At 42.7% G+C, this 72,089-nt stretch overlaps 2 protein-coding genes across 2 annotated transcripts in view; both read right to left on the bottom strand.

The window, feature by feature from the left end:
* LOC115910010 (potassium voltage-gated channel subfamily A member 6-like) overlaps nucleotides 1-1,780 on the bottom strand; it is a 4,296-nt gene extending 2,516 nt beyond the window's left edge. Inside the window, exon 1 of the mRNA XM_030959780.1 lies at nucleotides 1,740-1,780. Coding sequence (XP_030815640.1) covers nucleotides 1,740-1,780 — 41 coding nt within the window. The remainder of the gene's footprint in view (nucleotides 1-1,739) is intronic.
* Nucleotides 1,781-33,681: 31,901 nt separating this feature from the next.
* On the bottom strand, nucleotides 33,682-45,816 carry NDUFA9 (NADH:ubiquinone oxidoreductase subunit A9). The gene is made up of 11 exons (XM_030960956.1): nucleotides 45,756-45,816; nucleotides 43,466-43,636; nucleotides 42,620-42,717; nucleotides 42,345-42,436; nucleotides 39,849-39,990; nucleotides 39,403-39,505; nucleotides 38,876-38,943; nucleotides 38,664-38,740; nucleotides 37,158-37,253; nucleotides 35,279-35,345; nucleotides 33,682-33,950 (listed from the first exon to the last, which is right to left on the bottom strand). Exons 1-11 carry the CDS (start codon nucleotides 45,793-45,795, stop codon nucleotides 33,783-33,785), a joined length of 1,122 nt encoding a protein of 373 aa, XP_030816816.1. The 5' UTR covers nucleotides 45,796-45,816; the 3' UTR covers nucleotides 33,682-33,782.
* Between the last annotated feature and the right edge of the window lie 26,273 nt (nucleotides 45,817-72,089).

Genomic DNA, 72,089 nt, shown 5'->3' on the forward strand with positions numbered 1-72,089 from the left:
CCCGCACGGAGACAGACAGACACAGACACGCACGCCGCGCCAGCGCCGACAGGCTCAGCTACAGACGGATGCGCGCACCCGCCAACGGGGGATGCTCGCCCCACCTCTCCCCCCGCCGCTGAGGACGCGGCAGCCCCAGCCCAGGGGCGCCGGCTTTTCGGGACAGACCCCCGAGGGGAAGCCCCTGGGGGATCAGCTCTCCCGCCAGGAGCTTCGCAACAGCTGGTCCAAAGGGCGGCACCGCCGCCGCCCTTCTTTCGCCCGCCACTCCCCCTGGAGTCCTGCTCTTGTCCCCTCAGGCAAGCCCCTGCCGGGGGCTGTCCAACACCGCCGGCTCCGGGCAGGGCTGAGAGCTCAGCCGTGGAACCGGGCTGACCTCGGTGTTGTTCCCGTCCCCGCCGCAGGCTGGAGTTGACCTTGAGCCAGTCACTCCATGCCTGTGGCTCGTGGACCTCCATTTATAAATGTCATTGCCATGATGCAAGCACTACGGTGGTATCAGACCATCCACAAATGGAGGCAACCTGTCACGGTGAACAGTGCAGCCGGGGAAGGATACAGGTAAATGTAGTTTCTCTCCTCATTTGGGGTGGATCGAGTTTGCCTCTTTTCCCACATACCAAACATGAACTTGCTTTTTTTTTTTTTTTTTTTTTCGGTCCATCACTACAAAGCCAGCATTGTCTTCCCAAAATCACAAAATCAGAATCTGCATTTCACAAGCAATGAGACTACCAGCTCTTTTTGTCTTTAGAAACCCGTGGTTTGCCCCGTCCCTGTCATGCTGGGCATTTGAAAGCGCAGAGAAACTCACGACACTGTACTTTCTCCTGAAAGACAGAAAATTGGCTAACAGGTGACTCTGGTTCCATCCTTCACAGGACAAAAGTCCGTCTTTCCCTTGAAAGCCCTTTGTCGGTGCTAAACGTTATTAACCAGGCTTTTATCATCGCAGCATCTGATGCCTTTGCTGGCTGCAAGCCATGTGCTTAGCCTACACCATCTCTTAGCAGCACGGATCTAGAGGAAAACATTCCCCTTTTTATGCCTCCCTCCTCACAGTCCCTCCTAACTAGCTGGCAATTCCTGGTTCAGGCTCTGCACATTTTGACCAGCTGCCTGTGGCTGCTTTCTTTGTCTCTGTTATCAGGAAGGAGGTGAATATGAATTGAATGTCACTTAATCCCCTTTCCTTTCTTGCTCATTAGCATTGAAGATGGCTGTTGCAAAAGAAAGCATATTTTTTCATTTATGGGGAGATGGCTGTCACATAAGGAAGTGTATTTTTGTTTCATATTAAACATAATTGGGGTATGGCAGCCAGATGAAAAAGACTTTGCTGGAGAATATACCTATTCTTTGGAAAAAAAAATTAAAAAAGATCAATGTTTGCCTTTGTAATAGTAAAATGCTTCTTGCTGAAATTTCTTTTTCAATTATTACAATGAATTATTCATTCCCGGGATTATTTGAATCATAATTATGATTTATTCATTTGCACGGTTAACTGTTGAGAAATCCTTTCAAAACAGCTTTCAGGAGGGATGGGAAAGCTCCCGATGTTTCTAAGAGGACACACAGGGCATGTCTACATGACGGAGCTCACCCGGTGCTGGGTTTGAAGGAGAGAGCTTCAGTCAGTAGAGCAGAGTCAGCGTGGAGCTCCAGAACGGTTTGCAGGACCATTTTCCAGCACACACAGACATTTCGTGCTGCCACAGCTCTGGGCTTCCCCATACCTGGGCGAGCCGTGCTCCAGGCAGCCGAGGTGCTCCCACATCTCATCCCTTCCCACCCTCCTGCCACAGCCCAGCTCCGAGCAGGCGCTCCGGCTGCTCTGCGCCACCTGCGCTTGCTCCTGAGCCCTTCAGAAGCCGCTGTCCCTCTGGTGCGCTCACGGTGCGCTCAGGCTCAGTGTCAAAGCCAGAAGCCCTTGCAGTGTGCAACACAACTCTTCTAGCGCGCAGCCTGCTCCCGAGCCGCCCCGCGCCGCGCTGCCCGTGCAGCCACACCCCTCCCTCACTTCTATATTAAGAGGCAATACCAGCTGCCACAATTCAGCCTCTGTGCAGATCCTGCTGGGCCAGCAGCTCCCGATGGCACACAATTTGCAGAGCTGGAGGCAAGGGAGATGCGGAGATGTCGGGAGGGACAAGAACAGTGTCCCCAAAAGCCACGCTATAACGCTCCCTGGAGACAGATTTGGGTGCTGCCTCTGAAGCCAACACCACGAGGCCAGTGCCACGTCAGGGTGCCATTAAGCTCCTCTTTGAGGCAGTAGCTGTGATCGCATCTCCAACGCAGGTCTGGCACCTTGCTGTGGTTCAAGAGTTTATGATGACCACATCCTCCCACAGGCTGTATTGGTCATTAATGCCAAGGTGCACAAAAATCCCTTCAGAGATTCATGGCGAAAATTGTTCTTGCTTGCACAGGATACCCACTTCTGGGCTCTCATCCTGCTCCAAAAACTGGGGGGACATTGTCCTTCCAGGCCTGGTCCATACAGGCACTGTCAATCTGCAGCATAGGAGTTCAGTTTCAACCATTCCTTTGGATGCACCTCCAAACATGGCTCAGCATTTTGGGTAACATTGCCACCCTTTGGATTTCTTTTAGCTCCCTTTTGCAGGATTTGATGTGATCAGCACTGCAGCTGCAGAAAAATTGTGTCTGTGTAGCATTTTCTCAGGAAAGCCAAACCCAGAGACACTCGCTCCAAAACTAAGATATCCCAAGTGAGAATCCGGGTTTGAAGCTAGGGCATGCAAAACTTCTTAACCACTTCCTTGTCTTCCTGCATTTCCCAGTCACCCCATCATCTCTGAACTTTCCAACCCCCTCCTTCATGGCTCCTGTGCTACCCCTATCTTCTGCTTCCCACATTCAGGTACTTTTCCCAGTTATGGAGCTTCTCATCCCTAAAACCCTACTACAGTTTCTTCACTTGCTTGCAGCCCAGTAGCAAAATACTCTTCATATCCCTTTTCCAAAACTCCTTTTGGGGCTGAAGCCTGCCCAGTACATGCTGGGGATGCTGGATGGGCCTTCAGCAGAACAGCTTGACATGCTTTGCTCATGTGACATTTTGTAACTCTCACCCCCATTAAATGGAGACACGAGAACACCTTCCATGCCTGCAATATATTTTGGTGATCAATGCACCTCTAAAATCATCCATCAGCACCCTAATGCACAGGCTGGGAGGCACAACAGAACCTCCCACAGGCTGGAGGCCCTGGGTAGGATTCATTTCCCAGGAGCCAAAATATTCCACACATCAAACAAATCCCCACAGTCTAAAAAGAGCAATAGACAGGGAAAATGAAAAAAAAATGCAATAGCTGGCAGAGCATCCCCATTTGAAATGGTAATTTACACTTAGGCACAGTACCAATTACAGCCAACTTCATACTTCCCTTCTTACTCAGAGCCATAAATCTATAAATGAGAGTGCTGAACAGGGGAGGGAAGCAGAATTAGCTTGAGCCTTAGAGCTGTTGGGCACACCACTCGGAAACAGGAGTTCTCCTGGTTTGTTCTCTCACCAGAAAGCAGGAGAAACCTGAAGGATGTTTATTAATGATCTTCCAGGCATCAACTCCTGTGGCATAAAATGTTCATGGTCAGATCCCTGAGGCCTTCAGCCTCCTTATTCTAGTCCAAGCGAAGGCCTGGGTTTGAGACATTGCATCTCACAGAATGCCAGAGTCACTTAGGGTAGGAAAGAGCAGTGATTTCACTGCATATGGGCAATGAAACCTTGGCTTACCTATTTTTATTACACTCCTAGAGAGAAGAAAGTACTCAAAGAGTTCTCAATTAATGTAACGGCAGATCTCAAAGAACCAGACAGGGTGAGGAAGGCTGGGGCATCTAACAATACCCACGTATCAATCATGACTTCATGCATCACCACAATGAGCAGGGATTTAAAAAAATCCCGATTTTCTCAAAATAGAAGCAAATCTGAATATTCTCTGGTGGGAAACCCTCCATCCCAGTCTCATAGAATGGCCAGGGTTGGAAGCGATCTTAAAGATCATCGTATTCCAAAGTCCTGCCTTGGGCAGGGGGGACATCTTCCCCTAGCCCAGGTTCCTCAGAGTCCCATGCAGCCAGGCCTTGGGCAGTCTCTATGCTGCCCTTTGAAAAGGGCGCTTGTGCCGCTGCCACTGATGGAGGAAGAATTGCACTTCCACAAAGTGAAGGTGACAGTCCTATTCCCTGAATTAGCCCAGACTATTCCTGGAATGCTGTCCTTTCTGTTTGTTGAATGAGGACAGGTTCTTGTACTGGCAAAAATATATAATGATCTAACTAAAGATTTTGTCACAATACTGGGATAAATGGGGGAGGGGAAGATGAAACAGGTTGTACCAGAAACTTTCTCACAAATATTTCCTAGCTTTCAAGTACTTCTGTTAACCTAAAGTGCCTTTAATACTGTGTTTGTCTTGGGTTTCCCCCCAAAATTCTATCTACAGATGAGTAACTTTTAAACCTTTATTTTTAAATCTCTTAAGTATTTCCCATGTAAATACATTGGGTTTTTTTCATATGCCCTTTCCCAGAGAGACACTGTGGATGTACTTCAGGGACTTCACATTTCTGTTTATTACAGGAGGAAAAGCATTCTGGCCTGTCATAGTTTTTAGGTTCACAACACAACCCTGTGGTGTGTGAGCAAATGAATGAGTGTGACAGACAGTGACAGCAGCGTGCAGACCCCTCACTAGGGAAAGACAGAGGGTTTCACAGCTCTTTGGTAGGCAGCTTAAAATGACTGAGGTGTACAAACACTATGCCAGGTTTTGCAGCATCTGATGCAACTGCTTGGACAGCTCTGGTCATGCTTCAACTGGAATTTGTCTTCTTGTGGGTCTGTTCAACCCTTTTGCTCCTGCACTCCAATATTCAATTTACATTCTTTAATTTATTTCCATCCTAGAGGCCCTGAGGTGGTCTCAAGTGTTTATCCTTTTATCCTGTCCCTCAGCTCCTGTCCATGTCCCATCCTCCTTCCCATCTTCTGCCAGCCTTTTCAATTTGCTCTTCTATCCTTCCCCATTTCCCAGTTCCTTCTGCTCCGATCCTTTCATTTAACTTTGGCTCACACCAAAACCCCAACATTTCAATGAAGGCCTGCTTCCATGCAAGAGAAAGGCATTATTTGCAAAATGACTAGAGATTCTTGAGAATTCTGCTGTGGCATTTAGTCCCTCTATATCTTGGTGCCCATCCACTGCTTCCAAACATGCAGTGAGGAAAATGATGTTAGCCCAAGTCCAGAATGCCCTTGCAAGGAGTTCTGGCTAAGAGCAGGTTGTACATGCTGCCAGTGGCACCTCTGATGGTTTTAGCTGGCGGTGCAATGTTTTCTTAGTGGTCCAGGAAATGATCAGTACCTTATATCCTGTGTAAAGCTATGCAGAAGGAGAAAGCTTCTGCTCCTTTAAGGCATCCCAGTCAAGGACCCTTTTAATGCAAAGAGAGACTCCTGACAAGGCCTGGAGGGACAGGACAAGGAAGAATGGCTTTGCACTGACATAGAGTGGGTTTAGATGGGATATCAGGAAGAAATTAGAAATTGTTCCCTGTGAGGGTGGTGAGGCCCTGGCATAAGTTGCCCTGAGAAGCTGTGGCTGCCCCATCCCTGGTAGTGCCCAAGGCCAGGTTGAAAGGGGCTCTGAGCAACCTGGGGTAGTGGAAGGTGTCCCTGCCCATGGCAGGGGGTTGAAACAAAATGATCTTTAAGGTCCCTTCCAATGCAAACCATCCTGTGAATCTATTAGTCTATGAAAGGTGATAATAAAGGGAAAAAGAAAGAAAAACACACAGAGACACAAAGGGATAACTGAGAAATTACAAACACCAAAAATTTTCAGTCACTAATTTCAATGGATGAGGGCAACGAGGAACAGGAGGAGCTGTGACAGTTGAGGGGGGCATGTGAAACTCTGGAAAACTTGGGGAGAGTTTAGGAGCTGCTGGCCACTTACAGCATCCCTTAACACCCATCCCTGAAAGCTTGGGATCACCCAGCGAAACATCCACTGAGGGCATCTCTACAGTCACGTGCACTTGCAGCCTGTTTCAACTTTATTAAAAAGATAAACAAAACCAAAACAGACAGACAAAACCTAAGAGAAAACCAATGAACAGTAGTAAAAAGAACCCCTCAGCTATGGAAATTCTCTACATTTAAATTACTTTGTTAGAACTTCTTAGTCCTTAACAAGTTCTAACAGTCTGTTAGATGTTGCCTGTATCATCACAAAACTCACTTTATTTTATGTCACCCTCTCTTTTATTAAGAAGGGACAATAAAGAAGGATTTTAGTGAGATTTGTACCGCTCTGATGTGAAGGGAACTCTCTGTTGCAAGAGAAGCCCCATCCCTTGTGTGTCATGTGTCCATCCTGCCCCCTCTGCCTGTCCAGAGTCCCCAGCCACAAAGAGAAGGGAAAGGATTTGGCCTTTCTGTGACTTCAAATTGCCCTTCACAGAGATTTCTGTTCACCCCTGGAATGGAAGTGATGAGACTTCCAGAGGTCATCTGGCTAAAAAAGGTTTATGCCCCCACCTGTGAGGACACAGCTGGCAGCACTGTGCTCCTTCTGTCACCTCAGGCTGCCTCTCCCTTCATCCCATTCTCTGACTTCTGTGCCCTCCCACTTCCCAGTGTCCTGCCTGCGGCATGGAGAGCCCTGGAGACACAGCGCTCAGCCTGCCACCTGTTATCCCATCTCTCCCTGCCAGGAGCAGCAGGCCTTGGCCAGCCAGAACAGTTCCCTCCAACTGATATGGGAACATCTGGTCATCCCAGAGCTAAGAAATCCTCAGGCACTTCCATAGTAAAGCTCTGACAAGTCTGCAATGAAATACATGTTAAAAAAAATGCATTGAGAAAATTTCTTTAAGGATGGCAGAGAGCACCATGACATCAGTATAGCCTCCCTGCCAAATTTTATGGCTCTGCTCAAAAACTAGGAGAGCTTTGTAGCAAAATGAGTGTAATAACTTCTGACAGGCAGAGCAAAACATTTTCCACCAACTTTGTTTTAGAGACAGACAAATCTTTTTTTCCCCACTGGTTTGTTTTAGCAGAAGCTTTCAAAATAAAAACAAACAAGCAAATTAGCTCAGAGGTAGACAAGCAACATGAAAAAAATCTCATTTGAGCAGTCTTAAGATCAACAAGAAACCTTCCAGCTGGGGCAGAGAGGGCTTTACCAGACTCTTCAAAATATAACAGTAGCATGATCATTGAACTTAGTATTTTGGTATTATTATTATTGCTACTGAATATAAACCAAATAGACACCAAATTCAATTAAAGCTCACCCTGATGTACAAAACTCAGTACCAGGCTAAGTCCATCCACACAGCCTTCCCACTCTTCTTGGCTATAAAGGGCAGAAATTACTTCCCCTCTTCTTGACCACTGGAACACAAAGTCAATCTTCAAATACACAGCAATAAAAACAGATGTAAGATTAGCTCTGTAACAAAAGCCATCTCTTCCCCTGCATGAAAATTGCTGGAAAGCAGTGGGGCATTGCAGAGAAGCTGAATAAAAAATGTGAGAGTCACAAATAAGGTGAGGATGAAAAATATCTGACAGAAATTGGCCATGCAAAAATCATCTGTGTCTGCTCCAGGACTTACTGGAAACCACTGAATCAGATTTCAGTCTGAATCAGATTTCAGGGCAAGAGGAACTGGCTCCATAAATAAACAGGCAAAAAAAAAAAGGAAAGTTAATGCGTAAATTGCTCAGTAAGGTAGGGAAGGTAAAGAAAAATGACAGGGGAAAGTCTGAGGTGCCCACTGCTTTTTGGGGTTTTTCTTTAGCTTCCCAGCAATGTTGCCTCCCTCGTTTTATCAGGAATACAGTGTTGTTTCATCCTTAATGTCCTTTATCGAGGAAACAAAAGCCATTGCACTTCCCTGGCTATGTCCTGTGCTACAACTTAATGGAATCTGAGCAATGGAAGAGAGCTATACTGCAAATTTGTCTGATATGAGACCTTCAATTTTAGGTTTTTTCAAGGTTTGGAGCTTGGCAGAGTCACAGTTTTAAGCACTAGATGCAGTTTAAAGCCTTCTGTGTTAATCTTGGAAGCAGACCTGGGAGAACTTTGCTGTGAAACCTCTTTGAGAGCAAGGGTTTCCAAAAAAAGGGTTTTCTTCAAGCTCCAGCTGCTGCTTGCAGAACACATCTACAGCACCAATATGTAATTATCTCACTGGGATGTGATCAACCTGAGGCATGTGGGAAAGGCTCCTCCAAAGGGGAAGAAGAGTTTCAGGATCACCAGGAACCAAGAAAAAAAGCTCTCTATCCTAGTGTCAAGCTGCAATGGAGCTGGCACCAGATTAAACCAAGGATTTGAGCTCTGTGCACAGCCCAAAGCAGTGCATCATGCTCTTTCCATGACATCTTTCCTATTAGATCTGTCTTATCCACTTATATCCAACAGTTTCCTAATGCCTGCCAAGCCAGGCCTCAGCTCTTGGGAGGAGGAACAACAGCAGCACTTCCATTATTTTTTTTAGAAAAACCCACCCTGAACAGGCACAAGCTGCCTGTAAAACAAACTTTCCTAAACCATCCTTTGGAGTTTAATGAGAAATCCATAAAATTAACTTTTTACAGCATTGACCAGGTCAAGGCTTGCTGTGAAGATGTCAGCACCCAACGGACTGTGATTGCAAGGAACAAATACTACATGATCTTGGACCCAGGAGAAGCCTTTTATAGTAACTTAGGTACTGTTGGAGGGACAGGCATGGGAGCAGTTTTCCTTGGCTGGTGGAATCCCTCTGACCTCTTTTGGGATCACTGGGAGGGAGCCTGGAATGTCAGTGGTGCCAAGCTCTGACACTGCTGAGGGCTGTTCTGATGAACATTTCTGTAAAATGCTGTTCCAGCACAAGGGTCAAACAAAATTCCTTAATTATAATGTTGATGCTCACTTCTTTAGAAAGAAAGGAGTGGGAACATCTCCCTCAGCCTCAGCTCTCTCTCCCAAGACTGACAAAATTTTAACTTTTTACTCTAATAACCAGAACTATAAAAACCTTTTTCTTCTCAAAATATCGAACATCTCTTTAATAACATGTAATGAAGAGGATGTGGCTGAATAATGCAATTCTTTTGCCCCAGTTCTAATACTTTTTTTTATAGTGCTCATCTCATTCACTAAAAGGAATTAATATTTCATTGCTTTCTATGAAAAATACATAATGCCTTTCCCATAGCAAGGTTTCAAACTCCAGTTGCTTCTGTTCAGACTGGATTTTTTTTCTGATTTTGCTCTCACTGAAGTCAATAATCCTCTATGGGAAAATACCTAAATTATTTCTTAAAAGATGAAGAGGAGCCTTAAATTTATCATGGAAGCTGTTTTTGAATTTCAGCCATAAAGCTCCTATCATGTTTTAGTTCCACAGCCCTGAAAACCCAGAAATTTCATTTCCTGTTTGTACACATCATCACATGCTAACCCTTTCTAGAACTCTGCTTTGAGTAGCCCCTGATTTTTAGGAAAAGCTTTCTTTACAACATATGTCATCTCCTAATCTTTTCCTGTTATAAATCCCTACCTTTGTGATGGGCCAGTCAAATTCTTGGAACCAAAATATTTGCAAACAAGGCTTTATCAGACTGTCAATTAAGCAAATAAAACTGAACTGACAGGTCTGTGGAATCAAAACTATCGCTGGCATCTTGGTGTTGAAGGAAAAACAAGAAACAGCACTTGAATTTAAGAAGAGCTTAAGCATCCCTAAAGCAGCCAGATTCACTGCCAGACATCTAAAAATAAATGAATAATTCTGGACTTTTAAAAAGCAAACAAAACTACTCTTATTTCCCAGTAGGTTCTCAGGAGCAGCTTCTCTAGGATTTTTCCCAAGGGAACCATTTCACCTAAGGACACTGATCCCAATCCTTCAGGTTTTTACCCTGCTGAGAAGTGCTCTTTCAGCCATTTTAGCATAAGTAGCACCTAGCTTAAGGAATGGATTGACTAAATGATCAGGAAATGTGGAATTCTGAACTTTGGATCATTTGTGGAGACATTGCTATTTATATTTAAGAATAATAATTTTTAAAAACCCGCATAGATTAGCTCAGGACAGAAATAGCATTAACTGCACTTCATTTTGTGAGGCATTTTGAGCTGTCATCAGAGCCAGCTATTGGAATGGAGCCTTAAAGATCACATCTATTTTTGTAAGCCCAAAATGACCAATAATTCTGCAAATGCTGAGCTAATTCTGCAAATGCTGAGCTCTTTGCAGCGCCTGATGCCCAGGCTATGGAGATCATTGCAGCCCAGTAAAACACTCCCTGTGTGCTCCCAAACAATGTAGGAGGGAGGTTACAGCAGAAAAATTGCCAAGCCTTCAGAGGAAGACTCTTGCACAGATTTCTTTCTCTGCAGCCAAGCAGTGCTCTGTCCCAGGCACATCCCCCAGGAACACTGGAAGGATCAGGCTGCTTTCCACACCAGTGGGCCCCTTTGGCAGATGTTTCTGCAAGGTAATGCAAGAACATGTTCTGAGAAAGGATCTCCAGCCTCCTTGCAGGGGCAACACCAACCCGAGAGTCATTCCTGTGCTGTATTGTTAGAAGGACATCAGTGCTACTGAAAACCCATTTAATAGGTTTGCTTCCAGCATTCCTTCAATTACATGTAAGCCTTCCCAGCTTTCAGTGACAAATTCAGAGGTTTCTGTCACCATGCTGTTCCTGCTCTGTCTCATCCTTATGGGGACATTGCAGCTGGATCCAGCTGAGCACTGTGGCAACAAAGCAACATCAAACTGCTCAGCCCTCCAGCACCTGAAGGGAGCCTACAAAAAACAGGTGGAGAGACTTTTTACAAGGAGTTGTAGTGACAGGACAAAGGGGAATGCATTTAAACAGAGGAGGTTTAGATTGGGTAGTAGGAAGAAATTCTTCCCTGGGAAGAATTGAGGGTGGGGAGGCCCTGGCACAGGTTGCCCAGAGAAGCTGTGGCTGCCCCATCCCTGGCAGTGTTCCAGGCCAGGTTGGATGGGGCTCTGAGCAACCTGGGATAGTGGAAGGTGTCCCTGCCCATGGCAGGGGGTGGAACAAGACAATCTTAAAGGTCTCTTCTAACCCAAACATTCCATGATTCTATGTCCACTCCTGCCTCATGTCAGATGAATTCACCTGACCTCTGACAGCCAAGGAAATGATAACCTAAAGGAACACCATATGCCTGTCTTCAACTTTTTATCAGTTCACTGCACTGTCGCAGACAACTTTTATGAAAAACCCTTTCCTTAGGATGTTTTCCTCCTGAGAAGCTGAGAGGCCTCAGGAATAAAATGTAAACATTGATTATCTGCTGCTGTGGAATGCAACAGGTGGATCTTTGATTGGCCCATGTTGTTGTTTCTAATTAATGGCCAATCACAGTCCAGCTGGCTTGGACAGAGAGCCGAGCCACGGGCCTTTGTTATCATTCCTTCTTATTCTATTCTTAGCTAGCCTTCTGATGAAATCCTTTCTTCTCTCCTTTTAGTATAGTTTTAATGTAATATATATCATAAAATAATAAATCAAGCCTTCTGAAACATGGAGTCAGATGCTCATCTCTTCCCCAATCCAAGAACCCCTGTGAACACCGTCACACTGCACCAGAAATACATCTGTGGAAATTCAACGTACTTGTCATTAAGGGTTTGGTGCCTTATGTATGCTTTTCCTTCTTGCCCCATTTTCCCCGCCTGCTCCTAAGGAGAAAGAGGATCCAACAGTGGCTGTTTGTACGAACCATAAGGCTGAGCAACAGCCTCCTCTGCCCTTTCCCAGTGCCTGGCTTCCAAGGATGCTGATGAGTTGAACAGGCAGCAAGGTGGCTGCTGTTCATCCCCACCTGGCAGCTGCTCCTGAGTTTCCTCTGAGCAGAGAACCAAGGATCATTCCCTATATTCATCCTAGAGAGGGGGAAATAAAAAGCTTCCTTGACATTAAATCTTAGCTACTGCTGATGCCTAATAATATGCATTTTCCATCAGAGACTTGTCCTCACAGAAGATTCTCAGTCAGCCTTGGTTAAATGCAATTCCCAAATAGTTGCAAGTAAGGATGAACTACCATCCTCATTGTTTGAAAGGAGGTTTGTCCGATCATCAATTTTTAATTCACAGGAAGACAAATGGAAGAGCCTCCAGTAAATAATCATTGTTTCTGAGCCCAAAGTGTTATTTATTATCCCTGGGTAAACATGCAGACATTTGCTGGCAGCCATCAGGATTACATCAAGGGACCCACCGGACACTGGGATCTCACTTCCAGGATGGCAAATATATGCAGAACTTTGTCCTGGATCGAAGAGAACATGAATGGATAAGGACATTCTAACAGACACAGGTTTAAATTTCAAAAATAAACTTGATAGTTATTTAAGCTACAGAGTTGTGCCTTTAAAGAGTATTAAAACAGGTCAAATTTGTGGAAAGAGAAAAAGACCTAAATACTGCTGAGGGATGGATTTTGTGTGCTCCACAATCTTCTCAGTGGGTGAACTGCACATAAACTCAGAGGCACAGACCGACATTGCAATTCAGATAACTGAGTGAGGAACAAAAAATTAGGGATCATCACAAAATGGATTTCTCTCTGCCGTTCCCAAGTGATTGCCATTACTTGCACCAAGGAATTCCTTGAGCTCCAAGCACTACACCATGCCAAATCATCTTATATTGATTTCTTAGGAAGCAAACCATTATCTCCACCTGCTTTTTTTCCCTTCTGTGCTTATTACAGAGACACTACACTAGATCTCAAGTTCAAAATCTTGCCCCAGACTCCAAGAATGTTGCTTCCAGAGAAACTTGAACTTATGTGTGAGCTTGTTATTTCATTTCCACAAGAAACTGCTATGTTTGTGTGGTTTTAGTCCATACTGGAAAGAGAAAGTTAATTTTCTAAGTTAGTCAAGATCACACTCTCTGAGGTGCCTGACTGTGGACATTCAATGTTAATGCACTTCTGAATCATTAATCCATTTTTCAAAGGAATGAGGTGCACAGCTCTTCCCCAACTAACTGACATGAAAAGGAAACATTCTACTGAATACAACGGTCTTCAGATTGTATCATAAAGGAGGTAAAACACTTCACCAGCAAAGTGACAGGAGGTGAATGCCTCAGGCTTCATGTAAAACAAAAGGTGCATTGAGCCTGAAGCGTTCAGATGAAAGAATCCTTTCATTCCAGGGTGGTTTGGGTACAAATTAAGTGAGTAGGCTTTCTTAGAACAGAATCTTCTTTTCTTTCTCTGTCACATTCAGTGCTGAAAGTTTGGTGTCTGAAAGTCCCAACTTTTTAAGGGTCTTCTTCAACAGAATGATTCCATGTTTCAGTAGTGCCTTCCACCCAAACTTCTTGACTCACGCTTAGAATTTTTGTCAAATTCACCTTTACTCTTCCCAGCTATGGGGGAAGCTATTAAAGCCAAATAAGTGCAGGCTTCATACAAATATTTAGGTATATTTAGGCATGTTTGCATGCATATTTGGTTGCAGGGCTGTGCTTATTTACAGAATTATCCCCTGGCTGTAGAAATACATGTGTCCTTGTAAATTCACACATGACAATGTTATTGAATCTTTTAGGGAGTTTTTGCATGATGCATCTGAAAATGCACCTTAAAAACTGTTGCATTATCCTTTTCTTCCCTGCATGGATGACTTTCCTGCTTTAGTGGTTTCAGATATTGGAGAATAGATGACCAATGCACAGCAAGAACAGGAAAGGGGGCTTATTTTCAAGCAAACAGTTCAGAGGCGCTGCAGAATAACATGAATTTAACATCTGCTTTTCACTGTGAAGTTTCAAATATTTATTTCAAGGCAGATCAGGACTGGATCGCTCCAGAGATGAAGGTAATTTATTCTATATTTTACTCACAGAGAACAGCTCAGTGAGATTTAAATCAAGGCTTTAGAAGATGAGCAGCTTAGTTTTTGGTGCAGGGATGCTCAGCACCCTCCATTGATTGGGCCCATGGAATCTTCTCGAGACAAACCACAAAACCCTAAATCTTTCCCTTAAAAGGGTATGACTTTGGAACAGGCTTAGTGGTGGGCCCTATTTTGTAGATGGGGAAGAGGCACAAGCTGAGTGTCCAAGGACACAAAGCCCCTCAGAGGCAGGGCTGAAGTTATCTTGGAGTTATCTCTGTTCAGTGTTGTGCTTTAACAAGCCCACATCCATGTGTGGCAATGTGCCATCCCTCTCTTGCCATACACTGCACATCTCAGGTGGTCATTCCTGGATACAGACAGAGGTTTGTGTCTTCAAAGTGGACTTATTTCAGAGGAAAACTTATCCCAAAAATATCCTATCACTGATCCTCCCTGCTCTTTTTCTGCCCCAAGTGCCCCATTCTCTTCCTGAAGATCCCCATGTTGCATCTGGCTGTCAGGAAAGGAGAATGGCAAAAAATTATAAACCTACAAAAAATCTTTCCCAACTGTTAATGCAAGCAGGGAAAGTGAAGAAATGAGCTATTAGACACCAGGTCCTGCCTTGAGGGGTAGATGCAAGGCTTTTCCCATATCACGGAGGACTCCTGCTCAACATCAGGCAGGAGTAACCCACGTGCATTGAGCAGAGCAAGTGCTGAACCCACTGAACACAGGATCAGAGTCTGAGGCTCTTTGGAGGACAAACACAACCCATCCCAAGGCTCAGCTCCCATTTCACCACAGCCGGATGGGAAAGAAAGCCAAGCTGAATCTGCCATGCTGCTCAGAGCTTCAGACACACTGGAGGGAGGGTGAGAGCGTCAAGGAGAGGTTTGTAATTGAATTTCTGTTTATTTTGGTCCAAGGTTGAGGTCAGTGCACAATGAAGAGGTTATCAGATGACTCATTAGCCTGAGCACTGTGCTGAGATAAAGTTAGTACTGTGCCTACTGGGAAGATGTGAGGTTGTCAGATAGCCAGGGTACAGCCTTATATAATTCATTTCTATTCCTGAAGTGATTTTCTTGACCAAGTCTGAGAAGAGAAGGAACATTATTTTGTAGTCAGGGGTTGGGAATCCAGGCTGTATTCATAATGTGCTCATCTGAATTGACAGGAAAACTCAATATTAACATACATTACTTGCACTTTTAAACATTCATCATGATAATAAGACATATGCAGTAATATCCAGGGTCTTTTCTACCTGAAGAACCACAGATGTGCATTTCTAAGAAGCATTTTCTTGATGTTTTGCCTAATTAATGACACAAGCAGTAGGAGTAAGACAAACTTTTTTGCTTCATTCAAGTCCAGGGAAAACCTCTGTATTTTCTCTGTGGCAAGACTATAGGATTTCTTGGGTGTCATGGGAGAGACACAAAATTAAAGAGATGACCCAGACAGGAGGTCAAGGGAACACAAAACAGACGCTGTGTTCATATATTTGTGCACAGGCCTGTAGGAAAGCCAGTCAAAAAGTTTTAGCCAGGATTATCCATCCTTATGGATTAATCATAAACCGCTCCTAAAACATGAACAGCTATTTCAGGGAGTATTTTAAAAGTAACCTGGAATGACTTTAGTGGAGTGGCACCAAAGTTGTCCATCTTTGAGGGTTTGTCCTGTGAGGAGAAGCTGAGGCAATGGAGCTTGATTACCCTGAAAATAAAACTCTGGGGACACATTAAAGCCACCCAATCCCTGACAGGGTTTTGCCAAGGCCGAAGAGCAGGTATCTCACATGCCCACTCCAGAACAATGGATAAGGGGTTTGAATTGAAGCAAGAGGGGTTCTTACTGTACATAAGGGTGGGGAAAGAAGGCACAGGAAAATATCAAAGCACAGGAACAGGCTGCCTAGAGATGTGGTGGTGACAGGCAGTCTACGGTGCTAAAAGTTTTCAAGACCCAAACTGACACATTTCTGCACAACATTCAGATATCACTATCAGATATAATGCTGCTATCACTTCAGATATAATGCTGCTTTGAGCAGCAGGCTGGACTATGGACATCTGGAAACACTTCATTAATTTGAGTAATTCTGTCATTCTGCCCTGTGGCCCTGAATTATGCCATAAAATGGTAGTAGCTCAGAGGCCTGTGCAGCTCTGACTTGTTTTATGCTTTGTGCAAACACACAGAAACTAATAAAGAACAGGATGTGTCACCCTGTCCTCCAAGGTTTCCCCAAACCATCCCCTGGAAAGGCAGAAGATGGAGACCAAGGCCATGATTTTCTTGAAACTGTGTATCCATAGCGGAGAGAGATTCTTGACAAGGGCCTGGGGTGACAGGACAAGGGGTAATGGCTTCACACTGACAGAGAAGAGGGTTAGATTGGATATTGGAAAAAAATTGTTCCCCGTGAGGGTGGTGAGGCCCTGGTACAGGTTGCCCAGAGCAGCTGTGGCTGCCCCATCCCTGGCAGTGTTTCAGGCCAGGCTGGATGGGGCTTGGAGCAGCCTGGGATAGTGGAAGGTGTCCCTGCCCACGGCAGGGGTTAGGAACTGGATGATCCTAAGGGCTACTTCCAACCCAAACCATTCTATAACTCTCTGATTCTATGAAAATCTCCTATTTTGGGAAAAACAGTTAAGCTTTAGAGCTTTTGAAAGACGAAAAAATCCGAGCCATTCAGTTTCTGAATAATTAACACCCCTAACCCATTCTACATGTCCTGATCTCCAATTTGAAGCCTGATTATCCTCAGGATCAGTGGAACAAAAGCCTTTTAATTTTTTCTAGAAGTATAGGTGCTAAATATAGAACCAGCTTAAACTATTAAAATATAATACACCAATTCATTTGAAAAGCAACAAACCAATTAATCTTTATTTCTGCAGCTGTGGGCACATTTTTTTTCTCCTTTAGACACGGATTCCTGCAAAGCTTTTGTGGGGGATGAGTTAACACAAATGACAAGGTATCATTTTCAAGGGCTTCTGTGTCACAGAAACTTCATCAGCAAAAGCCTCTAAGATCCAGACAGGCTAAGACGTGGCTGATGTGACCCAGTGGCAGTTTGCCCTTGCAGGAGGATTCCCAGAGGTGCCCTCCAGCCAAAACTTCCATGATTTTTCAAAAGCTCCTCAGCAGAACTTTGGCAACTCACCGGTCATACAGAAGTGCATATAAAAGTCACATTGAATAGACCTCTTAAAACTCTGCAGCCACTCCACTTACCATCCTAATCACAAAAATCCTATTCACCACGTGAATTTTCCAGCAGGAAGGTGGGGAATCAAATCTTCATGGAGAAGGATCAGCTCAGGAGTCAAAGGACTGATACCTCCTCATGTAGCCCCTGTTAAAGAGTCAGATAGAAAAATGGCTGTGCATCTCAGCTTGAAAAAAGGTCTCTTTTTTTTGGCCCAACTTCCTAGCTGTCAATTAAAACCCAAAATTTTTTGGAAAAGCTATTTGAAAAGTCTCCTGGGTACATCTGTTTTATACAGATTATGCTTCTTTTTTATTAACTTCAGATCAAAGCTCTTCACTCTTTAAGTAGGGAAGCAAAGGGATCAGGTAAAGTAAATATCCCCTTCTCTGCAATTTCATATGCAAACGCTGAGTTTTCAGGCTGAGAAGACATAATTTAGTAGTTTTACTGCAAAAGAAAAAAATCTGCATTTATAGTCTGACTTTCACATGGATGACTTTGCTCTTTCTCAATCTTTTTTAATGTGATGATTATACCTGACTAGAGAAGGCATATGAAGTAGTTCTTGGGTTCAATACAGGAAAAATTAGATAAATTCTCTCACCCATAATCATTAGGCATGTTAGATAGACTATTATATGCAAAATAAAGTGAGTGGATACCTCGAGTCCCTGTTAAAACATTTCCCAAAGGCAACATCCAAGCTATATTATGCTGTACAAACAGTGCCAGATATTTTTCCTGCCCCAGCCAGTCATTCACATTCAAATCCCACGCAGCTGAGCTCTGTCACACACTTATTTTGAAACTTGTCTGCTGATGAGAGGTGCACAACCAGTTTTGCTCCCATCAGTTGCATTAAAAATAAGTTTGATCCTGAAGCCAGGCCAACATTTTTGTACCAGTGCCCAACCTTAAATGAACTTTAAGACCAAAACTCTATAATAAGAACTTCATTATGAAATTTTACTCCACCAGCTTTTCTCACCTGGAAGTTCTATACAAGTGAATATTTGCACTCTCACATGGTCATGAAGAGGTAAATCCAAGGAGCTGGATTTATCATTGGGGGTGGGGAGGAAATAATCAATTTCAGACATATTATCTGTTAGCCAAGTATCTATTCCTCAACTTTTTACTATTTTAATAATAATCTGCTAAGGAGAGAGAGACTATTTATATAAGCATGTAGTGACAGGAGAAAAGTGTGTGGCTTCACACTGAAAGGAAATTTAGATTAGATATCAGGAAGAAATTCTTCCCTGTGAGGGTGGTGAGGCCCTGGCACAGGGTGCCCAGAGAAGCTGCGGCTGCCCCATCCCTGGAAGTGTCCAAGGCCAGGCTGGATGGGACTCTGAGCAACCTGGGGTAGTGGAAGGTGTCCCTGCCCATGGCAGGTTTGGTTTATGTCAGTATAAACTGTATTTTACAATAACTGAGCCTGTTTATAGTAACATTTTTAGACCAATTTTCCAAACTGAATAGGAGTGTGCGTGAAATTACCCCTTGTCAAAGAATCTTGAGGCACCAACCACTGACAGCTGAGCTCCCCAGACTTTTCCTACCCCTGAGATGAAAATGACTCCCCAGGAGCACTGATGCTCCCCCGGAGGACACAAAGGTTCCTCTGATCCACTATCAGCAGCACCTGAATCAAATCAGCCTTAGAAACACTCACTAGCTCGTTCCCTGTCAGCTCACATGCCAGCACATCTAGAAAGAAGCCATAAAACGCAGCCTCAGAGCAGGACCTGTGCTAAAAGTGTCCAAGAACTGCTCTTTACTCAAGTGCCACCTGATTTCTCTCTGCCCAAGTAGCTGCCCTTGTCTCTCTAGCAGTGCACCACTGCCTGATTTGAACTAAAAGCACCAGAAGAAAGCTATAAATTTCTGATACAGCAAATTTCCACAGAGGAGAGAAAGCTAGATATTCCCCTTCCAAATGAAAAAAAACCAAAACCCTCAACATTTGTTAACAGAGAAGAATCCTTTCACAATTCAACCCTGTGCAGGAAATAAGATGTGATCAGCTCCAGTGCTCAGGTGTCTCCTGATGTGTGCCCTGGATGTTTGCACACACATTCCTCAGGAAAATGTCAGGTTTGCAGTGGTTACACAAGGGCTGCTGAGCAGGGGCAGCAGCACAGAGCCTGCATCTTGAGCTTTGTCTGAGAAATTCAGTAAAGGCTCTTCCTACAGGCTGGCCACGTGTTAAGCCTGCTGTGAACTTGTGTGAGTGCTCTGTTACCATTTTGGAAAGCAAGTGAGACACATTTGGGGCTAAATCCCTGGCTGCCTATCTCACTGCATGTTCCTGGCTTTAATCAGGGGGTGAATATAGACAGAAGTAGGAAGTGGGAAGAGATGCAGCTCAACTATTTAGAAAACAGAACACTTCTCTGATGAATGATGCAGCTTTTCTCCATCATTTTCAAAAAGTATTTACATGGAACAAGTAGAGTTGCATTTCTTCAGCTGCAAAGGATTTGGGAAGACATTGTACCACAGGGGAAAGAAGAGGTGAAATCCCCCCTAGAGAGGCAGATATTGATTTCAAGGCTGTGGGAATGACTCCTGAAACACAAGATATCACTTGGAAATTTAATTTTTCTGTAGTAATAGGCTTAATTTCTCATCTACAGAGTTTAGGAGGGAAGAAAGGAGGAATCCCACTTTATTTTAAAAGGGTTAAAATGAGATGTGAAAAAGTTTAACAAGGAAAAAAAACTACAAAACTTCATGGAAAATCTGGGGGGAAAGGGCACTTTCTCATGGAAGAAGAAAACAAAGAAATCGGCCTTGCCATCAATGAATTCTGAAGCTCATCTGGAATTTTGTGATTGAACATCTCTCCTCAGGGTCCATGCTGGAACTAAGGAGATTTGTCTGGAAGTTCAGCCAGGTGCCTTAAACCTCCTGGATGAAAAAGCATTTCAACACTGAGCAGTCCTAATTTGAAGCTCAGTCCTCACAAATCTCAAGACAAACAGCAGTCAAGACAGAGCAGTCCCGGGGTGGTTTCATGTGTTTAAAAAGAAAAACAAACGGCCACAGACAAAAGAAAACCTTTTAAATTGAAGAGGATGGCTGATCAGCTCCTCCTCTCCATCAAATCTGGTTTTCCTTGGAGGGTGCTGGAGAGCCCTTTCAAAGTGCAGTGCTGGTCCTGGCTTTGGGATGAAGCCAGCAGGCACAGGAACTCCAGCTCCTGGGTAAAATTCAACTCCCTGTATCCCAAAGGCAGGTCCCAAAGCTGTCTAAATTGTGATCTAGCAATATCTTCAGGCTCTGTTTAGACTGGTAACAGCTTTGGGTGCACACCATCCACACAGAGAGATGGAGAGGCCACTGCTTTGTTCCCAGTGATCCAGCATAGTAACCACAGCTTGGACTAGATAATCTTTAATGTTCCCTTCCAAGCCAAGCCATTCTTGATATGATTCCATGAAAATTACCTAGTTTTGAGACTCTCCAAGGATGAGGATTTTACTGTCTCTTGGAGCTTTACCAACAGTGAACAACTCTCACAATGAAAACCTTTTTCCTTTTATCACATCAGAGAAGATACAGGAGTCCTCACCACAGACCTGAAGTTGCAGGCTCAGAACCTTTTACTTCTCACACAACTATATCTAGACTAGAGCTGTGCACAGCTGCAAGCCTGGACAGAAATCTAAAATTAGTAATATCTTCTCTAATTTCAAAGCTACCTGGAGACAAATCCCCTCTGTTTTCTGAATATTTCCTAAAGTCTTGCAAATATTTCAGTGCTTGGCTTTGTGATTACTACTCTTGCACTGGACTAACCTGGCTGAACCACTGCCTCACATTCAGCTAAACTCACAGTGACCTCCAAATTTGTGTCCCTTTTGGCAACTGGGGGCCTCCCCCACTTGGCTGGTAAGAGTCCCCACTCTGGTAGCTCCACACTAAGGAACACATTTACCTTTTTTTCCCATGTTTCACCCCTGAGAGCTGGCTTGAGGCTGCTCATTGAGCTGTGCAGCATCCAACTGAGAGCAGCAGCTTCTCACACTGTCCTGAGCCTTACCCAGCTCTGAAGTGCCTCATGTTCAAGAACAGCATAGGTTTTCCTCATCCCAAACCTCCCAGGGCTCCTGCTGTGAAGAAAGGAATTAGGAAACCTCCTGCTTTTCCTCTGGACATAAGCCACAGTTTGCTCTAGAGTCATGCTCTGCAGGAGCCAGAGGACTTCAAGCCTTGGGACTGGGTGGAAGCAAATTTTGCAAAAATCATAATTCCTTCTAAAAATTCTCAGTAGTATTGACAATAAAATGAAATGTCCTTGACTGTGGACTCCAGAGGCACTTCATTCAACCTTGAAACACACTGTCCTTAAACTCCAAAACTGGTTCAGGTAGGTGCCAATTTGTATATTTCCTTAACCTTATTTTCAAAGCTGAGGACCACCCTATATTCCCACCTCAAATGGAGACAAACCTTTTCCTGCCCTTTTTTATTCTTTAAGCAGTTACATATTGTCAGGGTTTTTTGTTGTTGTTGTTGTTTCCCCAGCAGTGTCTTGCATAAAACATCTATTATTTAAGTGGAAAAGACAAGGAGATCTGGCTGCTTTGTGGTTTGCTTGGTTTTTCATTCTCATTGCCAGAAATAGTTGATAGTTTCTACTCCAGATATCACTTCTAAAAGGCTGCTAATATTGCCTTGACAATGAAGAGCCATATCACTAGTTTCTTAAATCAGGCTTTTCCAGAAAGGCTGGGAAATCAGTCAAAAAAAATGGGTGACCTTAAGGACTATAATTATAGAAATCACATTAAATAAACCAAGTAAACAGTGTCTTTTCAGAGATCGAACAGAATCTCTCCTCCGTTATGTGTTCAGACCGAAAAAGAATGAAGGCTCCATTTGCTGCTTGATTACAGGATGACTACGAGAGATCAATAGGACAAAACTATGAAGGCAATTAAGAAAATCCTTTGAATGAAAAGAAAAATACTTACTTTGTTTTGCCTAAGAAAATGAAGTTGAAAATGAAATTGCCTAAGAAGTTGAAGTTGATGGCTTCTTTGGTTTCCCGGGAGGAAAAAATACAAAGGAGAGAAATTTCTAAGCTAAAAGACAATCCTGCCTTAAGAAGGACATATGGATTTGTTTATCTCCACTCTCTGAGGAAAGATGTGGGTTGAAAACTGGGGAGAAGTTTCTAAGGATTCAAACTATGAAGTTCTGGAACAGCCTTCCACAAGCAGGGGGCAAAGGAGCCCTTTTCTGACACAGAGCTTGAGTGGTTCTTCCATTGCAAGATTTATGGGCTGTGTGCACTATGCTTGCATGAGAAATTACCCTAAACAGCATTATGGGAAACTACTACAGATCAGAGCCATGAAACACTTGCACAGGCATTATTATTATTATTTATATTTTTGGTCAAAGTTTACTGAATCTTTCCTGCTCCTAGTAATTTTTTTGAGGTGATGAAAACGCCAGAGTTAAAAAAGCCAAGACAGAGAACTGTCCAGCCTGCTGAGGGGAGTTTTAAACTAAGAATGATGGAGGAGGGAGAGAGTGACCAACTGTTTGGTGAAGAAATGGTGGATGGGGTTATCAAACAATGAGGCTGGGATGGTGTGAACAGAAGGGACCTTACTTAAAGTGAGAGGTCCAAAACTGGGCACAGTACTCAAGGTGTGGCCTCACCAGTGCCGAGGGACAACCACTTTTCTAATTAACAGCATAGGCTCCTAAAGCCTGGCATTGCTAAGTGAAATGCACAATAACCAACCTCACAGTATCTTAGGAGGGTCTGTGCAAATGCAATCTGCCGTAATTGCAGCAGCAAGATGTTGTGAAGGACTACTCCCTTACAGAGGGAGATGTTGGCTTATGTTTCTGAACACTTAAAAGTGTGGACAGCTTGACACAGTCCCTGAAATGCTGCACTGTTGCAGTGTCATGCTTAGGGAAACAGCCCATCTGTGGAGGCTTTGAGCAGTCAGACACTTCTAAGGTTTCTATCTTGAAAGGAAGAGGACTAACAGGATGAGAAATAAAATTTTTATGCCCATTTTTTCATCTCATTTCACAGAGAAGGATGGAAGGATTGCTCTGTGAAGGATCAAATGACGTACTTATAGAATCATAGAATTGCTTGGGCGGGAAGGATTGAATGATCATCCAGTTCCAACTCCTCTGCCATTGCAGGGACACCATCCACTAGACCACATTGCTCAGAGCACCATGGATACCTCCATTCCAAAACATTCTATTGTTCAAAATGAATAACGGTAAACTTAGGCTCTTTCATGTTTGCTGACACACACAAGCAGTGCCCATCACAGAGTTTTAAGGCAGATTAAACATGTATAAGGAAGATACTTTGAAGAGAGACATTTTGTAGAATAACAAGTAAGAACATACCTTTAGCCTGTGTGAAGGTGATTCACCTCATGAGATATCAACCTCATTGTGGCCTTCAAGGGCCTGAAGCTCCTTTCAGGGAGCCTACAGAAAGATGCAGAGAGACTCTTGACAAGGGCCTGGAGTGACAGGACAAGGGGGAATGGTTTCACACTGACAGAGAGAAGGTTTAGATGGGATATTGGGAAGAAATTCCTCCCTGTGAGCATAGTGAGGCCCTGGCACAGGGTGCCCAGAGCAGCTGTGGTTGCCCCATCCTTGGCAGCGTTCCAGGCCAGGCTGGATGGGGCTCAGAGTAACCTGGGATAGCGGAAGGTCCCTCTGCCCATGGTAGGGGGGTTGGAACTGGATGATCTATAAGGTTCCTCCCAACCCAGGCCATCTGTGATGGTCATGTAAGACCTCACAATCACAAGTCCCTCAGAACTCACACACTGAAATTTCCTCTCTGTTTATCCCATAGCTCTGAGTGTGTTTGTCATCATCATCTTGTTCTCAGGGCTTTTCCCCTGCAAGCCCAAAGGCCTATTTTAATTGTGGGGTGTTCACCACTGACATTTAATAAACAGTAATTACTTGAGCTTTAATCTGTTCTGCAGGTTCTTTTAAGAGGAACTCAAACCTTCAGGGAGAAAATCAACTGTTATGATGCTTTTCTGAGCTATAAGCAGATGAGGGTTTTTTGCCCTCCCTAAAGAGCAGCAAGCCCTGTCACAGTGTGACATAGGTAGCAAACTGTGAATCTAATTAAGTGTATAATTATGCAGCAGATTGCAGCACAGTGTGCTATTACTTAAACCAACTGACTTGCATGCCAGTCCCAGAGCCATGGAACTCGATGCAGACTGAGCTGAACACACCAAGGAGCATTTCTAGGGTGGGGTAAAGAAGGAGCCAGCCTCAGTTCATCCACACTAATGGCACCTGCACCCCTTCAACAACAATAAAAAAACCCAGCAGACACACAAATTCTAAGTCTAAAGGAGGTACAAAAACAAACTTGGGCAATGCTATGGAGTTGCTCATAAAGGTTTGCAAATATTTGTCTCAGTCTTTTTTGGACATGGCTGTCAGTGTAGAGCTCTAGCACAGCATCTTGAATTATACTAGTAATTATACTAGTAGCACTACTCCTTGAATTATAGCAAATTGGTAATACCTCCTCAAACTGCCTGTGTACATCAAGAATTTCCCCTTTATCAAACTCCCCACATAAGCCATAGCTGGAAGATGTGCGCCATTGCACAATGGAGCTCCCAGGTTTGGGTCCTGACACTTGCATAAATAACACTTCCAGCAAGAATTCCTGTTAAATAATCCACACAGAACTGACCTACATTTGCAAATCTCTTTTGAACCACTGCAAGTGGAATACAAATAGAATGAGAAGCCAGCACTGACTTCAGAGCTCTGTGTGCCCACCACAGCAGGGCTCAAGCAAAGTGTGGTTTCAGTTTCAAAGCTGCTGCCATTATCTCTGATCCTTTAGGCACTTGGAAACAGATGGCACATTTCTGGGGAATTCTGCAGGCAAACACACACTGCCAGGTACCATTTTGCCTTGTCTGGGAGAACTAGGGACTCCAAGTAGATTCACAGTGAACAGATGGAAGAAGTGCTCTGAAGTAAAGCTGAGTCTCCTGAAAATCAGGAAAAATGCGGTTTGAAATGTAATCTGAGATTACAGCCATGACTGGTAACTTAAGTATAAAACAATTGCTAAAATCACATTTGCTACAGAAAGTTGAGCTGAACATCCAGGTATTGTCAGTGCTTGGTTTCAAGCAGGGAGCTCCATGCAAAGCCCCAGATTCCAGGCACAGAGGATGGGATATGACCCTGATCTGCCCTGTGGGATTGATGGATCCTCCCTGTCACTGGCAGTCTTTGGTCTTCCACAGTTTACTGAGGGCTTTTGGGTGGCTGACCGTAAGCAGCTCTGCCTTTTCGCCCTCTCAGTGCTGGTAATTAATTGCCAAGCTGGTGGATGTCCTGTCCCCACCTGGATCTCAACACAAGGGAAAAAGGCTCCCAGTCTGCTGAATATTTAAAAAATCCTTCAGGTTATGTACCAGAAAATTAATGCAAAATGCACTGCACAGGAAAATAGGTACAGGAAGAGAGATAAACAGCAGGTTAAATAGCATCAGCAAAGCATAGGAACATCAACCAAATTAAAAAAAAACTTGAACCAGAGAATGAGGGGACCTACCTGTACTTTGTATAGGAATGGAAAACGTGCTGTGATATGGACAAGAACAGAGACAAACAGGTGAAAACAATAGTAAATCATCTAACTTTCTGAAAACTACCATTTTTCTTCTCTTGCTCTTAACAAAATACAGATGAAATTCAAATAACAATTTGGTTCAACATTGCCCACTGGTCCTGACTGGAGGACACTTGATGCAAACAGGGCTCTATACTCCATTCATAACAAGCACACTTGATGTTTCAACAGGGCTGCAGTTTCACAAAGAGGGAGGAAAATTAAAAGGTAAACCTAAATTTATCTCCTGACTTTAGAGAAGTCAAGCAAAAAAGTATGTGAATGAAAGCAGAGTGGTTTTTTAAAAAATTATATTATTGATTATCACAGTTTCACCACAAAAAGTTTGATCAGAACTAATCAAATCCCTCAGCAACAGATTAAATGATTCTGTCTGTTCTCTGATATAGTTTTCCCTTAAAGAAACTGGCAGTTAATAGGCCCTTAAATAGCTCCTGTCTCCAGATCTGCTCTTCTTTCCATTCCACCGGACACAACTGAATAAAACCTTTTCTTCTTTTCAAATTCTTCTTCCCAAGGCAGGTTCCTGCTGCACACACAGTAAAGCCAAGCAAGCTTGAGCACACAGCCAAGGAGGGAAGCATTTCCTCTGCATTTCTGAATGTTCACCTTTTCAGCAAGAATTTATTCACAGAAAAGGTTATCAAGCATTGGGATAGGCTGCCCAGGGATGATGAGTCTGTGGTTCTAAAATGAAGTCAGCGGCCTGAGCAAATCAGATTAGGAATTTCAAATAGACTGAAGCCAGTTTTTGAAGACCAGCATGAAAAATTTCAAATATATAGAGTAAAAGTTAATTAATAGAGAAGGGGATTGTTCTTTAATTTATGCTGTTGTCCTGGTTTGAAAAGGAAGTGAGTTTTTTGGGATGCTGGGGTCAAACCAATAGGTGCTCAGATTTGAATATTGGCACCTGGCGTGGCGTACTGTCTACAGGAGCAGTATTTGCAATCCTGGCAGGCTTTACCCACTGATTCCCCCTATTTACTGGGTACACCCTCCACTCAACATGAGCTAAAGCACACTTTGGTGTAATGTTCGTAGGTGTAAACCTAACCTTGTTCCCTCAACACTTCTTAGGTCTAGCTGGCATGCCACGATGATACTCAGACTACCCAGACGCCTACACACTATGAAACACCATCTCCTCAGTAGGATCACTCATCTCCTTAACAGCCGTAATCATACTAGTTTTCATCATCTGAGAAGCCTTTGCGTCGAAACATAAAGTCTTACAGCCAGAACTAACAAGCACTAATGTCAAATGAATGCACGGCTGCCCACCCCCATTCCACACCTTCGAAGAACCCGCCTTCATCCAAGTCCAAGAAAGGAAGGAGTCGAACCCCCATATGTTGCTTTCAAGCCCACCGCATAGACCACTTATGCTTTTTTCTCCTAAAGAGATGTTAGTAAAACAATTACATAGTCTTGTCAAGACTAAATTCCAGGTGAAAGCCCAGCACATCTCTACCTAAATATGGCCAACCACTCACAACTTAACTTCCAAGACGCTTCCTCACCTATCATAGAAGAACTGATAGGATTCCACGACCATGCCCTAATGGTTGCACTAGCAATCTGCAGCCTAGTCCTCTACCTATTAACCCACACACTCACAGAAAAACTATCATCAAGCACAATTGACGCACAAGTAATCGAACTCATCTGAACGATTCTCCCAGCCATAGTACTAGTCATGCTTGCCACTGAGGACATGGATACGCCTCTGAGAGCACAGGGGGTTAAAAGCAGAGAACTCCCAGGGGGAAGCTCTCTTGGGCTCCCTTGGTGAAAGAGGTCAGAGCCCCCTGCCCGGCTGCGGGCTGGGCGGGGGAGGGGAAGCCATGCAGCCAGGTGAGGTAGGCCAGGCCTTGGGCAGAGAGGCCCCTGCAGGATGGAAGAGTGGAGGAATACCAAGAGGCATTGGCCTGCCACCCCCGGGAGAGAGAGAGACAGCAGAACAGAGAGACAGAGAGACAGAGAGACAGAGAGACAGAGAGAGAGAGAGAGAGAGAGAGAGAGAGAGAGAGAGAGAGAGAGAGAGGGAGAGGGAGAGGGAGAGACAGATGGTGCTGGTGCCACCGTGAAATTTGATAGCACGGCCGGCCGAGAAGGAGAAGCAGGGGTGCGGTGAGAAGGTGCCTGGCCGGGCAGCCATGGGAGTTCTGGACAGGCAGAGCCTGAGATTTTTTAACCCTTTTCTTGGATGATGGAAACCTTACAAATGCTGATTCTCCTGGAGTTGAATGAGAAGAGAGATAGAGATGAGATAAGAGGAAATGGGCCACAAGAGAAGTGGAGAAGAATCTTAGGTGGGAGGGATGATGGAGTGGCCTTTGGCTGGACCTTTCTTGTATAACCATGGACAGAAGCATTTTTCCTGTGACACAGAGACTGCATTTGGGGGGAGGCAATGGCTCAGAGTCAAGAGAGTGCAGTGATGTTATGTGAAGGAGTGCGTGAACAGAGACAACAGGTGAGGAGGGTGGTGGTGCCCTCCTGAAATAAACATGGGCAGGAGACCTTTCTCCTTTTTAATGCCTTTATTAAAAGTGATCAGCTCAGGTGGGGAAGAACTGATGGGTCCGCGCCCACGACACTGCTACTCCCAGGAGCGACGCAGAGAAGGAGGAAGAGTGTAGCTTTGTCCATTGGTCTGTCGGCAGAGCTGGGGGTTCTGTCCTCACAAAAGCATCAGGAAAGTCCCTTGATTTTCCAGTTTAACATTTGAGGTCCTCTGTCTAGCTGACATCCTTTTTGGTTAGGGTGAGGGGTAAAAAGGCTCTTAGCAGATACTAGATTCTGTTCCTCACGTCTAGTCATCACTTTGATTCATCAATTTTGTGTTGGCTCATTGTTTGTAGGGGTTTTTGGCTAGGTTTGGTGAGGGGTCCCTCCCGTTGCATGCTGGTTCTGAGGTCATTTGCATGCTAACTCCAAGATCTCCTCCTCTTCATTGTCTGGGTGCCATCCTCCAGGAAGCAGCAGGGTGTCACTGACAAAAGGGGGAGTTCTTAACCATCAACAACAGGTAGTTAACGAAAAGGACAGGTGATTACCATAACAAACAGTTAGAACTCCACCCTGGCAGCAACTGGCCCAACCTGTTAACTCTGCAACCTTTTAAAAAAACGGGCAGCTTTTCTACTCATGATGCGCCGTCTTCAGGGAGGAAGAAGATCTCGAGACCCCTCGGCCCCAGGGGGTGAATTTGGGGGGGACTGGTGTCCCAGAAGTGAGAGACTGTGCTTTTTTTGTAACTGGGCAAAGCATCCTTAAAAGGGGAACCCTAGAAGCAGCTCTGGTCCATGCACAGTGGTGAGAGCACTGGGCATGGAAGGAAGATGTCAGGATGGCAAATGGTCTCTGGGCGGTGGTGCCACGTGTGACAGGAAACACAAGAGGTTTCAGCGGTGTTTCCAGGGGAAGCCTATGGTACAAGAGGGACTCCTCTCTCCTTGATGAACTGAGAATTGATTATCTAAAGGGTGGTGATGGACTGAGAGTTGGTGATCTGAGGGGTGGATGTATTGGAAATTTGGTGGGGAGAGGAGGAATGTTTTTGGAAGGTTTTCATTCTGAGTTCTGTGTGTTTCTTTTTACATATAGTTGTAGGTTAATAAAGTTTTTCTTCTTTATTCCTAAACTGGAGCCTGCTTTGCTGTAGTCCTGGTCACATCTCACAGTAGACACCAGGGAGAATATATTTTCATGGGAGCACTGGCATTGCGCCAGTGTCAACCCATGACAGCTGTATAACTAGATTTTTCTTGTTTCAAGAAGACACAAAGATGTGAAAGGTTATTCTTCTTTTGTTATAGATTCACAAATGCACTTAAGTTCAAGCTGGGAATATTCTAAAGGTAGCAGAAGAAAGGAATAAGGTGGTCTGGGGACAACAAACATGGAAAAATGAGGCTCTTTCTTTCCAACCCAAGCTCAACTTAAGGGTATAAAGCATGGGGTGTATGTGGGAGGAAAAGGTAAGAAAAATGCTGGCAAAACTGGAAACAGGCAAACATCTTTTGTTTTCATTTTCACTCAGTTGTGTTACTAAATTACTGCTCTGACACATTCTTGGGATACAATCTCTGCTTTGCCCAGGCTTCCCTCAGACTTCAGAGGCTCAAAAAATGAAGTGGCAGCATCAACTTTATTTTAATTAACAGCAACATTAGCTAGAGGTGAACTTCCTAAGGAAATTGTACCTACAGAATGCATATGTGCTCCTATTCTCTACCCTTCCCTCAGAAAGTCCTGTTGGCCAAAGATAAGACAAATTCACAAACAAGAGAGCAAAACCTGCACTTTACCCACACATAGAAAGACTAGAACATAAATTTAAGCCTTACACACCAGTTAATTCCATGGCAGGGAGACAACACAAACACCTTAACAGGGACAAAATGAGGTGCTGATGCCATTATAGCCCTGAGAGGCCAAGCACAAGACACAAACCCAGAAGAAACAAGATGTCTCCAGGGGAGAATCTTCAGCTGCTCACTGAAGCTACAGCTTGCAAAACCATCCATTCTTGAATCTGTAAAGCCCACAACAAATATTTCAGATAACAAAAAGGCAAAAGAGTGATTTACTGCAGGAACTGTTGCCTGGAGGGAAGCTGCAGCTCACCAGAGCTCCCACAACCACCACTGAAAGAGCCAAACTGACTCCTTACCATGCACCTACCTCCCTCACCCCCACCTAGGGCTGCTTTAAGCAGTTTGTTGTCACCTTTGCCCCCATTCTTCCCTCCAGCCACACCTGTGCACACTTGAAAGGCTCCTCTGGTGCAGGCAGTTGGACAAATCCCTTACAGCACCTGAGGTGGCCCTCAGGCAGAACTGAGATTCTGTTTCTTGGTACAGACTGCTTTGCCCAGGGATCAGAAGCTGAGAGCCATTTCCTCCATGTAGAGAAGGTTTGCAATAGTAAGGTTCAGGGATAGTCTTGAGACAAATGAACTCAATGGTTTTAGAGCAAGGAACACACACCTCAGTTGCCAAAATCACAGAATCACAGAATGGTTGGGGTTGGAAGGGCAAAGATCATCTTGTTCCAACCCCCTGCCATGGGCAGGGACACATCCCACTAACCTAGATTGCTCAGAGCCCCATCCAGCCTGGTCTGGAACACTTCCAGGGATGGGGCAGCCACAGCTTCTCTGGACAACCTGTGCCAGATCCCTCTGGAGCGCGCCCTGTCCTTCAGGTGTGACAACTCTGCCTTAGCGTCATCTGAAAACTTCCTGAGGGTGCACTCGATCCCTTTGGCTACATCATAAAAAAAGGTATTAAATAACACAGGTCCCAGCATGAACTCCCGAGGGACACCCCTTGTCCCCAGTGTCCATCAGGATAGTGAGCCGTTGACCACTCCCCTTTGGATATGTATACACAAGAAACTTTGGAGGGAAGTATTTAATAGCTTTTTAATCAGTTGTATCAGCCCAGAGGATGAATGTTGGGGAAGGAGGTTCCAGAAGAGGTGAATGGAAAACCGGGATCAGGATTTGCTAAGCAGCAGCTCCGACTACTGGCGATTCAGTGCAAGCCAGGTCTGTGTTGCTAGAGATGTTTTTCCAGCTGTGGATTCCATGTGCTGCTTCAAACCAGAATCTCGGTAACAAAATCCCTGACATTCCCTAGTGACGATGAGAAAGGCAATTTCCATTCGGTAGTTTGCAACATGCCCAACTGATGTTAACCTTTTCCAAGAAGGAATGGTGTTTAGGGAGTAAGTTCCCAGAAAGAAGCCCTATAGCAGCTCACAATCACTGTTCTTAGTTCTGCCACCAGCTTCCCTTTGCTTTTTTGTCAGTGCCCTTCATCTTCTGCTCCCCTACCTCAAAGAAGCAGCAATAATATTCTCATTAATTACTCAACATTTGGATTGCTTTAAATATATCGGTCCTCTGATCTCATCTCATAGAATAGTATCCACACGCATTTCTTAGGGCAGAGAGAAAAGAAGTAACAGCATGGAGAGAGATGTAACTACAGAATAATTACTGCCAGCATGAATGCTCCTCTCAGTCATTAAAATCTGCCCGCTAAGCAACTGGAGAAACCTTTAAGCATTTCTCAACCTGGAGAAAAAAAGGCTCAGAGGACCCTCTGGCTCTCAACAACTCCCTGACAGGATGGTGTAGCCAGGTGAGGGTCAGGCTCTGCTCCCACTAAGAAGAGACAGGATAATAGGAAACAGCCTCAAGCTGTGCCAAAGGAGCTTCAGGCTGGACATCAGCAGGAATTTCTTCATGGAAAGGCTCCTCAGGCATTGGAAGGGGCTGCCCAGGTACACTGTGGAATCCCCATCCCTGGAGGCATTCAAGAAACCACAGGGTATGGCACTCAGTGCTCTGGTCTAATTGTCAAGGTGGTAACCCAAGATTGGACTCAACAATTTTGGAGATCTTTCCAACCTTAGCAATTCTAGGGATTACAGTAATTCTGTACTCAGGGCTGTATTACAAAATAAAGGAATTGCTACAGAAAGCTAACTTGGGAGAAATCACAGCGTAGTTTCTGCAAGGTGGGAAGGAGAAGTGCTGTGTAAGGCAAAGTATTGTGGTGTGATGCTCCACTTTACCCATATTCTTGATGTGGAACAGCTGCTTCAAGTAAATTTCTCATGGATATTCACCCCTTTCCCACTCTCTAATGGCTGTCTGAATTAAGATCCTGTAGGAGAGCTCAGTGGTGCAACTGGAAAAGCTGTGCTTTGCATGAGGGGGGCGGGAAAAATAAATCACTGCACCATGGTAAACATTTCAAAAACTGGCACCTCACATTCCAACACTGCCTTTGCCAGCTTTTCCTGCAGCACTTTGCTATCTGAAAATGGAAACTGCTCGTTAGCTGTGCAGGGCTATGTGATAATTGCATCTCTCTATACTCTTCTGAAGCAGCTCAGGAACACGAGTGCTTTCACAGCAGGATGTGAGCAACATGCAATAAATCAAGATCAGGGCCACATTTAGCAAATGAGTGCTAATAAGACTACAGAGTTAGGATCTGATAGAGAAAAGCTGGCAGTCAAAAATAATAAAAGTTTATGCTCAAATTACTAATAATATGCACTTCACTTCCAGTTTGCCCTAGCTTTTGAACTTATGTTATCAAAAGAAAAATAAAGAATCCATGAGAGAGCCAAATTTAATACTTCCTTCAAAGGCAGGATCAAAAAACTCACAAGAATCCACCTTTTTCTCAGAGTAAACATTAGCAGCAGCAGTTTTGATGTGGAAGCTCTTGAAATCTGAGAAATGCTTTGTCCAGGAGTTTCACTGTACTTTGGCAATACAGAAAGAGGGAGAGATCCTGTCCTCTGGCTACAGCAATCAGCTGAGGGAGCTGGGGGGTGTTTAACCTGGAGAAAAGGAGGCTCAGTGACTTTGTGGCTCTTTGCAACTCCCTGAAAGGAAGCTGACACTTTCTTTAAGAGCCACGTTCAGAAGAGTCAAAAACTTAAAACCAGGGCTTTGTCTGAGATCTCGTAGTCTGAACAGGCAGCATTCCCAGCAATTCCTACTGCAAAGGGCACGTTCTGGATGACCTAGTCCCGAACTGCAACACTCTTGAAACTATTTGAGCACCTAAAGCTCAGTGATACATTTACTTTGAGAGCCAAGGGAGAAAGGCACAAGTGTTACAGCATATTCCCTCCAGTCCCAATGCTCAAAACATTACAATGCTCACCAGCTAAGCAACCATGTTATTTGCTTCTGTGGCAGAGAGAAAATCCACACTGCAGTGACAGTCCCCCCCCTTAACGGAAAAGACAACACTGGTGAAATACAGGTTACATGATTAATACATTTTACTCAGTATGTACACAGTTCTCCAATGAAGTTGGGTCATCCAAAGGCAGTTTAAGAAGCTTTAAGTATCCCCCTTGCCAGCTGTTACATGGGTTGTGTTTTTGGCTTTGCTTCCTCCAGCTCAGCGTCCAACCAGCGGAACCTGCGGTGACGGCGCAGGACTTCGATGGCTTTTTGTTCCAGGGGAGTTGGTTCAATTCCCAGCTCTTCAAAACCAGGAAGGTCAGGAAATGTCATGTCTGTTGTGTGAAACTTCAACAAGAATGGGGAGGGTAAGGAAAAAAGAAAAAAAATTCACTTGAAATGAACAGCTTTACACCCAATGCAATTATTCTCCTGCCAAAAGAAGTAAAAGAAGCAGAGGAAGAAAGATTCAAACAGAACTGTGGCATAATTACACAAGGTCTTGAGTACCAAGACTTTCAACAGGAGGTACAGGTATTCTGCATCCAGCAAGAAATCCTTCAGGCTTTAATTCAGGAATAAATACCATGCAGGAAGTGCCTTCCTTTATTCTCCATACCTTATCAGGGAGGTTACTGCATTGCAACAGCAAAATTAAGTGGAACTCCAAGGCTATACTTGAACTCCCAATTATGGATATTTTGATTTGTCAAGAAAATGTTATGTTGAATTATCACCTCTGGTAGATGGTTTTGCTCTGTTTATGGTTTAGAACATGGCTCTGTACAAACAGCTGATTCTATTACCATAGTTAATTTTATTTCCATATATGCAACCCATAGAAAACAGAGATTTCTCTTATGCTGGTGTTCCTTGAAAGGTCTTTTGAATCAAACACATCTAATATTGTACAGATTATTTAAGAAAGAAAAGCTTGGAAAGAGGAACAGTCAGACCCAGAAATGACATGGAGAAACTTCCTCTTACACTACCTATACTACAGCTGACTTGCAGCTGTTTTAGTGATTTTGGTGCAGGCTTATTTTATGAAATGTAATGGAAGAAACTACGAAGGCAGCTGAAGAAAGGTTTTTGGAGATGTTACAATTATATCCTGGGGGACAATCAGGTTAAGTACGTGATTGATACTGTGTTATAACAAAATATATTGAAATTCCAATGCTGCAAAACAGGTGGGAGAGTTACTCCACAATTCAGAAAGCAGAAAGTTTAGGGAATGTACATGACTATCTTTGCTAGCTTACACATATGCCAAATTTTGACACTAATACTTTCCTTGCTTGCAGTTGGTTTTTTGCAACTTATTTCTCCACCCCCAGTAAAACATTCTGAGAAGTCAGGAATAAACATGAAGTGGCAACATTCTCCCAGGAAACACATTTGAATGTTAAGCGAGATTTTGGAATGTGTGCAGGGTGTCAGTTCAACTTCAGTTGTTAAAAACACCATTCCATGGATGATGGAAGTGATTTTAGTGCATCTAGAGGTACCTAAACTGACTAAGAGTGGGGAGCACTGCCCTCCCTCACTTTGCCCATCCAACCTCCACTTTTTTCAATTCCATGTGGTTTTGGGGAAAGCAAAACTCAAGTGGGAGTTAAAAATGCACAATGAAACATTTTCCAAGAGAGATTTTTGGCTGGTCCCACACTTACCCGATCCACCTTGTCCCGTGTCAACCATGGTTCAAACGGATTCATCTCAAAGAATCTTGCAACTAAACTGTGAACAGAAGAAATATTGCAAAAGTGCAGTCATTTATCCAGATACATAGAAATCCAGTAAAAATTATTTCAGACTTAATAGATGGTGAGCAAGAGCTTGTTCTGAAGCTGTTCTTGCAAGCTCTGAGTTCATTATAGCACTAGATGTGCCAGCCACCAAGTTCTTAGTTGTGTTTCTGGTAATTAACTATTCCTGAATTGTTGGATCTTGTATTATTTTACTTTGGATGGAATGGAGAAGCAGATCTCTAGAAGTCAAAATGAGCATTAGTGGGTAGGGAAAGTAAACCCCCCATCCAATTCCCCACACAGCAGAGAGCTGAGTCTTGCCCCTGCCTTTCATTCGAACTCTGTTCCCTGCCAGTGTAGGCAGCAATCCAATTAGTCATGACGTTGGATTCAATGCCTCTAGGAGCAAACACACTCGCTGACAACTAAATGAGTTATCAGCAACACAAACAAGCTGGTGTAATCTGAAGCAATCTACAAAAAGGGTGAGGACTGGGGTATCCACAATTTTCAGAAATGAAGCTTCCCTTGAAAGAAAGGAAATCTGACAGGGAAAAGAAAATAATGCTACAGTTCTTGCTCAGTGTCTCAGGACCAACAGCAGAATCTCTCACTGAAAAGGTAGGACTTGCTCCAGTGCTCACCTGGCAGATTAGGGTGTTACTGAGTTAGTGCACATAAACACAACCAGGCTCATCTGCCTTTTAGGTGCATTCTTTTCTCAAAAATATGAACTATCACTTAGTTTAACCCATAAATAAAAAAGAATAATATGGACTGCAGCAAATGTGAATGAAACTAAGAAGCATCCACATAGCACCTTTCTAACAAGCTGCTCTGTATCACCAGAGCCATGTGCCTGGTGCCTCTTACAGCCAACAGAGGAACAGCCACAATAGATTAGGATGTTCTCAGTGTTATCCATCAGCACTTCCATGGATCCAATGCTGAGTCGTACTCCTATAAGGGTTCTAACTCTGGTGACTGATTAAGCTTGTTAATTTGCATTGTACTAAAAACGAGGAGGACCAGTATGCCAAATAATAAAATAGTCCCATTGTGCTGAGGGCAACTTCTGAAACGGCATTTATTGTTTGGGGTAGCTCTTCAAAAAGATGTGATTATTCCCTGAGGATCAGGCCCAGGCTCAGCAGCAGATCCTTAAGATTGTGCAAAAAAACCTGTCAGGGCCTGAAGTCAGCAACATACACACAGATCTTCCCTGTGGTATTGTTAAAAATCATTTGGTTTGCTACTAATTTTGTTGAATTAGGACCTTTTGCTACTTCTTGGCTCAGCAAAGCCATTCAATCACAGAATGACTTAGGTAGGAGAAGACGTCCAGGATGATCAAGTTGAACCTTTGCTGATCACCACCTTGTCAACCAGACCAGACCACTGAGTGCCATGTCCAGTGGTTTCTTCAACATCTCCCTGGGCAGCCCATTCCAATGTTCAACTACCCTTTCTGCGAAGCAGTTCTTCCTGATGTCCAACCTGAGCACCCATGGTGCAGCTTGAGGCTATGTCCTCTCACCCTGTCCCTAGATGTCCGGAAGAAATGACTCTGGAATGAACAGCTATGTTAAGTTCACTACAAGCATGCATTTCACATACCAGCTCATCAAATGCAGGCCTGTCCCCCGAGCTGAAGGCGCAAAACTGGCTAACAAGTACCTCAGGAAAGGCAACTTCTACAGCCTCACTACCTTAATAACAGCTGGGCACAGTAAGTAACCCATGCAACAGGTATTTATGCTTCTGTGCTGCCAAGAGCTTATTGAATTAGGGTCCCACTTACTGGTAGAGAGGCCGTGGCAGCGGGTAGGGAATGAAGGGGTGGTGGGCAACAGCGTAGATGTACTCAACCATGTCGTACAGGAGGTACCGGTGAGGGCTGGAAGGGAACGCAGCAAACATCACACCTCAGTCAGCTACACTGCAATATTAGCACCAGAGAAGAAAAACAACTTTAAACCCTCCACCCCTAAGGCTACAAAAAGCCTGTTTCTTCAATCCAAATAATTTGCCTGCAGAGATTCCCCTGTGGCTCACAGGGACAAGGTTTATCCTGGAGGACTGCAGCCTTTGGAAAGGCCCATCCTGGAGCTGGGGAAAAGCATGGAAAGGATTCGGCAGAAAGGAACAGTGGGCTGCTGGCCAAGGCTAACCCACCACAACCACACTGGATGAAGTGTTACTGTGTGCTATGAAAGCACACCTGAATGTCCCTCCTTCCATGCTCACTCCAATTCTGAACTCAAAGACTTCCATCACTATGAGAGGAGTTTGTTCAAGCCCACTTGGAAGCCAGAAATCAAATGGAGAATTAAGGATGCTTTATTAAAACATTCCATCTTTGGTAGGAAATGGCTGCAGGGAAATTGATTCACTTGCCTTTACTTGACTAAGAGTATTTTGTTCTATTTAAAAGCAAGATGAACTGTCCAAAAAATGGATTCCCTCTCTCTCAACATGGAGAGAATGAAGCAGTCAGTCTTCCATCCACTTGCCTAAGAGTAACACAAACCACTGGGAATTCCCATTCCTTTCTTGTTCAGATCCTGCCTTGGCATTTTAGGCTGTCTAGATGTGCTCAGACTGAGCTGTTAGGTATCTCCCTTGGCCTTCCAGGCAATTTGCTGCCATTCCAAAACATTCTGAAAAGCTCCATAACACCACAAGAGCACACTGCTGAGCAGTTTGATAAATGCAGGATCTCACAGATGCCAAGGTCTAAGATTACAAGCATGAAAACTGAGCCTTCAACTGACATGTTCTCCAGAAAAGTTCCAAGAGATCAGAGAGCCATAAAATGCATACCATTGAAAGGGTCCCTAAAACCATCTCATTCTATCCCCACCTTCCACTATCCCAGGCTGCTCAGAGACCCGTCTAACCTGGCCTTGAACACTTCCAGGGATGGGGCAGCCACAGCTTCTCTGGGCAACCTGTAAATCCAGTCTCTAACTGTAGATCCACTGCCTCTAAGCCATTTTAATTCCAGGTGGTTTCCACACAGCTTTACCAGAATTTTCCCTAAATCCATATTGTCTAGCATGTTTCCCAAGCTGTCTACTTCTTTGTGTGCACATACATCACATGAAATGCAGTGGGGCCCAGATTAGGATTTTCAAAGTACTTACAGTAAGAGCTTGAGCCATTTTTCCTCCCAAAAAGGAGGTGGAATTTATTGCAGCTCAAACTGTGTGCATGGATGGAGAAATAAAATGTACTGTGCAGCATGCCAAAAAATGACACTAAAAAGATGTACTACAGTTAATTAGAATCAGAAAAAGTGACTTACCCAGCCAAGGCATATGTTTTTCCTTTTGCATCAGGATTCTTAATTGCATTAATAATTGCCTTTGCTACATCAACCACCTGCGAGGAACAAATTCTGACAAGTTACCAAGAGAGAACAGGAATACATGCACACACTCTTCTTTCAGAGGTGGTTTATAGACCGACACATCCACCCACCAAGGATTTGGGATTGGGATTTCATGGAAAACTTACATAGACTGGTTGCTTCACTGTTTTTTTGCCCAGAGAAACAAGAGGGACACCACCAAACCAACGCATGTCTGATGGGAAAAAAAGGGAAAATCTGGGAATCCTTTCAGCACCAGAGTAACCAAGACATTTGACACCACACTGAGTGTGGATCTCTTCTGAAAATTGACTTCTCTTTTAAAAAAACTAGGATTGGTAAGAACTCCCAGCCAATTGCAGCAGCATTTTTTTTCAAGACACATTTAGTTTTCGTATTAACAGTAATGAGAAGGCTGCATTTGCTGTTTCGTTAGAGTGGGTCAATACATCCCCCCAAAATAAAATGATTACAAAAATAAAAACAAAGAGCAACATCTAACTAGATTGAGAAAGAATTCTGTCAAGAGGTGAGAATTTAGTATGTTGCTGTACATCTCACACATTTCTGATATGAACACACCTGCTTTTCAGAAGCAAATCCCATTTTCTCTCTTTTCTCTACAGGCAGTTACACAAATCATACATGGGTTTATTATTTCAAGAGTACCTACTTGCATAATGATTGAGAAACCGGTCCTCTCTCCCAAACATCTCAGAGGGCTTCAGAATCACAGCATCTGGAAATTCTTCCCTCACAGCCTCCTCTCCAACAGCCTATCAATTAAAACAAACACATTCATTACATCCATGCTGAACCAAGCTGAAGTGGATGCCTTTCATAACAGAAGGCATCCTTGACTGCAGAATTGAAAGAAATTATGCCATCAGTAGCACAAAAATTATTTATATCTAAGCCATTTGATCCTCAAGATGCTGCACTAAGATAAAGGTCTCACAGAAAGCCCAAACATTCCTCAGCTGCAGAAAACAGCATGTAGTAAATTCATACACTGATGTCCTTCAAACAGCCCCAGCTGGGGGAAAAATCCAAAACCAAACCAAAACCAAATACAAAGTACGTTCTCCGGAAATACATTTAAGTGGACTCCAGACTTACTTTGTTCCTGAGGTATTTGGAGGGACTCTTCATGCTAGCATTCAGGTGAGAGATATGAATGAATTTTTCCACACCAGCTTCCTTACTTATCTGTGCGATACTTTGAGGAATATTTACAAATTCATCTTCAAATTTGAAGTTTCTAAAGCAAGGCAAGACCCAAACGTTACTTTAAGAGCAATCAACAATGGCTGCCACTCAGCGAAAAAGCAATTATTACATATTACTTGAATGTATTATCAAAAACCTACACTGACAGTCTTAGAAACAAAATTTCCCTTCATGATGGACTCTTCATATAATAAAAATTAGAGGAAAGTGAAATTGCAACTGTAATCTTCAATTTTAGCTTCTCTGCCCTTTCACCTGATAAGATTAAATCAGTATGAAAAATCCTTTTGTCCACTTGTCTGTGACAAAGAGAAAACTCCCAGTAAAAGTGAAAGCAGGTTATTTTTATTAAAAGAAGCTCTCCTGCATCTTGAACTCTGAGTAAGGCTATATTTTCACAAATCCTGTCCAAAATTTGCCTTGATTTGACACACCTAATTACACTACAAAGAAGCTCGAAATTTCTGAGCAGCACAAATCAGGGTAGATGCTTGGCAGGGGAGAAGAAGACAAAAACAAACCAGAGAACATAGAGGTGCTCATGCAAATGGAAAAACAATTTGTCAGAGCATTTAGAACCATTTCAGAGCTGAAAGAGACTTCCAGGAGAAGCAAGAAATCCTCCCCCTACTGTATGATATTCAAGGGGCCTAAATTACAGGGTTATACTGTCAACCAGTTTGGTATCTCATCAAGATCAATACAGAAGCTCTGTCTCCATGCAGAACTGCTAACAATTCCAAAATTGCAAGAAAGATAATTGGCTTCTCACATTGTTGTACTGTCCCTGTAGGCACTCCTGCATCTTTACCATTTGCTTTGGGTAACAAACATCTTATCCAAACACCTCCCTCTGCGTCCTTATATCCTCCCACAGCTCTTCAGATCCCACTGGAGCCCAAAGAAAGGCTTAAAAATACGAAGTTATTTTTGAGCCTTCAATAACTAATCTGATCCTGGGAACCATCACTCCTTTTCTGCTCACCAAAACAGATTTAGAAACACACAAGAACAACATCCCTTCCGTAACCATGGAGTTTCAAACAACATAGTACACACAGAGGAGCCTGGACACAAGTACAAAGCAAGGAAGAAAATATTTCATGGTAGGCTTTGCTTTTTTTGTCTGATCTCTCCATCTAATCTTACTTTTCTTCCTGGACAAGTTTTTCACAGGCTTTGGGATGATTACAGCGGTTACTCTGACCTCATGTTTAACAAACCAGAGAACTCGATCTCAGGGTTTCAAGCACCACCACTGATACCCACATGCACAAAACATGTGATTAAAACATTTGTGCCACACAGTGGTTAAGTTCTGTAATGTCCAAAAGTTTTAAACATGGACCAAGACTTGTCCGTTTCAATCTATTGAAACTGCACAAAGAACAAGGTTTGGGGATTTTTAAACAGAATGAAACTTTTTGTTGTTGTCCTCATACTTCCTTTTAACAATAAAATAAACTGTCTTTTCTATAAATCACACCTTTTACACAAGACCAGAAATTTTGAACATCAAAGGGCTGTTCATAAAAAAAGGGCAATAAAAGCATTAGGTGATCAGAGATGAAACTGGTATCTATGTTTGTTTCTGTCTACTACCAGAGCAAAAATTATGCACCACACAAAGGCAAATCTCACCATCAAATTTTTGTCTGGTAGTTCTGCACAAGGCTTTAAATAAAATGGACATAATTGCATGAACACATACACACACTCTGAAGGTGGCTGTTACAGGTATTTTTAACCTACAATATGGGAATTTTTAAATGAATTTCAAAAAGAAACTATTCTTAGAAACTATTATCAAAGAATGCTTCTGTAGCTAATATTGTCTGTGCCAAAATTCTACCAAGGAATGAAGTTATTAGTCATAATCTTAATGATCAATGTAAGAATTAACTCTCCATCAGCTATTCCTGTTTGATGGCGGCTTTTTCTAGCAGGCTACAACACATCACTATGTCCAAGTGACAGGATGAAATCTTACTTCTGTGATAATGTAAATGCAAATATAATGTAAATATGAGTTAAATATAAAAAAGTGTCAATGTAAATATAAATATAAAAAATTGGTGAGGCTCTGTCATCTATAGGAAGGCACTCAGGGAACACTCATCAGGTATGTGAAAATAGCACATTTGATTTTTCTGACAGAACAAAAGCTGTACACTGGAAAATTTTGGAAAGAATGCACTTTTCCAAAGCAGATCACAACCAGGACCGGAGTTAACCTTTTAAAGAAATTTTATATGCAAAATCTTGGGGTTGCCTTTTCCCAGAAGCCAAGAACAATGACAACATCACTGCACACACATGCTGTAAAACATGGCTACAATAACTGGTGCAAATCTATCACATATAAGAAAAGAAAAAGAAAATTACTTTGTTTCCCATTCTTTTCCAATAAGATTAATGACCACATTGCTGTGTTCCACGGCTCTTCGGATGGAATCTTTGTCCCTACAGTCCCACTCCTGCAAGCAGAGTATCAAATGGGGAAAAGATGAGATAATGTGTAAATAGGCATCACCAAAGCAAGCTCTTTCACACCATTTCCATTTAGAGGCTAAACAACAGCTGGAGCTGTGTCTTTGAGAAGGATTACCTGGCTGCCTTGTACAGCGAGGGCTTTGTGATTGTTCTCTAGCCAGACTCACCATGAAGAGAAGCTGCCCCAGGTCACCCATGGGCCGCAGATACATCAGGTCATACTGATCACAGCGATAGGGGATGATGACTTGAGAGCCAATGCGACCTAAAGGGCCACAAAAACCCCAAAGTTTCAAACAAATACATCCCTTTAAGTAGATGAATTTCTGAATAAACAAAAATCCCTTTCCCCCCGGCATTAAAGCACTACAATTAGACATAGGTATCTTGAATGCATATCTGCAAAGCTAAAAGTAGAACAGAACTACGGTTCTTCTTGAACCTACATAATTCAAATTCTTAAATAGGATTTTTTACTTAATATTTAGGCCTGTAAGACAAAATGCCAAAGCTCAATAACATACAAAACAAAAATGGTGTGTCCTATAAACAGAGCACAATACCTAAAAAATGGAACATTTACAAGGATATTTACATTTTGTAAGCTACATGAAAAGAAGGAGGGGAAAAAAGCAGCATGGGTTATTTTCCAAAATTTAAATTCAAAAGGGCAATTTTAAAGAATTCCAATCAAACTCCTGCAAACCTTTAGTAAAATGTCCTAATAAGGCTAAACCAGAAGAATCAAATACATGCTGTAGATTTCCTCAGACTTGCATTCTATAGAGGGGTAGGACTTCTTTTAATGACCTTAATCTTCCAAAGCTCCAAAATTTCCTTGATTAAAACACTTTTTACTACTTGTCACATACTGGAACTTACAGAGACTGCAAAACACTTTTAAGATCCACAATGCCAGAAACTTCTCCATCACCCTGCAACCTAATGACTAATTGGTTTTGTTAAACAATTTTTAGGTAGTTTCTTTAATCAGTACTCCTGGTGAGCATTACCTAAGCGGTTGACAACATATCGTCCCAGGAAACCTGTGGCTCCAAAGACAGTGGCCACAATGCCACTGACAGAGGATCTTCCACTTCTCCCATGAGGGATCACGGCGTGATGGACCAGCCGGTGCTGCTGCAATACAGATGGTGCTGCAGTCAGGACAGAAATTCCATGGCCTGCAACATGGAACAGGAAGGAGAGATTTTGGGACATTAATTGAGATTCAGCACTGCTAACTCACAGCTTATATTGGTTTTCTCATCACAGATCCTTTTTCTCTAATATCCCATGCCAAGGCTTTTTATGGACTGTTTCAGAGATATTTGGAGAGGTCAGAGGGGAGCAGGCCTGGGAAGTTGCTGGTAAAGTTAAGGACCAAACTGAGACAGGGAAGGAGCAAACAAAGATTATCAGTTCTTAAAGAGCAAGTAAAGCTCACTGTGAGTTTAACGTGAAGCAAGTAAAGAATACTCAGTAAAAATATAAAATATAGCAGAGGAAGCAATCCTCCTGTATCACAGTTCTGAAGCAAGGAGGGAGCGATGCAAAGAGCCAGATCCATGATACATGGCATACTGCCTCAAAGCGGTTCCTTTCCTCAAGGAGCTAGGAAAACTTGGGGGCCAGAGAGGCAGGACATCATCAGGATACTGATATGCAAGAGCGTGTGGTGACAGGACAAGAGGGAATGGCCTCACACTGACAGAGAGGAGGTATAGGATAGGATATCAGGAAGAAATTGTTCCCTGTGAGGGTGGTGAGGCCCTGGCACAGGTTGCCCAGAGAAGCTGTGGCTGCCCCATTCCTGGAAGTGTCCAAGGCCAGGCTGGATGGATTGGGAGCAACCTGACATGTGCACACTTGAAGAAGGTTTTATCCCAATGTGGTTAGGAATTACCAGTTACACAGGGTCACTGACACTGCAACCACAATGTTCAGAAGATCAAAAGGATAGGGGGTGTAGAGGCATAAATGATATTCCATCACCTCAGCTGGCAGAGCCCAAACCAGAAAGTCCAACCAGATTTCAGCATCTGAAGGAGGTCTTTCGCTACCCAAAAGTCTATCTATCCCTGTTTTCTCCATACCCCACAAACTGGAAAAAGATATTGCATCTCCAATTTTGTCCTGAAAGACACCTTGAGAGCCACTGAAAGTTAAAAAATCAATAATACTTTACAGCTTTCAACAACTCAGTGGCTTCCTTGCTGTTACTACTGCAAAAATTATTGGTGGCAGGCTCCTCATAATGTCATTACCATACCAACAAATAATATCTAAGTACTGTCTTGTATTCTCCCACTTTTCTGAATTTGCTGCTGTGCTTATCTTACACTATAAGGTGTTCAGTGATGAGCAATTTTCCTTGTTCCATAAGTCTATGAGGTCTGGCTACCCTAAATTATCACCAGCTATGGTTATATGTCCAATCATTGCTTTAAATTGCATTTTCTGGAGCAGCTGTGGCTGCCCCATCCCTGGCAGTGTTCCAGCCCAGGTTGGATGGGGCTCTGAGCAACCTGGGATAGTGGAAGGTGTCCATGCCCATGGCAGGGGGCTGGAACTAGAAGACCCTTAAGGTCCCTTCCAATCCAAATAATTCTGTCATTCTATGAATTAAAGCTCAAATATCTGCAGTGAACCCAAAGCACTTTTTTCTCTACCCAAAAGTTTGTCTATACCCATTCTCTTCCAACCCCACAAACTGGAAAAAGACACCACATCTCTCACTTTGTCCTGGAAGGCAGTCTGACAACTACCTAGGTAAATAAAGAACACACCGGTCCCATTAAAAGGATATTAAATTCCTCTCTGCCCTTTACCAACAAAACCCGTTTGCCATCTCCCATGTTACTTAATCTAAGACTGTGGGTAGAATCAGTTGAAACACAATCAAAGACCCAAATACACGCTGAAAATATAACATTGGTAGCTGAACTTTACCACAGATCATGACCCAAAGGTCACAGTCACCTAAGAAACCGCAAAAGGAATCCAAGCTTTTAGCTATAGGGCAGCGACAGCCCCAGCGCGACACCCGCAGCTACATCCCGGGCCCTCTGCGCTCCAATCCCCAGCTCCCTAAGGAGAAGGGAGGCACAAATACGATCATTTCCGCGCCCCCGGAAAAATTCTCAGCAGCTCCTTTCCAGCCGCTGCGGTACGAGCTCCCCTCACGCAGAGCCAGAAGCAGAGCGTGGCCCGGGCCGGGGCAGAGCCGCACGGGCGGGCCGAGCTGGCTGAGGGCGGTGGGCACAGCGGGGCCATGACGGGCCCGGCGGGGCTGACACTCACCTGCCCTTGGCAGCCGCAACCCGCGCGTCGCCGCCGCCATCTTGTGTCTTCCTGGGGCGGGGCGGCGCGTGCGCGGGGCCGCGAGCGCAGCGCGGCTGCGCAGGGCGGGGCCGCGGGGCCCTCGAGGGCCGCCGAGGTGATGGAAGTCACGGGCTCGTTAGTGTGGGAGAGCTTGTGGAGTCGCCGTGTTCGCCGGGCTGTGGCACTGAGTGGTGCCTCTGCTGTTTCCTCAACAGCTCAGGGTGTAACAATAACTCCATCGCCAGCCTGGGCAGCCTATTCCAATGTCCAAGAAAAAGTTCTTAAAGTGCAGGAATGCTTCGTGGTGTTCAACCCGAGCCTCTCGTGGCGTAGCTTGAGGCCGTTTCCTCTTGTCCTGTGCCTTGCTCCTTGGGAGCAGAGCCCGGCCCCCACCTGGACAGTTTTGGATTAGCGGTGGATGTGATGCTGTGCATAGCTGAGAAGGAATGTGCGAGTCACCTGTGTGTTTGGCTTGTTTGCAGACGGCAAGGGGAGGATGAAGGCCTGGCTTTTCCCTTGGCGCTCTCAGCCCTCATGAAACTGACCGTACGATGGCGATGTGGGCTTGCAAAAGAAGGAAACGCTTCCGGCCTTGCTCTAAAACACTCCAAGTGCAGTGCCGAGCTGAAAACGTCACTGCTCTCCAGTCCATTGTGTCAGGACAAAAAGATCTTGCTGACCTTCCCTTTCCAAGTACAAACTCTTGATTTGCACCACACTCAAACGGCAACATGAACTCCTCTGTGCTAATAAATATTTTCACTCTGGCCAAGTCCGGCTACAAACTTGAAACCATCCGGCAAAAACACTGCTCACAGAAGTGCCAGCTGAGAAAGCTCTTGCTGCTTACAACTTCCATTGCACCCAAAGAACTGCCAGTACACACCCTACTATCTGCACTTTCTTCTCAGCTCTATGAACCATCACAACCCTTCAGTCTCTCAGAGCCAGGATCCAAATGGAACTGCTCACACACTAAAGGTACCAGGACAGAAAGCTCATCAACAGCTTGGCTTTTGCATTCCCAGAACAGTTCAACAGCTCTCACTGACAGAGCTGCCTGTTAGGAAAAGCCATTAAACTTCATCAAGATTACCCAATCTGTGGATCCAAAATTGGTTTCTTTGCCAAAGAGAGGAACTATAAGCCCATCTCAAAAGAAATGGCATTCCCTCCTCTGGAATAAACAGCATCCAGGAAATGAGCCCCTACAAAGGTGATAGAACACTGTTACTGGGCATTACCTGCCCGGGGCACTCTTAGCAGCTGCATACCAATCCTGAGCACAGGACCTTGTCCAAAATAAGGCCAAAATTTCTGAAAGCCGCCTCTGAGAAGTGGAAACCACGTGCCAAATTGAGCAGTGTGAGGAGGAGTTCTTTGGGTGCAGATGAAGTTGTAAGACAGCACCAGCATTCTCAGCTGACACTTTTGTGAGCTTTGCTTTTGCCAGATGGTTTCAAGTTTGTAGCCGATCTCTGCGAGAGTGAAAAAAATATATTAGCGTAAAGGAGTTCCTGTTGCCGCTTGAGTGTGGGGCAAATAAGAGTTTGTACTCGGGAGAGCAGCGAAATCTTTTTGTCCTGTCTGTTGATTTGAGCGTAGTGGCGATTTCAACCGGGATCTGCACTTCAGGTACTCCACATAGGCGAGGTGCGTTTTCTTCTTTGGCAAGTCCACACCGCCATCGTGTGGTTCATTTTGTCAGCGCCCAGGAAAAAGCCGAGCGCTTTTCTGTCCCGGCACCATTCGTGTGAGAGCAGGCAGTGTAGAGGTTCTGTTGTGGATGCTCTAGTCCAGACTGAAAGCATATGTTCCTCCACAGACGGAAGGGAGGTGTGATTCTGCATGTGAAGGAAGATGAATTGTCTCACTGTTGGCTGTGCAGCAAAAGGTTGCACAAGGAAAGTGAATTCCAGCACTGCATCTTTCTTCTAGAATTTCTCCTGTGGGACCAGCTGCTGAACATTCTTAGCTTTGTAACTGGACTCTGAGACTGACAGTGCACGAGGGTCCCAAGAGCTGAGCGTGCATTCCTGGGGTGTGCTGCGCTTTAAAAGCTGCAAGGACAAAGTGAAGGCAGCGCTTATTTTTTGTCGTAGGAGCTCTGGATTGGGAGCAATAGCTGGACATAGCAAGTTCTGAAGCTGGGTCCTGCTAGAGTGAAGGAATGTGATGGTCCATGGGCATAAGTCCAGGTGTGTGTTGTTTTTTACAGGATGTGAGTTGAATGTGGAGACAACAGCTTCTTGAGCAGGCACATTTCGTGACCAGTAGTTCCACTTGATACAGTTCAGGTTCAGGAAGTCTGCGTGATCAAAAGAAAGAATGGGGTAGTCCATTTAGTTTGAAAAGAAAACTTCTAGCCCCAGTTCGCAGGGGTTGTTGATAGGCTTCAAAAGGAATGTGAAACTGAGCAACTGTTTTCTCCTCTTTTGATTCCAGATTAAAATGATCCAGCTGGGCTCAGTGAGGGAGCAAAAGTGTCAAGGTACATGAAGCTGAAAAAAAAGAAGCACAATATGATTTAAAGCTGCGCAGGAAAAGGGATGCCCAGCACTGTCTCTTTTGTTCCAGGATCTTTTCTTTAAGGCAGCTGATGATCCTGAAAGTCTTTGGGCGAAACTGAAAGGATAGGATTCCACATGCAGTTTAGAAGAAATTTGACCTTCCATTTGAAACCCTAATGAGACCCTTAATTAGTACGGCAATCAAGGGGCACTTGACTTTGTGTGCCAGGGAAAGAAACAGTTGCTAGCCAACTCCTTCTTCTTGCAGCTTTCCAATGCACACCTCAGTGTCGGTTTACATGTGTTCCTTCTCAAGTTTCTTTCACTCTTTTCTAAAGCTTTCCTGAATTCTGTATAATAGTTTTCCCCAAAACATTCGCATTTCACCTCTAGTCATCGATATTGGTGTCAAAATCTATCAGAATCTCTCAGGACGTTGCAGATTTTAGTGACAATAGAGCTTGCAATACCTTTAGTGAATTCTCCTTTTCCTCTTTTCCTTTACAATAGCCCACAAAAACAGTCTTAGATTAGAAGAAAGGCAAATAATTAACAGCATTCTTTTTGCTTTTCTTAGCCCTCCTTGCAATGGAATACAAAGGTGTTAAGGCCATAACTCCCTTTGTTCCTGCTTTTGCTTAGTTTGAGATATGTATGTGACATGAAAAGAGAGATTATAGGGACTTTGAAAAGAGAAGATCTAGATTTTTTTTTTTGGTTGAGGCAGCTGCGTTGCCTTCTCATCTTTTCTGATCAGAAATCTCTTTTTAAAATTCCTAAATACCAGTTGGTTTCTGCTCCATCTCATATAATGATGGTTTGTTTTATCTGGTTTGTTGTGGTGCAGAGGAGCTTTCCCACTTGGCTAGTAAAAAAAAAACACACAAAAAGCCCCAAACAAACAAACAAACAAACAAAAACCCCAAAACAAACAAACAAACAAACAAACAAAAACAACACTGTCTTTACCTAGGCAGATATTAAAGTCTTCAACTCTACCTGTCTGTAATTACACAGAGAGATGGAATAAGCTCATTTCCTTATGGCTTCACTAGGGTCTGGAACCTTTCCTACAGAGTTCTTTTCTTGATGGAAGACATTTTATCCCCTTTTTCAACTCTTATACTGCTGCTGCATAGCTGAGTGTGCTAATAGACTTTGCCTGGATTCCTGGATTTTAAAAGGAACTTCAATGCAATATTTACAACAATGAAAAAAGTAGCAATAGTATAAACCTGGCCAACATGCACCCAAAACCCCTGTGAAGTTGCAGGGAATTTTGTCTGCCCTGTTAGAACATCGTTTTTAACTTAGCTTTTACAAAGACATTTCCAACACTGCTCTTCAGACTACAAGGAAAAATTGTTGCTAGCTCTTGAGATTGTAATCTTGTTTGATTTTTAAAAAGAGACTTAAAATTAACCTAGATGGCATTGTCAGCAAGAGGAGGTTTTGTAGAAAGTCACATCTTTAACTTCACCTTTTTATGTGTCTTTAATTGTGCAAAAGTTAATTTTGTATTTTGCAAGACAAGTCAACTCAGTACACTGGGGAGGTATTTTGCCATAATGTCTAGTTTGCTCTGGAGATTGTTTGGAAATTGTCAAGTCTGGAAAAGATCAGTATGAGAACAAGTAGAATCCTGAGATTTTTGTCTTTTCCTCCAGAAATACTTCTCTCCTGAGTATCCACCTGACAGCCTTTGCTTTGAGCACTTTTGCAGGGAGAGGATCCAAGCTACACTTTTCCACTTTTCCCTGGGAACCTCCTGTCTTATGGCAGGCATGTCAAAGTCAGAAGAATGTTCCTGCATTTCCATAAGGACAGAAATAAAGCCTATAGCATTTATGGAACATCTGCTGCCCAACTTGCTCAAAGTTAATGTTAAAGATATTCCATTCTGTGTGCTGAAAATCAGGCCCCTTCATGAAAGCCTGTGGTGAGAAATAATTCACAAGGAACCATGGTTGTCTCCTACAGATGATAGACTGAGTAGGCTGTCTGAAGGAAACAGAAGAAAATCAAAATAAATATGCTATGAAGAGAAAATATTCATATTTCTTCTGCTGTTCACTCTACCACTTGGGCAAAGATAAGGAGGAAAACAGTATTTCCTGCTATTTTTACACATACCTTGACCATAGGTATTCTTACTGAGGAGGACAGTGTTTTCCTACGGCCAGAGACAAATTTATTAGTAGTAGAGAATCTGAATATACAGGAAAATATCAGGAACCGCTCTTTGTGCTTTAGGCACCCTCTTTAATGGATTCTTTCTTTGTAGGACTGTAAATATTAACAATAAAATCCTGAGGTTGCTATCTTTTTTCTTGCACTGATGGATACCACCAACACTTTTAAGTGTTTACTTATGTCCATGAAGGCTTCTTAGTAGCATGTGCAACTGCAGTGTACAATTAACACTTCCTCAGCAAGCAACTTATTTGGGTTTTTACCCCTCTTCTTTCAATGAAAGCTAAATACTGTGACAGGAGGTGTGTAGTTAGAAAAAAAAAAAAAGGCATCCTGTTGTCCCAAACTGGCACTCACAGGCACTTTTTAAATATACTTTGGGTGAAAAGGCAGACATTTTGGCAGCTTTGTAGGGTATCAGAGGTTTTTAGCCATTCTTTGCATAGGTACTACAGCTTTCCCCATGCATTGCAATTCAGGTGGTTGCTCCTTGCAGTTCCAAAAAGCTTTTGTACTTTAATCTCCTCCCTCGGAGCTCTCCACCGGTGAGGTCAGAGGACATAGCAGCACTGTGCCATTAAGTGCAGTCAAAAACACTGTACACACTCAAAACGTGTATTTAAAATATTCCATCTTAAGCTGTAACACTGAAGGCGTGTTAAATAGCCAAGACTTTCAAGCAGGAAATTAGCTCCTTTGTGTTTGATGGAACTATTTATGTTACTAAGATAATAGCCTTAATCGCTTTTCATATTTGTACAGTTTCACTATTTGCACTAGATTCAGCTGTGAAAGTGAAAGGAGATTATTTAGGTTCAAGTTCCAGCTATACTGCAATATGAAAATGCTGAAATGTTTACATTGCAAGCAGAGTAGAAAACATGTACATAGGGAAAATATGGATATAGTTCATAGGAATTATGAATAAATTTCTATTAAAAATTCCATTTTGGATCCTGAGTGGAAGATAAATTTTTACCATGACAATCAACACGATAACCCCACATACACACAGCTTCTTTTCTGTATTTTTTGGAAAGAAGACCTGATTAAAAGCAGAATCCTTTTATTCTGAGGTTAGGAAATGTAGTTAAGACCAAGTCCTTGAAAATGGACCTTTTACATGGATTTCCTAAGGAAAACCATGTCTGGGAAGGGAACTTGGCAAATATCGTGTTATCTTTTGCCAGAGGAAGATGTGGTGTTTCGGGCTGGAACATGTACAATTATTTTATATTTCATAATTTGAAAGGAACGTTTATTTCTGTATTTTTCAGTACAGGTACTAATTTTTCATCTCTACCCACACACATACGTAGCCAGACTAATTGTTCCTCTCTAAAAATTATTTTAGAATTATTTCTTCTCATTCTAAAAATATTGCCAATAAAAAAATCTCAGATTATACAGATGAGAAGTAATGTCTGTGGCTGGTTGGTTTTGTATTGTGGTTTTTTTGTTTGTTTGTTTGTTTGTTTGTTTGTTTTGGGGTTTTTTTGTGTTTGGTTTTGGTTATGTTTGTTTTTTAAGATATTTTTATTCTTTTTTTTTACTGCTCAGATTTATCTGTAAAATCTCAGGTGCAGGAACCTTGTCTTACAATGTTTCTTTAAAGAACCATCTCATAATAAACACCCTCGACTTAAAATTCAGGAATAAAAAGAAAAATTTGTGTGTAGCTATCTTCAATTGTACTGATATTGCCTCACATTTAAATTAGCTTGGCAATTATTTTGGGAAGAGCTCAGCTGGGACAATCATCTGAAGGATTTTAGTTGCAGGCCAATGTCTTCACTGCTTTCTTCCAGCTCTTCTCACCCTACACAAAAGTCAAATCCTGCTTACAGGACACTGATATATATGGCTAGCAGCTTCAAATAGGCTGCTCCAGGCAGACAAGCAGGATTTGGTCTGGATCATGGATAACAAAGCTGGCAAAGTGTTTTCAATTGGCACTCAATTTTCAAAGATAAAAGACCACCCTCCCTACCTTCCTGTGTCCAGGATTAACACAGAAACCCTTTGTGTGGGTGTGATTCACCAAAAGATGTCTGAACAGGCTTCTGTCCCTTCCAAGTGTGAAACCCTTGCTGTAAAAAGAATTCAGGAGTTTCTTTTGGTGTTTATATGGAATCTAAATGCTGTCCCCACCTACTAGGGTAAGATGCCTGGGCATATTTGCAGCTCATATTGACACCTTAAGATTTTAGCTTTTACATATTTCAGATTCTGTACTGCATTAGTGTGTAACTCTGAACTCCATATAGACTATTAGTAAGCTCTCTTCCCATTTTGGTCAGACAAAACAATCCTTTTAGGTCTGAGAACCAAGAACACCCTCTGCCTCAGGCCCCAAAAAGTATGAACAAAAGTGAGTGGGGTGGGGGAAGAGCAAACTGGGGGTACATGACTTCATTACCTGAAGCTGTAATTAAAGAATTAACCCCTGATAATACAATTTATATCTGTCTGAAAAACTCGTGGCCATCATCCATCTGGGGGTTAGCCCCTGGAAGGCTTTTTACTGTATTAGGAAAATTAATCCACAAACATCAGAGGTTAATGTCCAAAAAGGAGACAGAGGAGTCCTTTTTCTTTATTTGAATAAAGGGGGGGCCATGGGGCATCCCCTGGAATCTCTCAAATATTTGGAAGATGCAGCCTCCTTTTTATCCTGATTTCTTGCCGCATTTCCCTTCTCTCTTTCCCCATTGGCTGAGGTACTTGAGAGGTACACAGTTCCCGATACACCTGATACTGAAGATTTCCCTCTAATGTATAAGCCTCCCTTTTAATTTTTAATTTATGTGGAATTTTCGGGTTTTTCTTTCCCATTGTTTCTTTCATCTTTCAATGTCTAATTTCATTTATCAGCAAACCTAAAGTTTATTTGTAAAAGCAAATATATTTTTCCATTCATCAATCAGTGGAATCTTTCCCATTGTTTCTTTTATCTCGCAGTGCTAGTTTTATCTACCAGCAGACCCACAGCTTGTTTCTAAAGACAAATCCGGTATTCCTCTCAACTGCCCCAGGTGTACCAATTGAAGGCCTTTAATAAATACCCACTTTATTCTCTTAACTCTGTCTAACCCCTGTTCTAGGTAGCCACTCCAGGGCATCAATATAAAGAAGAAACAGCACAGCAGAGAGAAAACCCTGACTTCCAGGTTTTCCCCAGATGCTACCAAGATATGCCTGCTACCTGGGAACTGAGGACAAAGGTACACATGAAGATTCACAGGCTGCAAAATAACTAAGTAACTCTACAAGAGCACAAGGACCATCTCAGTACTTGCTGCCAACAGCATTCCAAACGTCTGTCCTGGATTCCTGTCTGAAAGATCTGTCCCTTAATTTGAAGGCGATTTTCTGGAATCACAGCACTTTACTCCATCAGTCAGATTCTCAGCTCAGGGATGAGAAAGCTGCAATGCCATTGCCCCTTAATTGGGTGCATTTTCAGCATGTTGATTCCACTGCAGCCTCATCACCCACCCAGACCTCCTCTAGCAACCTCACCATGGAGGAGAGGAGGGCAGAGAGGAGAGAGAGTGCTCTTGGCAGTGCCATGAGGTGTTCATGAAAACAGAAACCAACTTTATTGCAAAAGGTAATGGTGTTTTCCTCCAGCCTGATTTGTGATAGGAAACAATTGTGTGAAATATGTTCCAAAGAAACAAAAGGAATGCTATTAAAATGAAAAATGCTTAAAATGGAGACATGCAAGAGGAGAAGCCATGAAATCTTTCTATTAGTTATGCTGTTTGTAAAAGTGGAATACCAGAAAATCTGGCTTGTTGCAATGATCTAGGTATGGATAATATAATTTCATATTTCTCACCTAATAATAACTTTTGGTTTATGCTACTTTAAAAACAATGTCCTTAATTTAAAGAATAGCCAAATCATTCTTTTAGGCCAAAAAGGAATTTAACCTTATTTTTTCACAACTTTAACTTTTCAAAATTATCAGTTAAAAATGAACTGACAAAATACCAACAGTGCTTCGTGTTCCTAGGCACAAGTAAAAGCTTCCAAAATATAAAAAGAATGTTTATGCAATGAATGAGGTATGGACATTTTAAAATTCCCCACATTGCCAGGAACAACTGTGAAAATGAACCCAGGGGAGGAGATGCTGCATTCTGGCACAGATCTGATAATAAAAGGACACCAGCAGCTCTGTGGGGGTGTTTGTCTGTGCTCCCACAAGCTTGCCAATACTCTTCCCATTGTGTTTTAATACTTCTGTCCCGTTTATTTCCTAGGGATTCTGATTGATGCAATGGGAGCAGTGTTGCATGGCAGGAAATATCAGTGTACTCAGCATATCGACCACATCTGAAGCTCCACTTGGCCTGAATTAAGATTTCCTTAGAATCTAACAAAAGATAGCTTTTTAAAATACATTAAAAAAAAAACAACCAAAAAAACCCCCCAAAAAACCAAAACCAGAAAAAACCAGAAAAAAACAGAAAACCTAAAAACTTAAAGAAAAAAGAGGCTAGAAGAAGGGAAGTTCTGGGAAGGAAGTTCTGGGAAGGGAAGTTCTGGGAAGGAAAGGGAAGTTCCAGGAAGAAGGGGGAAAGGAGGGAAGGGGGGGAAGGGAGGGAGGGAGGGAGGGAGGGGAGGGAGGGAGGGGGGGAAGGGAAGGGAAGGGAAGGGAAGGGAAGGGAAGGAAGGGAAGGGAAGGGAAGGGAAGGGAAGGGAAGGAAAAGGAAGGAAAGGGAAGGGAAGGGAAGGGAAGGGAAGGGAAGGAAGGGAAGGGAAGGGAAGGAAGGGAAGGGAAAAAACCAGCAAGCATTTGCTATTTTACTGTTCTCCTGAGGACACACTTTTAAAAGGTTTCTGTGGTATCCTTAAGGCCAGGTCATGTTTTCCAGTCAGGTACAGTCTGAGTTACTCAAAACTTTGAAGGCATTTGCCTTTGACAGTTGAGAACTGGTTTTATTTAGTGACTTTTCACAACCTTTTGGCTTTCTTATTTGCTCAAGACTGGCTTTATGCTGCTTCCTCTCAGAGATGCATCATAAAGGGAGGCAGAACTGAGGTGTGTTTTAAATTACCTTAGAACCGACAAAGGCCAGAATAAAAGTAACTTTCCATATTCCTCACACAGATATTAGAAAATGAACAGCCTTTAAATAATGGCAATAATATTTATATTTAATTACTGTTTGACAATATAGTTATACACAATTAGAGCATAAGATTTTGTTTAAAAATTTGGTTTTTAACACAAATTTAATTTCTATTTTTAATTTAATTTTCTAATAGAAACAGCTTCAAGAACTTTGTAAATATTGGGAAAAGACTGGCAATATCATCTAGCATTCTTACTTTATGCAGCTATGTACAGATCTTCAGTCTTCACACAAAAGAAAAGATTTACACTACAGTTAGAACAGAGATAACTGACATAGAAACAAAACTGGAAACCAAGGATAACTGGAGTTACAGCATTTCTACATCCCTGCCATGTACTGAAGAGTATTTATGTGAAATTGCTGATTTTTAGGAGCACATCATATGGCACTCACTGTATCTTTCTGACTCTTACAGTTGTAACAAAAAGTCAGAAGCTCTGAGTATTTTGTGGAGTTATTTCTGTGGTTTTGATCCTTCATTTGGGTAATTTTGTAATTTTATCTTCTTTTAATGTTAAATGGGGGAAGGGGAGATGCTGAGGCTGTAGGGATTGTCTCATTTTGGGATTTGGGTTTTATTTAGGGCTTCACATGTCAGTGTGGCTAGATTAATTTCTAGAATTTGCCAATCTGGATTTTTATCTCAGGGTACGTATTTTTATATTAGAAAGTTTATTAAGATTTCAAATATGAGAAACTTAAAACATATGTAAAAATGCAGGAAAATAAAAATCACAGCTTTTTCTAAAGAAATAAGTGCCAGCAAATTGTTATGGGCCATGCTACTGTGCAACGTGACTCCTCAAAAATAATTGCAAAAAATGTCTAAGCACTCCCTGTGCTTTTCTTTCTAGTCCTGTTTCTCTTATACAGAGCAGCATGTCACATCTCCTGTAATCTGTTTTCCAAAAACTGAAAGCTTGGAAGTTTGCTTTACTCTATTAAATCTACTCATTAAGATATAGAGACTTTGTATTCCGCAGAGACCTCTGTTCAGTTATTGAGTGAATTATTTATAATGCACTTGAAGGCAGTATAGCTGTAAAATATTTAAATGTAGTTTAGCCTCTGAATCAAAGTCAATATAAAACAGACTGGTTTTGCCAAAGGGAATTCCATATTACACAGACTCCTTTTCTACACTAAAATTTTTCTGTTAGGATAATTTTTTAGGAGGACAATGTTTATCTCAGAAGACTATTCAATACAAGAGTATTTTATTTTGAAAAAAACCCCACAGCTATGTTAATAAGAATGCAAACACAAATCCCAACAAAACCTCTTTACACCCACGCAGCCTTTCACTGTTTCACAAACAAGTTCCACAAAGCATTTTATTTTTTGCAGATTTATTTAAAATGGCCTATCTTCCAGCAAATTATGTTTCATATTTGAGGCTTATTTAGGATAATGACTATGTACCTTATTATTATATATATGAAAGAAGAAACTGTCCTGAACTGTAAAAACCCAAAATGTTTCATGGAAAATGTGTGTTTCCATGCTCACCACTTTAGTCACTTAAGGTATCAAATTATTTATGCAAATAGTGACAGCAAATTATTAGCAAAAGCAGTTTTTGGAAATGTTCAGTTTCCTGATGGCAGCTATGGAGACGTCAAGGTTGAAACCTAAGGCCTAGAGTAATTGAGGGTGGCAGCAAAATGATATTTAACCTATTGTATATATGTGAAAAGTTTAGTGTTTCTTTTCTTTACAAACTTAAAACTGCCAACTAGACAGTAAAACCCTGCATTTCTTTTGCTTGCAGGTGATTTTTCTAAACTCAGGCAGAGTTTTCAGATCGCTGAGTCCACCCTGAGACTGATCAATCCCACCTTGTCATCCAGCCCTGAGCACTGAGTGCCACGTCAGTCGTTCCTTGGACATCTCTAGGGCTGGAGACTCCACTGCCTCCCTGGGCAGCCCTTCCAGTGCCTGACAGCCCTTTCCAGCCCCTCTGCCACAGCCTGGAGCTGCAGGGCGTGACCCAAGGGCAGGACCCAGCACTTGGCCCTATTGAACCTCAGACCAAATGTGTGACTTCGCACAACCATGCCTGGCTTAAAGGGCTAAAGGGAGAAGAGCTGGACTGGGGCAAGGACCACATATTCTGATGATGCCTTCTCGTGTCCATTGCTGCAAACATTTCTGTGTTTCTGCTGTGCTCACCACAGAGCCAAGTGGGATATCCTTTCCTCAGGGGAAAGGCAATTTTTTCCTGATTTAAAACGAGAACCTGGAAGAGTTCCCAGTGAGTGGACAGCAATAGACACTTAGCCCCTCTCTTACAAGCCTTTCCCCAGTGCTCAGTATGCATATACTGAGCTAAATTGTACAGTTGTATGCCAATGATTAGCAAATGTGCAAGACAGACTTGCTGATAATGCGCATAAACTCTCACCCAGACGTGCACAAAGTTTGGCAGCAATGTCACTATTGATAAGAGTGTAAGGAAGAAAGGAGGCAAGCGAAACCCTGCCAAGTGGAAAGTGAACGGCACACCATTTTAGCATGACCAGAGGGGCTTTGGATGCAGGGAATGGTGGTTGAGCAGGGACTACCAACTCTTCTTTGTCAAGCTCAAACTGAATAGGAAGTGAGAGCTGAGCACAAAACAGCTCCTGAGCTGATTTATAATTTTAATTATACCTGGAGCTAATAGTTGTGTGAACAAATGCAGTTTTAGCATGTAACATACAGTCCCTCCTTCCCATTTTCCCTCTGTCAGCATAGCTGACACCTAGGGTTTATCAGCATTTATCACAGCAAAATTCTCTCCACACAGAGGGGAAACACCGTGAGAAACTGCCAGAAATTTTCCTCCTGAGCTGTTGACCCTGCAGATGAACTTTGGACTTGAATCATTGTAGTGATAATGCCCTGGGAATGCCTGTGACAGGCCAAGAGGCAAGGAGTTACTGCTGAGAGTAGATTTGCTTCAAGAATGTTCATCCCAGCATACTCCATTTGTTCAACATATTTACACTATTAGACACACACTGTGTGTTTGCTTTTTTGGGTAGTTTACAGCCTTACATGAAAACAGCATGCTGAATTGAAGTTCAAAGGGAGAGGGGTGTGCAGGAAATGGATGGAGACACCAGGATTTGCAACTGTGAGAGAAGGAAAGGGGTGTCTATCATGCCCAAATTCTTCTAGCTTCAAGAGATAAGCGATTGATTTTATAGAAAATCTGCATTTCCTCTTTGCAGAAAAAATTGTTTGAGAAGCTGACATAAATTTAAATATCAGGCACAAAGAGATAATATACGTACATGATGCCTTTTGCCATAAAATATCTAATAAATATGCCTACAGGGAACCTCAACAACTAGAATAGACAACTCTATTGCTTGCCAACATTATTTTATTGATGCAAAATATACCAAACATTTTCTATTTGGTGAGATTAAACCAAGCCCAGAATTCTTGTGAAATTGTGTATGAATATTAACTTAAATGGCAACATCCATAGCAATGGCCAAAGCCAACTGCTTATGGCTGCATTAAGTAAAACTCATACCACATAGGACTTGAGCAGTAGAAAACAATCCTGGTACTGGATACCCAAAAAAACCCAAGTATAACCGTTAAAAATATTCTCACACTACACAGAATTACTCATTTATACTTCAGAAAGCAGCAGGATGTATTCCTGAACAGGATTAAGTCAATCTAAAGCAGAGTAATTAGGGATAAACAACTACAAGTGATGGAGTGGAATCTCTTCAACACGAAAAATTATATAATATGAGAGGCTGGTTGGCTGCCAGAAACACAACTGTCACCAGCTGCTTTCTGGGCAATGCTGCAAGAATAATGAGTGAAATTTAGAAGCAGAATAAAGATGGGTGCTACAGCCCTGGAGGATGAAAGCCCCAGATGTGAACAACCTGGATACAGAGCTCACCTTGTTTAACCATGCAGCCTCCATATTTCAACCTGGGAGAGTCAGAAATATGTCAAAGGTTTTAGTAACAAAAACATCAACTCCAAATACTTAAATGTTTAAGATACCCAGAGGAATAAAATTGAATTCTTACAGGATGCTGCTTGTTGGAGTCCAAATCTAGGCTTTGCAATATTAAAAGCTCTGGAAGACAAGACCTTCTGGAGACAAAGAAACTGCTTCTGGAAAAAGAAAGCCGACTTTGCTTATGGGAAAGAAATAAAATCAGGAAAGGATTGAAAGCCTTTTTCTATTGACTCATGGGGTTTGCTTTAATTTCTTCAACAACTGACCAATGTAATCTGGTTATTTATGCTCCTAAACAAGGTGGAGGCTAGGTGAAGCATAGGACATTTAAAAGAAACAAAGGGGTATTTGAACTGGCTCACATGAATGAAGTACACCAAATACACCATCTAGCCCCCAAGGCAGATGCTGGATTGACCATCCAGATGCTGGTAACTCGTCCTGCTCAAATCCCTCTGCTGCATTTCACACAGCTGGAAGAAAGAAGAGAATAGGGTCTGACTGCTGTATTGGTGCACAGTAAGATACACAAGATAAACTCCAAGAGTAGATCTGCTATAATCATATATTAGGAATATTCTTTGTTTCCTTCACAAAGAATAGCAACTGCTTCTAAAACAGACAAATCCCTGCATCTAGAAGGTAGAGGATTTACCAGGCTCAAAACGAGTGCTTCAGACCTTGCCTGTAGTATCTTTACTTACCCAAACATGTTAAAGACAGATTTAGCAGAAACATTCAGGCTTCTTATTGCTGGCCAGCCCGCATTACTTCTGAAACAAGAGAATGTGCAGGATCAAATATGTTGGCTGTGAGATGAGTCCAGCTCCTTCAGAAGGAACTAGATTTTACTGGAAATACAACTTGTCCTCTGCTCCTTCACTGGGTAAGTTCATACATCTACAGCTGGCTGCCCAATTTCCACAGACCAGGGGATGGGTTAGGGGGGCTCCAGGCCTGTGGTGTGTTACTGAAGATATTCACCTGCCCAGTGTGGAATATGAATGCAGGAATGTGCATGAAAACAACAGCTGCCTTGAAAGAACTGAGTCTCCAGAGTGCTCAGAGAAACCAAAGGCTTACAAATGCACACAGCTTGTTTCCAGAAAAGCTGGTAAGGACCAGGCCTCCTTGACTGTGCTGGACCTAGGGTATCCAGAGATAGGATCAATATCCCAGTTTGGGAAGTACTAGGAAGGTTCATAAAGCTGGAGCTCTGGGGAGGTCACAGGGCAAGCATTTTTCTCCAAATACATAGTTACAAATATGTTTCAGAGGAGCACTTCCAATTATTTCCAACATTGCTTACAGACCCCACAGATCATATAATTGCATTCATAGCAATTTCAGTATTTATTCTGGAGACAAGCTAGAGCTACTTTTCAGACTTAATGTAATTATTACATTTATGGAGATGTGCTGCCTTATCCTGTAAGATGTATATGAAGTCTGAGAAAAATACTACACAGACAAATTGAGCTGAATCCTGAACTCCTATGGATGTCCTTGGTACTTTGTGTGAATGAGAAAATATCCATCTTAATGTCCTCTCCATCAGCAATGCAAGTGCAGGTTCAACACTGGGAAGGAAAATTCAAAGTGTCTCCTGAGGTCAAATCCTGGGCGATTGTGGTGATTTGATGGGTAATTTTTATCTACTGCAAGTCTCATACAGATTCTGCTTTCATGTGGGACCCATTGTGCAAATATTTAAGAATAGTTTAAATTGGTTATGGTATTATGTGGGAGATTATAAGTTCAGCATCCTCTGGGGAAGGAGCCACTGATCTTTCTAAGGATTATGGTGCCTAAATAATTCTATGGATGGCATTGGTGCAGGCTGATTCCCTTGCCATATAAAAGCTCATTAGAAACCTCAGTGATTTGTAGTTTATGTTCTTGGAGTGCCACCTAATTTACATGAACTGCTTACAGTTTTCTCATAAACTGCTTACAGTTTTCAGATATTTTAATAAAACCTTTTGGCATAGTACTGGTAATTTATTTCGTTATAAGAAACATTATATAAATGCTAAACACAGGCACAACAAGGAGAACGGAAATTGCCAAGTAAAACTTTGCTAAACACACAGTTATGTTTAGGGAATAAAAATGTGTGTAGTGAGCTGAGTTGGCTGCCTATCCTTGTTAAACAGCCAAAGAATTGTGCCGTGTCACATAAAGTGCAATAAATAAAATTAAAATCAAAATTACAGTCAGTCAAAGAATTCCCAAGGTCTGCATGCAATTTCAGAGTACTTAGTATAGGATCTTTGCCCCTTCTGGCTTCCTTTTGGGAGTCTTTTTCCTCTCCTGGTGGCCCAGGTATGCTTGAGGCCCAAATTGAAACATCCTGCCTTCCAGATCCCTGCAAAGATATCCTGCTCATTATCTTTCTTCCTTGAAGGAAGGAAAAATAAATTATTTCCTCCTGTTTAATTTCTATATTGCAAGGCCACACCTGGCACGCTCTGCATCACTTCTCCAAATGTCTCTCATGCCAAACCATGACACTGTGTGAACTCACTGGTCCTGGAACTGCAGGTGCCAGCCCACGAGCAAACAATGGAACATATCTGAGTAAGATCACAGCTGAAAGCTTCATTTTAATTAAACTCTTTTGAAAGGCTAAGGTAAATATGACATTTCTTCTCACTGGAAAAGTGGTGGCAGGGTAAGATCCATAAAGGCTGCTGACCTCAGTTCTGTAATCCGCTTTGGCGTGGGCAACACATGAAGGACACTACGGGGGGAAACGAAAGGAGAAAGGCACAAACCAACCAGGAGTTCTGAAAGGAAGGTGGAAGGAGGAAAGGAAAGCTGCAGAAATCCTTGAGCATCCCAGCACACCTCAGAGAACTATGGAATATCCATGGTATCCATTGTTCCCCTTGCCTTTGGCCACAGATGTTGAAACAATAACCAATAAGATGCAGGTGGTGTGCTGGAATTTCCACTTCTCCGTTCCCACCTCTTGGGTGTCTGGGAATCCAACCAGCCCCACACTTGGCCCAGTAGACATGATGGTTCACAACCTGTTAACACTGGCAATCTGAAGAGTAAATGTTCAATCCAACACCAAAGAAGGTAATAAAAAACACTATCCACCTCCTGTGGAGCAGAGGGCAGAAGAGTGGTTTGCAGAAAATGACAGAATGGCAGCAAAAGGGCAGTTGAAGGAATATCTACAAAGAAATCCTTGTTTTCAGACCCAGCTGCTTCTAGATGTGCTGTAAGGACATACACAGTCAGAGTACAAAGGATGAGAAGGGCTCATTTGCCTGCCTGCTTGAAATCTGAGCAGAATTTTCAAACTCAGACTCTATCTAGGCAGGAAAGCAGGATCAGGATTTTCAGTGTAGATGACAAGAGTGGTGTAATCAACCACATAAACTCCATAAATGCATAAAGGATCCAAATTCAGCTCCTGAGTAAAACTGCTTTTGTCCTGGCATTTATGGATATAAACCATCCCCTCTGTGTTTTATATCCCACAGGGTGTAATAAAATTTTCTGATGTAACTACACAAAATGCTTAGAAATACTTACCTAAGTTAAGTTATATATGATCCGCTATGTTGGACAATCAGGTAGGGGCATTAATGGTTTCATGTACAAGGCTTGAATCAAGAAAAAATTACCATCTGATATTAATTGCATTTGTGATAGTCTCAAAATATTCCAAACTGCTCGTGTTTTTATCTACATGGAACCATTCCCTATGTCATATGGGTAAAACCACACAGTGTCTGTTACTCTTACTCAAGTTTTAGGGTTGTAATCATAGGACAAACATAAAGGAAGGGCAATACCAGGCACTGCTTAGAGTGTTTTGCCTTATTTAACACAATTTGTGCAGGAAGAAAATGATTTAAGGTACTGGATAATATTCGCACAAAGTGAAAATATAAATAAATATAGATAAGAAAAGAGAAAGGAGATGTGTAACAGAAGAAAAGTATTCCTCTGAAACACTGTCCTGATAGATCCTGAGAAAAACTGTGCTGGACTAAGATGTGTTTTTGTAGCAGATAACGTGTCATGCCTATCACAACAAGTAAACTGGACTCAGTACGCAAAAAGGTCCATCCAACACTAAATTCCCCAAAATAACTGGACAGCATAAACCTGTTTCCAGTCCTTCACTGTATTTATTTGGAAAGGCTTAGGTCACTGGGTTTCGTAGGGCACAGTGAGGCTCTTCCCACCACACTACTGAAAAAAGAAAAACAAACAAAACAAAGCAAGACAACCACTGCTACGATTTTTAGCAGTTTTTCTGAGGTCTTCCCAGTTATCCCAAGTTTTTTCTCACCGTATGTTTGCAAAATAGAAGAGATATTCTTCTGTTTCAGTGGGTCATTTCAGAAGGCTTTTAGGTTGGGAATGAGGCCCACTGGAAAGCCTGAGAGGGAAGTAGAGCTACTTCAGACATATTTTTCTCTCTTGTCTCCAGACAGCTCCATCAAAATTAAATGGAAAATTATATGGGAAATTACATAGAGTGGTGTGACAGAGCCTCTCCTTTGAAACTACTCCTGAGCAGACCTCTCTTCACAACTGGGGGCATCTCTGTGTTGGAAGGTAAAAATGGAATTGCAGAGAAGTGCAGTGGCAATGAACACTTAGTGTAGTGACATGAACACTCAATTTTCTGGCATCCAGAGTCCTAGAGAGTGCCTCGTGCATGTTGAAAGGCGTTTTTCTTGCATCCAGCTCCATATGATGGTACCAGAATCAATTAAGTTGCATAACTGAGTTTTAGGAGGGAAATAAAAAGTACCCCAAGCTTCTGCAGCTGAAGGACTGTGATAGGCAAGTTTCAGAAATGTTTATTACTAGTTTCTAGTAATTGTCCCTTTCATATGCTTCATCCAAACACCATCAGCCTGCAAACATGGGCTGCATACTTCATGAGGATATTTATATCCTTCGTGAAGCTATTTATTTCCATGGAGAACCAGGATAGGAGTCTACAGCGAGTCGTTTGTAAACAGTTTAAGCCTTTATCTGTTCACCAGGAACATAACGCCTTCACATTTATTTACTAGCCAGCACCATTCATTTTATTGCTATTTATCCATGGAGATTGCTCTCAAGTGACTTTATTACATGTGCCTGGTATTTCAAGTGCCAGGTTTACTGGATGTTGTCATTGGATACTAATTCCCTTTAGCAATGGTTCTGGCTGAATCAGTACTACTACTCTTGAAAATCTGGTTTATAGTAGAAATATTTGCATACAGCAAACCCCAGTCTTGCTTCTGGAAATATCTTTTTCTCAACTTTGAGTCTGACTTTTAACAAGCACCCCACTGTGGGGAATACTTAGAGGAAATAAGATGGGTCCAAAAAATGCCATGAAAGACTCGTCTTTGCCCTCTCTCCTGATCAAAGAGGATTAAAAATTGTTGCAGTTTGTTTGACCAAGGAACTCTTCTGAGGCTTTTAAACATACTGATCTTTGATCCTAGCCAGAAAACACAGGTGGCCCTGTTGGTTTTTTCCCAAAAGCACAGGTTGTTCAGTCTTAGCCACAGTCCAGAAGTGAATAACAAGCCAATTCAGAAATCCAAAGTGCAGACTTCCTTCCTTAACTTTGTATTTGCCTGTTAGGTAGAATTTTCTCAGACCCCCAAGGGGCTTCTCTTTTCCTTTTGGAGGCAGAGGACAGTCCTAAAAGCTCAAAAAGCAAGGGTGAGAAACATTTCAGTTCTACTAAAATGGAGCTGAGGAACATGTGGAAGTGATTCAGGTATAATCTATTCTTTATCTTAACTAACAGCCTAATACTTTTTTATTAACAGGAAGTCACTGGATTCAAGTTTTATTTTATAGAATAGAAATCTGAGGGAAGAAAAATCATCACGCTGGCATCTGTGAAATAATAACTCATGTGCCCATGAAGTCATTAAGTTACATAACAATATGCAAAGCCTGGAGAAGCTTTTGTTAATGATCTCTACTGAGGGATTGATGGTCACACAAATGCCTGGCACATCCTGCTGCAGGAATCAATTGGGAAGAAAATAATATCCAAAGTATCAGAATTTCTCTGCGTTTCTCTCCTATTTTTCAGCCTTTCTCATTCATCCCAGTGACAGGTGGGCATACAAACACAAGGCTGTAAGGAAACTTGACAGCCTTTGACATCAAGGCTTTTAAGACAAGATATACAACACAGAGGAAGGACTGATGCAAAAGTGACACTACATTGGCAAAGAACAGCAGGCAGAAATGGCAGGAAGAAAAGAGCATTGATTCCTTGGATTTCTACTCCATGTACACTGGAGGACTGTTTGGAAAACCATCAGACAATTGGGAAGTGTTTTTACTTTCTGGTTACCCAGCCTAAATTAGTACATGAAATGTTAAAGAACACAGCTCACCAGGAAGAGAGTGAAAAGCTGGAATTGTCAACCAGACAGCTCAGTTTCTCTTGTGACCAAAATCAGAGCTCTCTTGTCCCCTGTTCAGATGCTCAACTATCAAATCCTCCACTATAATCATCAGATAGCTACCACAGGTTATAAGAATAATATTTTCAGAGACACATACACTTTTCTGTATCCCCTTTCGTAGAGTAGGTGAATTAGGGAATCACATTAGATTAAATTAATTGTACAGTGAGATATTGGACAGCTCCTTGAAAACTGACTAAAACTCATCTCACAGGAGGAAGTGGAGGACAAAAATCAATTCCAAAATATCACTTGAACCAAATTCTTGAGATAAGAAGCAAAGTGTCACTGAGTGAGGGTATGATACTTAATCACTGCTAATACTGTTATTTATCTGCTCTTAATTATGTCTTCTTTTTCTTGAACTAGGGAAACTTTATAGATTTTTCTCATAAAACCCATATATCCTACCTTATTGCAGGTGTAATCAGGAATGTTAGAGCCACATCCTAAATTTTAGCTTGCTGGTAACTCAGACTGATACCATTCTGACTTCCACAGCAGGCAAAAATTTTTAGGCAAGTGCTGACAGATGTTGTGGATCTGATGCAGAAAAACAGCCTTTAGTATTTAATGTGGTGATAAGAAATTAAGTTGCCTGAGGCATGAAATATAATTGTTCATTTACACTGAAAACCCATGGCTGCAAAACCTTCCATTAGAGTCATGGATGAGGAAAGCAGTAAAATAATAGATCCAAATTTTCTTTGAACCAGTGTTGAAGCTTTAATATTTTTGCTAACTAGTCTCTGGGGAAAATGCTTGCGTCAATGACAGCATTGGTACAGTGGTGCTAGAGCTAGAAATGGTAGAAAAGTTGGTATATCCACACATTTGCTCCTCAATGAGTCTTCCTCAGAGCAAGTGAAAGAATTCCCTGACAGTTTCCCCGGTCCCAAGCAAATAAGTAATATTAAAAAAAATGCACCTTACTTTAGAAATTTAGTGTGAAAAAAGGCTCCAGTCCCAAAGCAATCCCAGAAATTATGTTCTCATTATGAATATTCAGAGTTCATAAAGCATCATGATCTAATATATTATGACATTCTTTTCCATTTTTTTTTATTCTTGCAATCTGTACAGTAAAGGTCACAAAGAAAGAACTGATGGAGTTTGGAGAGTTTAATTGCTTTCAGTTTTGATATATTAAGCAGGATTTATCTGCAGTTATTTGACTTGGAGCTGAAGCTCCATTCATTAGATGCAAAGGAAGTTGTTTGTTTGACTGTGGAGTAATAAAGCTTCCACATCCTTAACAGGAAGACAACAACATTATCATTTGTCACTGTAATTTTCTTTCTCTCCATAGCAGGCAACAACAGGTCTTGTTTGCAAAATAAGGGGGAAATCTTCCCCCCTCAGTGCACAGCTGGCAGGGGGCTCAGGGTGATAACACTGCCCTGCTGACTGTGTCCCCACACCCCCCTCTGCCACCCCATTTCTGGATGCCTCCCATAAATAATGGAATTCTGTTTCCTCTCAGCTCCTGGTTGGCACAGTAGGCAAGGAGATGCCCCTGCCACCACACCTTCCAGGCAGCACCTCAGAGTGGCTGAGGAGGCAGAGAGAACACCCTAAGGCTTGAAGTAACAAGCTGTCACTGTCTGGGCTGGCAACTGCCAACCAGCCCATGACAGCGAAAATAAAGGATATTTCGAAATGTATAGGTGACTTTAGATTTATTCCCTCCCCGATCTCACACCACTCAGAGAAATCATCTTTCAAAAGCCCCTTTCCATATTTTTCCCCTTGATTCTTATCTTGTTGGACAAAAATCATTAAAAGCCTGACTTTAATGAAAAGAGATTTTGTGTGCTTATTTCAGTCTGCTTTGACCACTTTTTCTTTCCCCTCCTTCTTTTCCACGCCGTAATTTAAGGAAGAGGAAGTAAAGCATGAAGAGGGCCCAAGCTGAAGAAAATAATTCTCAGAATCTTTCAAAAGCCAGCAGATGCTTTGAATATTCATTTTTCGTGAGACATTGATTTTTCAAGAAATGCTGCAGCTGAAATGTGGCTGCTATGTGCAAAAAGAGACAGCAGCTTGATTAGGCAACACAGGTTTGGTGCCACAAGGTGGTGACAGTGAGCTACTGCATTTTCACGGCTGAGGATTCTGAGAAACCCAAAAAGTGTAACAATCTGTGAGGACAGAAAATGACTACTCTGTGTGACACAGAGAGGCAATGACAAGAGCAACCTGACAATTTTTTCCCCAGGCTTTTGAGGAAGAAAAGCTTCACAGCCCTTTAATCAAGGAATGGGAGAGAGGGAGCACAGAGGAGAGATGATGAATGGGAGACACTGAGTAATGGGGAAAGAAATAAGAGGAAAATACTGTAAAAAAAATCAGATCATGCCAAATAAATGAGTCAAAAAACAATCTTCCTTCTCTCATTAAATCCTCTTTCAGTTAAATTGAAACAGTTTGAGTAAAGCATTGCAAATAAGAAGAATTGTTTAAATTAACCCAGAAATAAAATATTTTGTCCTATAAAAAGAAATAATTTCCAAATCTGATACAGTTATTGAATTAAATTGAGAAGGTAAAACTGGAAGCAGAAGTCAATGCCTTCTTAATTTTTCTGCCAAGAAGAAATGCTTATGTTACAAAAAATCAATTTTCATAATTAGCATAAGTTATCAAATTCCACTTTTTTTTTTTGCAATTATATCTTTGTTTTAGTCTCTTCTAGGAACATGAGCTGTTAGTGACTCCGCAGCAGTTGTTATTCTCTGCAGTTACACCTAGAGAACAACCATCCTTCTACACACCACAACACACTCAAATAAAGAGCTCCAAACAATAAATGGCTTTGCTATGCAATCCCTCTGTCTTTGCAGTGGGATTGTGGGTGGAGTGCCAAGTGATAATATCAAGATTTAATTGGTAATAGCTAATTTTTAAGATAAAATAATTGTTATTTGCAATATCTTTACTTGGTAAGGTGAACTACTGGGCTATGACTTGATTTCAATAGAGAAACATTCCTTCTACAGCAAACCAAAGAAATATTTTGGAGGACTCAGTAAGATCAGCACTTGTCCCTTGAGCAGAAGGGATTTCAGATTGATTCTCCACTCCAGCAATTAAATTAATGGCTTAAAATTGTGCCTGCAGTCACTCTCTGATCTCTTGAGAAAGTACTGGTTTAGAAGCCTCTTTCCTCTGCTCACTCAGGGCTGGTCAGCTTAGGCGACAGGGGGAGATTTAATTGACTTTATAATCTAATTGACTTCATGGCATCCTGTTCACTGCTAGGCAAACTCTGCTGTCCTTTCCACCTGCCATTCTATTGCTTTTCTCTCTGAGAGTCAACTACCAAAACTTTCTGACAAGGTGGGGAAAAGTGAATTAAACTACTTTAAAGTACAAAAAAACCCTTCCAGGTGGCTTTGTTCATTTGACAGAATCAAGACCTGTCTTCTGCACTTCTTTCACTTGATGTACAGTTCTGAAAAGTGTTATAAAATTACTTGACATTTTGTGACAGGCCCACTGTCATTGCCATAACACAAGGGGACGACACAGACAGGCAGGCTCTAGCACACACACTAGAGCTGGTTAAGGCAGCTTCTCTCTCCTGAGAGCATTTCTGGTGTGCAGGTCTGAGAGCAGGGACTGAAAACCAAGCAACACAATGGATTCTACAGCTATAGCTGTTCAGGTTCTAGATCAGACAAGACAGTTCTGCTTTAAACGTCATGGGAAGGTGGAAGTTGAAAGGAGGAGAATATTTTTTAAGCACGGAGTGATGCAGAAGTGTGTATATTTAAATAGAATCACAGGAGTATTTAGGTTGGAAAAGACCTCCAAGATTGCCAAGGCCAACCTGTGACCAATCTCCAACATTGTAAACCAGACCACAGCAGTGACTTCCATATCCAGTCATTCCTTGAACACCTCCAGGGATGGGAAATTCACCTCCCTGGGCAGCCCCTTCCAATGCCTGAGCACCCTTTCCATGAAGAAATTCCTCCTGATGTCCAACTTGAACGCCCCTGGTGCAGCTTGAGGCCGTTTCTGCTCATCCTGTTCCTTGTTCCCTGGGAGCAGATCCTGATCCCCCTCATCACTCTTGCGCTGAGAACGACACAGGAACAGGTGAGAGGCAGTATTGTAGAAAGAGCAAAGGCGGCTTTATTCAAGAAGAACCACAGGGCTTATATAGAGTGATATGATACATTGTATTTGATTGGCTAGTTAATAACAACACCTTTCTCATACATCGTCCTTGAGAAGAACAGAAAGACAAAGTAGAAAAACACCACCTGCAGCTTGTTTATACTAACAAGTTATCACATCCTTACAACTCCATGAAAATTCTCACAAGCCACTGTGAGAAATGCTTGCTGTGGACACGCTCCAGCCCCTCAATGTCCATTTCTTGTCCTGAGGTTCCCAGAAGTGCCCCAGGATCTGAGGTGTGGCCCCAGCAGTGCCAGCCCAGGGGACAGTCACTGCCCTGGCCCTGCTGCCACACCATGGCTGGCACAGCCCAGGTGCCATTGGCCTCCTGCCCCCCTGGGCACACCTGGCTCCTGTCCAGCCGCTGTCCCCAGCACCCCAGTGTTGCAATGTTGCAGAGGGGTAGAAATGCTGCAACCTTCTTTGAGGCATCTCCTTCAGAAGCTGCTCAGACGAAGGCCACAAGAACAGCCATTTCAAGTCCGTGCACACGTACATGCCACAGATCGCTCAGTGGAGGAAAGACAGGAAGGATCTTTGCATTATGTATTTCAGTGAGGGTTTTATTGCACCCCCCCATGCAAAAGGAACCAGAGACAGAAGACAAAAACCCTGTGGTCTGCACAACTCGAGTATGGGGTCAGTGACCAAGGACCTGAGAGCACAGGGGTGGGCAAAGGGCAGGGCAAAGGGCAGCAACCTGTAGGGCAGATGAGGGATGAATAATTGGGGTGGACAGTGTCAGCTGGCCAACAGGGGAGATAATCTGATGTAGATTGGCAGCAGTGCTGCAGTGCATCATGGGTTAAGTCTTCTCTATCAGCCTAGGTGGGGAAAACTCTATGGTATCAGAGGATTCTACAACACCTTGGGGCCTTTCCCAGCTTTCCAGCCCCTCTGCCCCAGCCTGGAGCTGCAGGGGGTTGGTGTGATCCAAGACAGGACCAGACCCTTGGCCTTGCTGACCCTCAGAGCACTGGCCTGGGCCCATGGATCCAGCCTGTCCAGATCCCTCTGCAGAGCCTTCCTGCCCTCCAGCAGATCCACACTCCCACCCAGCTCGGTGCTGTCCATGAACTCAACCATCTCATCTAAATAATTTTACATTTTGAGATTGCATAACCACAATTTAGAGGGAAGAGTCTTTGTTTTCTGCATTATCAAAGCCCCTTTCTAGGAAATCTCCCTTTCAATCAGATAAAGGACTGGAGAGGCCATACATTTTCAATTCATGATGGTTTTTGGTGGAGGATGGATGCTTCACTGTAATTTCTGCCTCGGAAAAATTGACTCCTAGTGTACAGACATTTTTGTGGCTTGGAAAAAAAATAGGGGAGAAGTTCTTTTGATAGCAGGGTACACTGACAGAGAGACTCTTACTTTTCACTGCAAACTACAGTAGGTTGTAGTTGCTGCAGGGGTAGTTAAGGATTTATGAGTTGTTTGCCATCTAAATGAAAGAAAAATGAGCATACATGTGGCCTGTGTTCTTGTCTCCTAGTTTTCCCTTTGGAAGTATTGAGTGTGACTTCGTCCTTACAGTAGGGCAATAAAAAGAGACCAAAACACACTCTTTCAGAAATATCTTATAACATACATAAAAGAAGGAAGGCTGCTCCTTCTTCCTGATTTATAAAAGGAAGCTAACAAGGAAAGGAAAACAGACAATGCATCTTCCTCCCACATCCAGCTGTCAGAATTGGTGTCATGGAAGGATGGACACTCATTACTTGTTCTTGCATCAGCTACTTTCTGGCCATGCATATAATTTACAGATGTTAAGTTGAAGACAAAAAGTATTTCTTTCTTTAAACATTTAGTAAAATACTGTG

This window comes from Camarhynchus parvulus, chromosome 1A (assembly GCF_901933205.1).
Source record: "Camarhynchus parvulus chromosome 1A, STF_HiC, whole genome shotgun sequence".
Classification (NCBI taxonomy): Eukaryota; Metazoa; Chordata; class Aves; order Passeriformes; family Thraupidae; genus Camarhynchus; species Camarhynchus parvulus.

Coding starts and splice junctions, on each gene's coding strand:
- NDUFA9 (XM_030960956.1), bottom strand. CDS start 45,795: ATGGCGGCGGCGACGCGCGGGTTGCGGCTGCCAAGGGCAG. Junction 42,718..43,465: donor ATATGTTGTCAACCGCTTAG/GTAATGCTCACC, acceptor GTGGCCCTTTAG/GTCGCATTGGCTCTCAAGTC. Junction 37,254..38,663: donor AAAACATATGCCTTGGCTGG/GTAAGTCACTTT, acceptor GTTCCCTTCCAG/CCCTCACCGGTACCTCCTGT.